The sequence below is a fragment of the Gracilinanus agilis genome, chromosome 6 (assembly GCF_016433145.1).
Source record: "Gracilinanus agilis isolate LMUSP501 chromosome 6, AgileGrace, whole genome shotgun sequence".
NCBI classification, from domain to species: Eukaryota; Metazoa; Chordata; class Mammalia; order Didelphimorphia; family Didelphidae; genus Gracilinanus; species Gracilinanus agilis.
In genome coordinates, this window is record NC_058135.1 from 194727543 (window position 1) to 194799631 (window position 72089).

Consider the following 72089-nt stretch of genomic DNA (forward strand, 5'->3'; position numbering starts at 1 on the left):
CCCAGTCCCTCAATTCTACTCTCCTGTGATGTATTGAGCTCTCACATCATGCAAAGACAATGAGAATAATGTTCTTTATATAGTACACGCTATATTTTTTACCATGAGTACCTGAAGTGAGGTAGAATCATGATGATAGACTACTTAAAAGACTTACAACCTTGTACTCCCATGATATCTTCTCCAAAAAGTTCTATAAATCAAAATTCTCTGAATTTGGATAAGGAAATCAAAGAAAAAAATCACAGAGAAATCAATTTTTTCTAGTCCAGGAAAGCTTGGGGAGACAGAGAAGTCTGCAGATACTGAGGTTAGGATCCAAGCATTGCATAGAACATTCCACTTCCCATGGCCTGAAAGATAGCCAAGAATGAGTGAGTACTAAGACAGGAAATGATTTCAGGGAATATCTGTACTAATATGAGGGGCAGAAATAGTAGGTGTCTGGCACCTCTGTCACTCATTGTGTAGTTCTCCTTTACATTGAGGAGAGATTAGAATTTGCACATAGGAGTGGTAGAGAAGAGTGCTTATCTGTGGAGAGCAAGAAGCAAATAAGGAAGGGAACAATAGTTCTGTGGCTCTGTAAGACCCTGGAGTGGGCAGGAATGGGAATTTAATAGGATAACCATGGCAGGAGTCAGAAACCAAAGGGGAGTTTGTAGTTTAGTCACTTTGAATATATTAAAGTAGCAAGAGGAAAGAAGCTCAGGCTACAAATTCATGAAAAAAGTACATAGAACTCAGCACTAAAAAAGGTTCAAAGTCAAGAAGGAAGCTGTAAGGACATGGCAAAGAGAATCCCCCCATAAAGAACTATTGTTATGAAAGCAAAACTCAAGATACAAACTAAGAAGAAAATAACTTCCCAAACATCATGAAATGAAGTCTCAAAGAAAATCACTTTAAAGTTTAGTTATAAGTCCAACAAAAATTCAAGGGAAATAAAGCAAAAGTTAGAAAGATAATTCCAAAATCATGTTAAAAACCAAATGACAGCATCAGAGGAAGTAGGAAAAAGAAACAAGACCTTTAAAAAAAAAGGATATGAAAAAAGAATTCATAGCTTGGAACAAGAGATATGAAATCTTACCTACCCAAGGGATAGAAAACATTTAAATTCACCAAGTGGAAGCTTATAATACCACAAGACAAAAAAATATTAAAAGAAAGTCAAAGGACTGAAAAAATAAAGAAAATATGAACTATTTAATAACAAAGACCAACTGACCTAGAAAACAGATCGAGGAGAGACATTTAAGCATCATTTGCCTACCTGAAAGGTGTGACCTAAAAAAAGAGTCTGTACATTATATTTCAAGAAATCCTAAAAGAAAACTGTCCTTAAATCTTAGAACCAGTGGGCAAAGTAGAAATAGAAAGAATCCACCAATCCCCTCCTAAAAGAAACCTGCAAATGAAAACTCCCAGGAAAATTATAGGCAAAACCAGAGCTTCTAAGCAAAAAGGAAAATATTCTCTAAAAAATCAGAAAGAATTAAAGGACTAAAGAGCCACTGTCAGGATTACATGAGATTTGATCACCACCATTTAAAGAAGCAGAGAGCTTGGAATGCAATATTCCAGAAGGCAAAAGATCTAGGCTTACAACCAAGAATAACTTGCCCAGAAAAGCTGAGTATATATCCTAAGGGATGGAAAATGGATGCTTAATGTATAGATTTCCAAGCATGATGATCTGGTCTGATGAAAAGACCAGAACTGAGAAGGAAACTTGTCATATAAAAACAAGAGTCCAGAAAATCTTAAAATGGTAAATATGAGGGAACAGCTAGGTGGCTTAGTGGACTGAGGGCCAGGTCCAGAGATGGAGAAGGTCCTGAATTCATATCTGGATTCAAATACTTTCTAGTTGTGTGACCCTGGGCAGGTCATTTAACCCCCATTGCCTAGCCCTTACCACCCTTCTGCCTTAGAAGCAGTATTGTTTCTAAGACAGGAGGTAAGGTTTTTTGTTTTTTTTAAATAAGGTAAAAATGAGGAAGCAATCATATGGGACTAAACAAGGTTAAACTATAAACACTCTAATAAGGGCAGATGACACATGTATTTCTTCATAGTTATATCATTGTAATGGGTCAGAGAGAGAATCTAATTAGAAGACTTAGGAGAAATTATATTTTGTCTTGATAATTTTAGAAGAATGGAAAGGGGTTGGAGAAAAACGAATACACTTTTGGGGAGAAGAAGTGACTATAAAGTGAAATTATCTCATATAATTGGAGTACACAAGTAGAAGTCTATGCAAAAAGGATGAGAACTGGGCAATACTTGAACTTCATTCTCATATAAAACAAAAGAGGAAAAAATACCCACAAATACACAGACACACAGACATACATATATACACAAACATTTAATTACAGAAATGCATTTTGTCAAATATGGGAATGGGAAGGAAAGAAATAAAAAAAATTGGGGTGAGAGTAGAGAATGAGAAGTTAAATTTTTTTAGAATGCTGGTTATTTTAAAAAAGGCAAAAATCAATGTCAAATTGCAAAGAACTTTAGAGAACTTATTATGGTAAAGCTAATATTTAACATGTCAGTTGCTTGGCATATTTGTAATACAAAGATATTGTGATTTTAAGTCTAAAACAGAACTTAATTTTCATTTCAACACCTGGTGTCTGAGCCCTTTATTTCTAATTTCATTGGAAGAAGTAGCCAAAAATAATTTGTTTGATTCTGTGAATATACTGGGTCAGGGGAAGGAAGTAGGAAATCGTTACTTACTATATGTCAAAAAAAAATCTTTTGAATTACTTTTAATCAGAGCTATTCTCGCCCCACCCCATTAAGTTTTAAAATGTCTTTTCTAGGAACTAATCCATTTCAATTGTTCCCAGTTATATCTAAAATAACAAAATTACAGAAAATAATTAGCATGTCCTAAAAATCTTACATATAACTTAGAACTAGATTGCCATTTCTTTTCCTAAACATGGAGTATGAAATGAAGAAATAGAAATTTCACTGGTATCATTTCCAAATCTGATACTCTCTGAAAGGCCTCATTACTTAGGGAAACTAAAAATGATTGCAGGTTGTATAAAGAAAACCCTTAACCTTTCTGAGTACTTGGTGGTAGCTTTTCTTTAAAGACTTTCAAATTTAACTTTGAAGATTATTTGAATGCTTTTTTTGTATACTAATTAATTCCTTTATAAAATGGAATTATCTTCAAGGAACTTTGGCTCTGTAATCCCACAATTTTTATTTAAAAATTATTCTTGGCCCCATATTGTTACATTTAAACAGTCAAAATAATGACATAGTGTTCCAGTGTTCAGGAAGTACTCTTTATGTATTATCACATTTGAACCTCACACCAACCCTTTAACTGAAGAGTTTTGCTCTTTGAGTTCAACTATAAAGAATCAGACAACTAATGTGAACTTCCTGACTGAAAGTCTAGCAGTGTTTCCATTGTGCCACTTTGCTTTTTGTGAAGGGTTAAATTTTTGGGGTGGGAGTTTGAACAAAAGTCAGGAGAGTAGCTTCTTAAACACAGAATGCTTAGTTTATTATTAGGAGAATATGGATAGGAAATAGAAAGGAGGAAAGTGAGAGTAATCTTATAATAGCTTAAAACTCTACCTAAGATCCCAGTCCTAACTAAAAATTTTCTAGAATACCCTAAATCTGTCTGCCTTCTAGGGCAGTGCCTTCTGCCAGAGCCAGGCTCTGGTCTAACTTTTCTACTCTATCTAAAAATTTACCCACTCTCTACCTAGATACCCAAGCTAATCAATAATCAATAAGGCTGTTAAGGCCTTAAATCCATTTCTCATTCTTCTCACAGTCTCAGAGAGAGTCAACTACACACTCCTCTCCCAGGGGGACCCAGAGACAAAAAGCCCCTTTCCAACTGCCAGCTATAACTGACTAACTCAGCCAAACCCTTCTAACTGTCACCAACTGACAGTTTGCATAGCAAGGGGGCTTTTACTCAGAAATCTCTTTGCTCCCTTGCCTCTTAAAGAGAAAAAAAAGGAGAAATTAAGAAAAAAACTCTCAACATTTTATAATACAATTTTAAACTTCTTACCATTTTAAAGTTAGTAAGAACCTTACTTACCCTTTAGTCCAACTTCCACATTTTGGAATTTGAAGTCTCAAGAAGTTATATAACTTTCTCAGAATCAGATAGTTAGGTGCAAGACTGGGATAGAATCCAAACACACTGACATCGAGTCCAACACATTTTTTATTATCTTAATTTTTTAAGAAATGAAGGAATATTTTAACATTACAAATTTCTAAAAATATAAGGACCCAGAGTACAATAAGAATTTACTGCCATAGACTTGAGAAGTCTAATGAAGGTTTAATTCCCTTTCCTGTCTGGAAGAAGGATATTCTCCTTAGAATTAGAAGTGTTATAGGACACAGGAGAAGAAAGAGAGCTCTGGTTTCACATTTCAGCCAAGTTTTTATGATACAAACCAGCAATCTGAATGTACACATTTGTCTGTGATGAGGCTAAGGATGCCTACAGGACAATAGAAGGCTTACAACGGCTTTTCTAAATAGCAACCTTCAAAATTTCTCCTCATTGGAGACATGATTATGTGAGTCTCTTACCTCAAAAAAGATAACTGTAGTTATTACTTACTAAGAGTTTGGAGAAATAGGGGTGTCCTTATTAATCTTATATTTGTGGAGTAATCATTTCTGATTTTTTTTAGTTTAGGTTCAGTATTTAATTCCATTATTCCTCTGTTCTGAAGGACAACATAGCTATAAGTGGATAATACTTAGTGTCTAGAAGACCTAGATGCAAATTTTACCTCTGTCATGAGATCCTGGCAAATTACTTAACCTCAGTATTTTTGGTTTACTTATTTCCTTATCTTTATTTTATTTATATTATTTGGCTTCCTTATTTCTTCCAGTTTTATTTTTCATGCCACCACATAAAAATCACTTTTATATAGCTGGGAATTTTTCCTCTCTCTTTTATCTCTTTTGTATACAGACTTAGTAATGGGAATATATATGTAAAAAGGCCTCTACTGTTTAGGAAAGTTTTGTATATTGTATATCTATATATTGTTTTCAAGAATGGCCTATGTAACCATTTAAGGCTATAGTAGTTACCTATATTTTAATAAAATCATAGTTCTAGATGAACATATCCTAAGCTTACCACCATTAAAGATAGTGATAATATCACAAATATCTATAAAAATTTCAGCAATTTTTCATCAGAGAAACTGATGACCAGTGCAACTTATGGCTCTATTATAATCTGACCAAGTTTAAGATGTCCTAATCTTCTTATTAGAAATATTATTGAGCTCATGGTTGGTTAAGTTGCCTTAGGGAATAGTAGCCAGAAATAGTTTAATCTGTCCTGACTCTCTTTTATAAATATTTTTCCAAATCATGAACATTTATGAATAGGTGATATTAAAAATCATCTTAGTTCCCTTATTTTACATCAAGGTAGCTGAGGCATAGAGAATTTAATTGTTCTATCCAAGGTCACAAAAATAAATAGTGATAAATCTGAAATTTTACTCTTTCTCACTTTTTTCAGTTCTCCTTTTCAACAGCATAACACGTTGGAAATCAAATAAGTCCTGACTTTTATAAAAATCAGTTTTTGAACTTCTCCCTCTTATAGAATTTGGCACATATTTATGACAATGTCCCATCATTCCTGCCTCTTCTTTGTATTACAGTGGAAGGCCTGCTCATTCTTATGCTACCTGCATTCAATTTCCTTTGTTCTTTTCCCCCAACACAATATAGTAACAAATACCCATCTGGTAAAGAGAGAAATATTAGACATAGGAGACAGTCAGCTCTAAATAAGAATTAGTGACATATCAAACTTAATTAAATAGGAAGGATTAACAAAAAAAGAAAAATGCCCAGCTAGAGTTTGAGATTATCCTTCAAGAAAGATTGTGATAATTAATGTAAAGTAAAAGATATTTCAGATGTATAAAAGCACTTCTCTCTCTTGAATCCCTTCAAATTGCAGTTTTTAGATGTGACTTTTTCCCCATCTCTATCTTTTCTTTAAAAAAAATTATCTCACTCAGAACCCTAAGAAGAGTTCTCTTTAGAAAAATCATTGCATGGTTCATCAGGACAGATTTTTAGGGTCCAAGTATGAACAGCTATAAAGGCAATGAAATTATTTTATCAGAACAAAAGGAAGACCACACTTGCAGATGTAATAGAAATTTTTTCTGACATTTTGATAGCCCTACATTTTTCATCTCAGTTTTTAGAAGGATTTTATTTATTAGTATTGAAAGTACTATGGAGCATGTCTCTACTTCTATAACCATATGAGATAATTAAATTCTGGTGGTCGTTTTTTGTACTTTTGAAGGACCAAAATGACATTTCATTTTGGGGGTCTAAGTATAGTATATCTGACTCTGGGTGATTAGAGAAATATTAATACTAAAAAGTTTCTACCACAGATCAGTCATAAATAGCCTATAGAAACATTTGGGATGGAGATGTCTCCAAATTTGCACATCTCACATTTCTTTTGAGCTACTGCAATTGTATTTTGCTTATAGAGCACAGCACCTTCTTTGATATGGGCACACCATTCTGTTCCAGTCTCTCCCATGTTTCACAATAAATAATAAAGTTCTTCAATCATTTACTCTTATATACTTTAAGGAACTTGGCCAGGGTCAACTCTTATTTGCATACAAAATAGAAGTTGGATTCAAAGAGCCTATTTAAACTATCATCCTGTTATATTAATGATTAAATAAATATTGTAGAAGTATTGAGAAAAAATATTTGGCAGTATTTTCTTGTCTCTATTGTGGATGTCAATTATAAGTTGGAAAGCTCAATACATCCTCAAATAGGAAGAGTTGGACCAATGGCAAGCTTCTATAAATTTCTATCCATCTTTATAATATCAATTATATTTATAAAATATTTACTATTTGCTAGGCAGTAGGGATACAAAGATAAAACAGATTGGTCTGTGTTCCTGACAACTTTGAATTTTAGTAGGAGAAACAATTCATCACATTGTAACTACAAATGATTTTTGGAAGGGGCGGGGCACTGGTAATAACAGGAATCAGTATAGGTCTTCTATAGGAAGTGATGCTTAAACTGAGTTTTGAAGAAGTTTGGACTACAAAGAGGAAAAATTGAGAATGGTCCATTTCATGTAGAACCTTTCTTTTGCCGTCCTCAGAGTAAGCCAAAACTCTACAGAGTAGTGGGAGGGAATTGATTTGCCAAATGGGCTATTTATACAGCTTTCTAATATTTGAGGTACTTTACAGTCTGAAATTTCAAGGTGTCTTCTTGTAGAAGAAATTATCTCAAGTAGTGATCCCAAGTAGCTTCTGGAAGAGCGAGCATAAGAATAATGAGCTGGAGAGTGGAGGACATTGAAGTTATGCTGAGAATGAACTATGAACTGAATTAAATCTGTACTTCTGATTCAAACTGATGTGGATCTAAGAGTCTATGATTCTCTCCTCATTTTCATTTTGCCCCCTGTTTACTATTTACTCATTTCCATTCCCTATCTCCTTCAGTTCATGCCAGGCTTTTTTGACAGGGTTTTGGAATTAAGGATTTTTGGAAAAGGATTGATTGATGGATTGATTGATTGACTAGAAATGTTGTTCTCTTCCTTGATATTCCCCTTTGCTTGTAATCTTTTGATGTGTGATAAAATAGTCAAGCCTTCTAAATAAGATAAAACTTACTGTCCAACATAACCACAAGCAATCTATTGTATTTGTTTAATTTGCAGATGTAAAGTGGGAGAGTAGGGATTTCCTTTTTCAGAATAAGATATGCTTTGCCCAGGAATTCAGGGCTAGGAGCTAATGCTGCAGAAAATCAGACTGAAGGTCAATGCTTATCTTCCTTAAGTCATGCAGAAAAAGCTAGGGCCAAATGGAGAAAGATAACCCTAAACATTTTTTGTATTTTCATTGTGAAAGAAAGCTAGAGCTCAAGAAGTCTGTACCCTGGAGGAAGAAAAAAAATATAAGGACTCTTCATTTATTTATACATTGAAATGTATTTCAAAAAGTTAATCTCTACAGTGGGGGTGTAGTCAGCATATCACACTGGTATATCATTCTGTTACACAGAGGCCTTGGGCTTAACCTAGGAAGTGGCTACCAAGGGCTAAATTAGCTTATTGATTGTTATAAGAAACTCTTTTTGGGGGTGAGTGGGGTGGTAATAGCCTCTGGAAAGTTTTTGGTGATGTGGATGGAATGTTTACAAGAAATAACAAATATACCAGTTTAAGCTGAACACAAATTGCTTGCAGATGGAGAATAATATATATTATGCTAGCAAATATTCTAACATTTTGAAGGGGCTTTCTTACAAGAGTCCCATGAAGGAGATAATAAAAATGTCCTTCTTTTACAGATAAGGAAACTGAGACTCAGGAAACATTAAATGTCTCATCTATTATTTCTCAACTAATTGTGTCATATGTATTTGAGATTCAAACTTAGTTATCCTTATTCAAAGATGAGTTCTCTTTTTCTCACATTAACAAATTCTATTTTTAAATGATCAAATATTTAAATTTTCTAAAAATTATTTTTAAATTGTCAAATGTATAAATATTTAAAAACTAAAATATTTAAATGATCAAATATTTCTCATCCCACTTCTATTTAATATTAAAAAAGAATAAAAAATTTGTATGAGGAATAAGCATAGTCAAAGGAAAAATATCCCACATCAGGATTATCAAAAAATGGTGGCTCATTCTACATATCAGGCCATTGTTTCTGTATCAAGAGATGGAGTAAAATTCTTAATTAGTTTCATAGGTCTTTTGGCATCCTGGTAGATCATGCATTGAACACATTTCTTCATCTCAAAGACTGTTTATTTTTACAATATTGTCATTGTATAAATTATTCTCCTGGTTCTCTCACTTCACTTTGTATCAGTTCATTTAAGTTCTAAGATTTTCGGAAAGATCTTCATTTTTTCTTAATGGTTCTTTACCACCACACACACACAAAAAGCTGCTATTAATATATTTTATGCATATAGGACCTTGTCTTCTTTCTTTGACTTCTTTTGAATAAAGGCATGATATTGTTGAACCAAAGAGCATAAAGTTTAACAACCTTTGGGTCAAAATTTCCAAAATGGCTACTTCTACATTACATACTAGTGCTCCTGTTTTCCCATACTACCTCCATTTGTCATTTTTTGGGGACATCTTTCACAACCTGATGGTTTTATGGAGCAACCTCAGAGCTGCTTTTAATTTGTATTTCCCTAATTATTAGTCATTTGGAGAATTTCTTTCTTCCCTTTAGAAATTTCTGTTCATGTCTTTTAACAATTCTTCAGCTAAAACACTCTTTTCATTATTCCCTGGTACTATTCCAACAGTAGAGGACACATCAAAGCTGAACTGGGATCTTTTATCTACTAGTCATATTCTAACCAAGACAGTCTTTGTTGTCCTTCTTTTACTGTAATTCATTTTCCTATTGTATTTATACCAAGCCATCTCTTCTGGCTCTGGCACCTTCTGCATGTTCCCAGTTGCTGTAAAATACTAACCCATCTTATTTTAAACACCATTGCTGACTTCTTAGTTAAGAAAGAAGGGAAATTCTGCCAATTTAGAGAAAACATCAGAAACATCATTTGACTGATTATAATTTAGTATACATGGATGGGTTATGCCTCTTAGATATTGAACTATTGGCAGTCATTGAAAGTGACTTGCCTGTATCTCAGTCTCAATAATTAATTAACTAATAATATTACTCCATTCCAGTTGATGGGGCAGAAATGAATGAAAAAGTATTGTATCCTACTGTGACTTTCTGAAGACATTGATCATACTTTAGTTGATCCATTTTAGTAAGATTTTAGTAGTGAGAATAATCAGGGGAGAAGGAGAGAGGTTTTATGGGCAGGTGGGCTTAACAAGGCAAGGCCATGTGATGACAACAATGTATTAAGGGTTTACTGTGTGCCAGTAATAGAGATCTGCAAAAAAAGGCAGTCACTGATGTTGCATATCTTACTGTATAAAGGGGAAGGTAATGCAGTGACGATAGCTGGAAAGCAGTGGTATGGAGAAAAGGGATGATAATGTTAAGTTCAGAAAGACAGAAGCACAGATGATAGTGGAATGGAAGTTGGCTGGTCCAAGCCCCTTCTCAAAGTGGAGGTCACAGGAAGAATTCATCAGTGAATAACATAGCAAAAGGATGTTGCAGTGCGAGAAGGCTATAGGCATTGTGAGGTTACCAGGGGAGAGAGGCATGATGGTAAAATCCAGAAGGTAAGCAGTTCCACAGTGCCCAGAAATTTCTCATCTCTAGGATTAGACAAAGGGACAGAGAAGGGCTGAGCCCTGCCTAATAGTTTGTTTACCATTCAGCCAAGGAGCATAGTATATTGAGAAGGCATCAGAAAGATTTAGATTAAGTCCTATTCCTGCCTCTTCCTTTCAATGTGACTTTGAACTAATTATTCTACTTCTGACCTGTAGTGTAAAGCAGGGAGAATTGACTAGGGTCATTTTATCCTCACTGTTTCTTTGGAGACTCAGATCAGTTCGACTGTCAACTAGTATAGCTCTTTTGAAGGTAGTAATAACAGTGACATATGTCATTATTACCTGTGGAAGATAATAAACAGCTCTTTTGTAGTTGTCAAATTTTTGTTGATCTTTTCTGAGGCATTTTGAAATGCTTATAGTGCTGTGTTTTACCGAACAAAATTATACGAAGAGGATTGACATTCAGTGGGGAGCAAAATACATGTTCAACTCGTATGTACTCAGTTAATGCTTCAAAGGAAATAGTACAAGAAACAAAGGAAAAATTTGTCACTGCTAAAATGGAAGAGGAGGATAAATTGAATCAGTTTGGTTCTGGAAGACTATCCGAGGAGTTACAAGAAGGTATATTTCTCATTCAGAATAAGTAGGAACTAACTAAAAACTGAAGCTTTCCATAGAAGGAATGCCCTTTTAAATTCCCAATCATCAATGATCTTTAATTAGAGGTCTAATAACTCTGTTGGGATGTTGTAGAATGAATATGAACCTCAAGTTAGGGTTGAACTGGATGATGTCTCAGGCCTTTGCTAATCTTCAGATACTAAGATTCTATAAATTTTCTTAATTCTATAAATATGGTAAAAGCCTTTTCCATTTTCATCACCCTCCCCTATTTTCAAGATTCTTTGGTGATAGTACCACTTTTTTTTTCTTTTTTGCAAAAAGGATTGAAATCATTAGAATATTAGAAAGAGAAAGGATCTTAGGAATATAGAGTCCAGCCCCTCAGTTTATAGTAAAGGTATAAGAAATCATGCTATTAAAATTTTCATATCATGCTTATATGAAAATTCCAACAGCACCTGATTAAAATAGAAAATAAATAGTGTCAGCATTAGTATTATTCCTCCAAAAAAATAGAGAAGGAAAACTTCAAAAATTAGGAAAAATAAAATCACCCCTCCCTGAATCAAATTTAGATTTTCCTTCAAAAATAACATCTTAAAGATTGAATTATTTAATAAAGCATTAAGTAGCTTCTACCAATGAAAACATATCTTTGGACAATTGGTTTTTATATTTGTCATATTTTGCTTCCTATGCTAATATTTCCATCTAATACCATATTTTTCTCTAATAAAAGAAGTAGTACTTAGAAAGGTAGAAAAAAGGATATGCAATAAGTCTACCTTATAGAATTTTTTGCATATATGATAAATTATTAGTTGCAGATTCAGCAATGCAGGGGTAGAAAAAATAGGAATATTTTATTTTGTATTTGCTAATTAGTTAATTGTTTAGTTCAGGAGGTTGCCACTTGTGTCAGATTTCAGTATAGTTTCATGGAAGTGGAGCATGAGAGTTACCATATCTCAAGTGAATGATTTTTCAATTAGCCCCCGGTTCCTTGGCGGTATTCCCTTTGCAATCCTCAGTGGGTGATGTAGAGCAAAGGTTTAAGAGGTTTGGGACAATTTATGATGTTTGGAGAAGCTGTTTGTCATGAAACAATATGTGCAACAATTTTTATGTTCAATTTGAGTTCTGAGTCTTTTGTTTATTTTTATAGCACTATTTTCCAAGGTGTTAAAGCTAGCTTTAAGGTATTGTTAAAAAACATACTAACTTAGCCCAGTGGTATAAAACATCAAGATATCAATGGAACACCACAAGACATTTCCTAATAGAGGTGGAGAACTCTGCGTTTGTTTTGCACTCTTGTACTCTATCAGAAAATCCCAAGCAGGGGGACAGATCAGAAAAAACTGGAAATGTGATCATAAGTCATATGAACTTTTATCAAGTCTTACCCTTGGTTCTTTCTATTATTACTATTAATAACACTACTACTCTTAATAACAATGAAGTCTTGCTGACATTTCAAAAGTAGAGAATTGTGCCAAAATCTTTAGGTTGAATGGCATTTAAAGAAACTGTGAAGCAGGATTTACTGCACCCCTCACCCCAAACACAAACATTGAAAAACTGGATCCCTAGCGCCACAAAACTAAATTGGATAAACTGTAAATCCTTCTCAAATTGCTACATGCAGAAAGACAGGTTGTAGTTTTCGAAATGTGACTATCTGGATGGAAATATGAAAAAATAACGGATGACATTTTAAACATTTACCGACTCTTGTTTTGAAAAAGGGAGAGACAGAAGAATTTTACCTACTCAGAAAGAACAGAGAAAAGCCAAGAGACTAGCTTCATTTGAAGTTTCTATTATAAGTAGCTTCATTGAAATCCCTATGGATTTTGTAAAAATTGAAATAATGTTTCGATGGAGCACATGATTGCTATAAATATCTATTTGTATTCTTACTTCAGGAGTGGACTAGGTCCCCTAATTTTCTTTATAAAAATAATTTTCACAGAAAGAGGTTTATCATTTTCATGATGCTACAACTTGACCCTTAGAATTTTGGCATTTTTAAGGCTTCTAGCTGAATGAATATTTTAGAGAGAATATTTGTCAGTGTGTGTTTTCACGTCCAAATCTGCATTTGCCTGCTAATGAACTAACTTTTTATTTCATCAGAGGGTTAAGGCACATTCACGAATATATTTTACACTCAACTCCAAGCTTCTACAACAAAATAAAAATATAATTTTCTTCAAAATTAGCAGATCCAGATATGTGTACTTACGTGTGTGTTTCCATTTCTTAGCTTAGTTTTTCATCATAGAAAAATAACTTTTCTTTTTAAATCTATAACTAACACATAAAAGTTTATCATGGAAAAAATGCTGAATGATCTACCTATCTATATCTATACACTACACTGTTCTTGAAATGAGATAGAGGTTTTTTTAGGTCAAAGTGAGCTTTATAAAATTAAGAAGTAAATTAATTTTCCCTTGAGTTTCTCTCATTTCCTTTCATCATTCTTTACTCCCCCTTACAGTGTCCCTGCCCTGTTCTCCTTAGGTACTTTGTGCTTTCCTAGTCTATCTTTCTGCTTACAACCCCCAACTTGAAGCTTTTCTCGGTAACATCTTATTTTCTGGGATTAGGTCCCAGCAAAATTCTCTGACACAAGTCCATACCCCTAACCTCTCTTGCCCCTTTTGGGTAACTAGAACCATGCTGAGGAACTAATTTGAGCTAAAGTAGTAATTGCTGCTGATGGCTTGATGTGTCAGCCAAGGAAAGAATTGACATTTTTATGGAGGCCTCTTTGTTTTAAGAAAAAAAGGAGTCAGCAAGCTAAGAGTTTCAGGCATTGTGACAGTCCAATGTGGATGATATTATGGAGGTAGGAGAGGATTTTTGACACTTCTCATTGATAGCCTTCCTATTCAACCTACATGTAAAGGTGATTGTAGATCAGAGGATGTTGAGATAATAAAAATGATATTAAAACTCTCTTCTTTAAAAGCAGTAATGGGCAGCAAGATCAATAATAACTTTTTCTGTCAATACTTTCAATATGTATGTATTCTATCTTATATTTCAGAAGTGTTTACTTTTTGAAAAGTAGGAGTACCATATTGAAGTTTTCATCCTTCTAGGCCAATTTGAACAGCACAAAAGTTGGTAGGATGTCAGATAATGGGAATATCCTCTAAATATAGTTTCTCTAGATTTTAGCTAAGTATCTAATAAGCCTCTCCTTCTACTTGTGCTTTAAATGATGGCATCATGAAATGGATTCAGAACTGGCTAAATAGCCAAGCAGATAGCAAGGTCATTAATGGTATGAGATTGATGGTTGAGATCTCAGGAGATATGCGCTTGGCCCTCTGCTGTTTGATATTTGGATAAAGGCACAGATGGCATTCTCATTAAATTTGGAGCTCATACAAAATTGGGAAAGATAGCTAATCTGTTGGATTACACAATTATTATCCAAAAAGAGTTCAAAAGGCTAGAACATTGTACTAAGTCTACTAAAATGAAATTTAACTAAATAAGTATGAAATCCCCTTCTCAAATACAAAATCCAATTCATGCTCAAATCAAATCTCTGTGATGTCATTGGTTCTCTTCGAAATGAAGGATGATCGACAGCAACAACAATAAGATGTTGGAGACATAGATTTGAAACTGACCCATTTCAAGATGACGTAATATGCCTGATGAAGTGGATGACCTTGGTGTCTTCCATGTCTGACCAAGCTCTAAGCTCTCCCTAGCACATGCTTCATCCACCTTCATGCCCATTGGAAGAAAATGTTCTTATTTACCCATTCCATTGGTCGAAGTCTCCACATGTCTCGAATAGAAATCCCCCTAACTCATCAATGGATTTGAAACCTGCCAGTCACCCCACCCAAAAAATACTTGGTTCAGTCAACTTGCCAAGTCAATATTCAAGGCTAGAGCCACATACCAGGGCTTCTTGGAGCCCTCCTACCAGTAAGTCCTCCTTGAATACTCCGTATAACCCAACATTTTATACTTTCATGGTATATTTATTTCTACTTTTAAACTTCAGCCAAGATTCCACTATTTTGAATTTCTACTATATCTTCCTTATTTCAAATAGAGAAATTCTATAACACAGGATTTATGGATTTATGCCTAGCAGGAACCTATGAGATCATCTAGTCATAACATCCTCATGTTATAGATCAGGGGTCAACAAGCTATATGCCTGGGCCAATTCCAGCCTGCCAATTCATCCTGTGGGTCAAATTCAGTCTGGCCTACTTTTGTATGCCCAGGAGCTAAGAATGGTTTTTACTTACTTTTTAAAATAAGGTTTTATTATATTTAAAATGTGAAAACCATTCCTAGCTCAAGGACCATACAAAACTAGACCAAAGTTTATGGTTTCAGACCCTATTATAGATGAAGAATTTGAGTTTCATATGACTTGTCCAAGGACACAGAGCCAGAATTGAGTCTTCTCAATCCAGGTCTGTTATTCCTACAATACTGCTTTTCATCTTTAATGGCAGCTGGTGTTCTTTGTGCATAATAATATAAATTATCCTATTTTTATACTTGTAAATGTATTACCAATTTTCAAATTGTGTATACAGTCTTTTGAAAAATATTTTCTATGCATCTGGTTTTTATTGTGCTTGTCATGCAGCTGTCTTCCTCCTCTGAGCCTTTGTAAGCATGGCTGCCAATGTGTACAGTAAGATTCATACTGAAATATAGTGTCTTCTTGAAGTTATTCTTACAAAATGATCATTAAGTTTTTCTTTGAGTGTGATTTTCTATATGCGGTGCTTTTGTGAGTCATTTATATTGACTGTTAGCACTACTTTAGTTCAACTGTGAAAGAGGCCAAGTTGTTTATGGAAAAAAGGAGATTTTATTACTTATTTCTTTCCAGGACCTCCCCACCCCCATCCAACGAAGCTCGCTCTCCTGTGTGTTCTTTTTCTTCTCTCCACAGTGCTGAATGCAGAATAATACTGCTAATGCCAAAGATCCAGAGATAGATTTACTTGGAACTCAAAAGTTAAGTCAAGGATGATATTTTCAATATTTCATTTTCTCTGGGAATTTTCTGCCCTAGATAAAAAACGTAAGAATAAGAAGGTGTACAAATAGGAATACTGGAAACCAATCAGAAGGTGGTGTTTCTTTTTGTTAATATACAAATTGTAAAGGGTTTGTCATTTTAATTCAGTCCATTAAATGCCTGCATCGTTCAAGGCAGTGTCATATATGTTGAAGATACAAAGACAAAATGGTAGTTGCAGCCCTTCAAGACCTTCCATTCTACTGGTACAGTAGTAGAATATAGTACTTAATTCACAAAATTATTAGTTGTGGAGGTTAAATCTGAATTTATCATCTGTTTGTCTCTCTATTCCATTACAGATGTTGAAGTACTGTATGTATAATGTCAGCTGTTTTTTTCAATAGCTAAATGGAGCAGGTAACCTAGAATGTTTCTAATATATTGGAGAACTCTGGGCATGTGAACTCCCTCCCCTGAGGACCATCAAAACCCATCTATGATATTGTAGATAAGTTCTAAGGAGTTTCTTAAGGCACAGAGTTAAGTGACTTGCCTAGGGTCAAGATAGCAAGGGTCAGAGACTGGATTTGATTCTTTCATTTTGATTCCAAGCTCAGTATTTTATCTGCCACACCAGGCTGCTTCTATTTTTAGCTATTAAAGCACTCTGCAGCATATTTCTTACTTCTCAGGGGCTTTTTGCCACCAAAGCTGTATATGAGGTTCTTAGGGTATCTGAGGTTATACCAGTGAAAAGGTCTTTTCTGGGAACTCTGTCACTTTTCTATTATCATAGACCCTGACTTAAATACTAGATGTACATAAAACTGCAGAAAACTGAGGTCCAGGATTTTTCTTCTTCATATTTCCTGCTTCCTCTTACGTTGTGTAATTGACCAGAAACCAGTAAGATGAAATGAGGATTGGAAAATGAAAAGACCTGTATGTGTGTGTGTGTGTGTGTGTGTGTGTGCTCGCGCGTGCGCATGGGCACATGCACACACACACGCACACACACACACACACACACACAATATGATAGTGCCTCTGTCTCCTGCCACTTGTGTCTTTGTCAGCATTTGGCTAAAAAACAACCTCCTCTAGATGTGAGAACTAAAATACAATATTTTGGACTCATTGGGCAGATTGAGAGCTTCTGACCTGGCTTCAGTATGTAGCATTTGATCCTAAATTCAGTCTTCTTATTCAGTCTTTCCTTTTTCTACAACTGGGAGTAATTCTCTTTCCGTTTTACCAAAAATTTTTCTACTCTTTGTTCATGGGAAAATATCAGAAAGGAATGTAGATTGAGGCTTAACCTGGACAAGTCATCTACATCCATGCTATATCTAGATTACTTGCTTCATGTGACTGATTATTTAAGATAAGGAGAATACTCCTACATGAAAGACACTATTGTATTTTTTAAATCCCTTTCTGTTGTCCTTTTTCAAGTTTCTGGGTTTTCCCCCTGTTTTGTGTTGTGGCATTAGCCTTGAATGTTGATGAGGGAACACTTGGTTCCTCACCAAGAACTTATTTTGGGGTAATTAATACTTGGCACCAGAGCAATGTTTAACAACTGTGACTTTCCAGAGTATGAGATGACTGACTAAATGTCTGGGCATGAGGTATGTGCACTTACTGCATTTCTTGTTGCCAAAGACTTAATCATTTATTGAGGTTATTCTAGTGAGAATGAGAATGATGATCATGCCTCTTGGCAGGGAAGGAAATCATTGACATGATGAAAAGAAGGATCCCCTGAGTACAGGGATCATGACTTTGTTAATCCAAGGCATCTTTGTTCTCCCAGTTGTAGTCACTAGAAGGAGATTTGGAATTTTTAGATAACATTTTTATGTTAACATAACTAGAGGGAGAAACCAGGATGTTAAGATCATAGATCATAAAAATTAGAGCTGAAAGGGATGTTAGAGATTATCTAGTTCATCCCCTTCATTTTCCAACTATAGCAGCTAAGTCCCACAGATATTGTGATTTTCCTTATAGAAATAAATAGTGAACCATCATTTGAACTTAGGTTTTCCACCTTTAAAGCCAATGTTTATTTCATTATGCTACATTGCCTTCACGTGTGAGATTTACAAAGATCTTTTTTCATAATAACTCTGGGGGGTAGAACACTATCATTCCTGTTTCATAAATAAGGGAATGAATACTTAGAGAAGATGAGTGGCTAGTCTGTCATCATAAAGCTGTTGTTAGAGACAAAATTGGAAACCAGGTCTTTTGATGGAATCTAATTCTTACCCTATTCTTTAATTCAACTTCCTGGGAACATTATTCCAGAGGGTTCCTTTCTGCTGGCTGATCCATGGCACTTATTGCATGCTATTTTCTTTTCTTAATTAAAATATGGCTTTCTTTCTCATTTCCTAAACAAATCTATTCTCTGCACAGTTATCAGTGATCCATTAAATGTTAAATCTGATAGTGCTTTTTTTTCAGTCTTATCGTTGCATATATTCCATTTGATCCTTTTGAACCCTCTCCACCTTTGTGATCCTGGTTCTCCAAGTTCTCTTTATCCTTATTTCCAAATTCTTCTGTTTCTTTTTCAAACTCACCTTTAATATATATTATCTTCTTTTCATCATATGGATGCTTCTAAAACTTTTGAATTGTCTTTTCTCTATATTTACTCTTGTGGTATCCTCATCATCTCCCATGAGTTTAATTATCATCTCTAATATGAATTCCCATCTTTATACCCAAAGTCAGCATTTCTCTTTATTTCTAGTTTCAAATGGAATATCACAGAGACACATTAATCCACCATGTCTTAAAGAGAACTCTTCATTTTTCCCTCTACACCTGTCCCTATTTGTCCTCCTTTTTTCTGTTATAGGTAATACCATTCTTCTAGTCTGTCTCTATAGCTTACAACCTTAGTATCATCCTTGATTCCTTATTTTCTCTTATTCCACCTATGAAATACAGCATCAAATCTTGTTTTTGTTTTTCTGTCTCCATAATGTTTCTATCCAGTTCCTATTCTCTGTTCATACAACCACCACCTTGGTTGAGACCTAATCAACTCTTTCCAGGTCTCCCCACCTGAAGCCTCTCCATAGAGCTGCCTGATTGATATTCCTTAAGTGCAGATCCTACCTACCATGCTCCTCCTATACTCCATAAACTCCAGTGGCACTCTATTGCTCCTAGGATACCATATGAACTATGTTTGGCTCTTTAAGCCCTTTACAACCTGACATCAACCAATATTTCTATGCTATTTATATATTACTTCCCTTTATAACCTCTAAGGCTCTCTAAAACCAGCCATCCCTGTTTATCATACATGACACCTCATCTCTTGTCTGTGTTCCTTTGCGCTGGCCATACCCCATGCATGAAATTCAGTCCCCTCTCACACCAGCTTCCTAGAGTGAATCTAACATCACCCTTTGAATGAAGCCTTTCCCCACCTCTTTCTCCCAGCTGCTAGTGCCTTTCCTTCCTATACCTTGTTTTAAATTTTCTCATATTGTGCTAATACATATATAACCCAGTGGAATTGCTTGTCAGGTCCAGGAAAGGGGAGGGAAGAGGGGAAGGAGACAGCATGAATCATGTAACTTTGGAAAACTTTTGTGTAAGTTTGTTATTGGAATAAAATAAAGATAAAAAAGTTTACTCATGTTAAATTTGTATATATATTTAATAGGTATACACTGTAACTATTAAAATTGATATAGATGGTTATAGATAAAAGTATTAATATTTTATTTAAATCCATATTGGTAAATTTAAGAAAGACCACGCACCCGCTAAGATCTAATTCAAATCACCCACCATTATTCAAAAAACCCCAAAGAACCCCCCACCAGATTCCAATAACATAACACCTTCTCTTTCCTAGTTGAATGTCAGCTTGTAGAGAATGAGGCTTTGTTCCCCAGCACCTAGCATAGTGCATTGTAGGTTCTGAGTGCAAATTCTTCAGCTCTTTAAAGAAATTTATTGCTTAATAAATGCCTGAAGGCAAATTTCAAAGAAATGTATCATTAGGGCTTGATTTTGTTCATCTAACAGATTGGATATTTCTTCTCTTCTACCCTGAGGGCAATATTTCCTTGAATAAATTAACTTAGACTAACAGAAAAAATTCATGGTTTTCAACTTGAGTTCCTCGCTCTGTGATCTTGCTTTCTTCTTAGCTACCAAAGTAAATTCAAGTCAACAGGTGCTTATTAAACATGGACAATAAAAAGTCTCCTGTGAAATAACATGGGAGCATATAGAGTAGCTCTGACAAAGCAGCTCTCATTCCTATTGCAAAGTGATATATGAAGAGCACTTTCTCCATAATAACCCTGTGAAGTTATCAATGCAATTATTATTGTCTCCCTTTTAGAGGTAAGGAAGCTGAGCTTCTGAGAGTTCATCTGACTTACTCTATAGTCAAAAGTCTTATAATTTAGTAGGAAGTCAAGATACATTCTTAAGTAGTGATATACCATAGCATAGTGGAAAAAAAGCTGAATCTGTAAGGCAGAAGATCTTGTTTTGAAGTTGTGATATTTATTACTCATACGACATTGGACAAATTGCTTTGGACCTTGGTTTCTTTAACTGTAACATAAGGGGATTTGACCTAATCCCTCATGTCTTTTCTAGATATAAATCTATGATATTTTGAATCAAAATAAGTGTTAGAATATGATAGGCAATAGCACAATATTTTAGTTTTGTGAGAGGGAATTTAAAGTGTCATTGTACATCTTATATTCATTCCTTTGTCTCTTTGATTCCCCATCCCATTGATCCTCATGTTTGGGATATCTAATCTGTTTCCTCTCTAATCCATATTCTATACAATTGTCAAATAGATATTCTTAAAACACAAATCTCTCCATGTTATTATTTCCCTTTTCATGGATGTTTAATTGTTCTTTCTTCTAAAAATCTCTAACAAAGCACAAACTCATCTTTTTGGCTTGAATAACCTTCGCCATTTTTCAGTCAACCTACTTTTCCAGCCTTATTGCATACTTTTTGCTGTCTATATTTCACCCCACCCAGTCAGCATTTATTATGCACCTACCTTTAGCCATGGACTCGTGTGCTGAGAATAAAAATAAAGGGAAAGAAACATAGCCCTGCTCTGAAGGAGCTCATAGTTTATTGGGAGAGACAACATTCAAATGACTATGTATATGGAAGATGTAGATAGTGTAAGTGGAAGGTGATCTCATAAAGAAGGCATTTGTAATGATAGTGACCAGGAAAGCACCAACCCTTCCTAAGCCCAAACTGAGGAATCTCAATTGCAATGTGTAGAAAGCTGCCTGGTAACACGGAAAGCTTTATTCTTAGTGCTGATAGCTTGCGTTTTTTTGCCTTTTGTATTATTTGCTCTTAGAGCAATTGAACTCCCCACCTTCACCCACATATACACATTGAAAACCTACTTGACCAATTTGAAGCTACCAATTTTTTTTCCTGGTACATAAATAGCCAACCTATTAGTTTTTAATATTTTGTCACTGTTTTATTGCGCAGAATTGTAGACTTTCATAGTACATTCAAGGAAAAATGTGTAAAATATATCAGTAAGCATATAGTGTTGTAAATGTCTTAGATCAACAATCCATTTGTATTAAAGACTACAGACCTTTTTGAAAGCGACATCTCTTAGGATAAACAGTATGCACATTGAATCAACAAGGTTATTTCCAATGTGATTTTCATCATATAAAAAATAAAACATTTGTTCATAGTCTCAACATGATGTGTTCTTATATCACCAAATCTCTAAAATAGTATACTTTAAATTATGAACATAGTAAAAAAGTAGAACTGTATCCATGCTAGTGTCTTTTTAAAATATATTTTTAAAAGCAGAATTTTTAAAGATAGGATTTGAGATGAATCTTGAAGGAAGCCCCAGGAATCCAGGATTCAGAGGTGAGGAGGAAGGGTATAGGCACTAATGAAAAGGCTCAGAGTTCAGGTATGAAGTATTTTGTGTGAGCAATAGCTAATAGGTCATTGGATCTAGATTAAAGAGCACATAGAAGGGAGTTATATATACAAGGCTGGAAATATAGGAAGGGATCGATTTGTGATGACTAATTTTTTAAATTTCATTTTATTTTTAAAAGTTTTTAAATATTTCTTCTTGTCTAATGGAGTCATTGACTTCTATTTGGTCCATTCTTATTTTTTGAGAGTTTGATTTTTGGGCAAGGTTTTCTAAATCTTGTTTCAAGTTGCTAATTCCCTTTCTAATTATTTTCTCAATAGCTCTCATTTCTTTTCCATTTTTTCCTTAGTGTTGTCATTTTATTTTTCTATTTTTAACTCTTAAAAACTCCTATTTTAAGGAATTCTAGTTTAAATTATACCCAGACTAGGTTTTCTTTCTGAGGCTTAGCTTATAGATAATTTGCAATAAATCTCTTTTTTTCTATTTGTTCACAAACATTCCTTTCATCATTATGGCTTTTTTATAGTGAGATTCCCCCCCCCCCCACCTCATTTATCCAGGCTATTTTCTGACTTCGACTTTGAGGTTAACTCTGTACCCTTCTGGTGGGAAGGTCCAAGGCTGGGGACTTGCAAGCTTTCAGTATTCCCAACTTGGTCTAACCTAGGACAAAATCTAGTTCCTTCATACCTGATATGAACTTTGTAAATTCCTAGCCTGGGTTTGGAGTTGAGCAACAGTAGACTTCTCCTGGACTGAATATCTCTTGGCCAGCTGGAATCCTTTGTTGTTTCAGTGTCAGTACTGCAAGCTTCTTTGGCCTGGGATTCTTGCCCTACTTATTCATCTATAGGTTTTAGATTCGGCTACAAGCTAGAATTGAAACCCTGTCCAAGTCTGGGTTTCTAAGCTACCCAATTGTTTCTTTTTTCTGGACTAGTACTCATTTCTCTACCTCTACCTTGGAATGGCCAGTTTCCTTCCTCAGTCTGCTCAGGATTTGTGTTCTGGAACTGAGTAACAGGTGACAAAACTTTCAGTTGGCATCTGTTTCCCACACCCTGTGGTTCTCTGAATGGATTTAGGACCTCTTCTTGCCCTGGGAAACTGCCTCTCCCTGTGCTGGACAGCTCCTTGTTCCCAGTGTCCACAGCCCTCTCTGTCTTCTCCCAACCTGGCCTGGAAAAGTGACTCACTGTATCTTCTTATTGGATTTTCCCAATAGGATTCAATCTGGTACATTTTCCGACTCTTTTTGGAGGAGTTTTTCAGAGAGTTCACGTACTTCTTCCTATTAGCCATCTTCACTCCCTCTCTGTGAGCATTTTAAATTTGATGTTGATGTGACCAGGAATCCACAGAATCAGTGAGGTCAGTGCAGGTTGTTCACAACATGGTGCCTCTATTCCTCCATATAGGCTGACCCCTTTTTTTCCAGAATAAATATCTTCCTCACGTCTATGCCATAGAATTCTAAACTTCCTGCAAAGCTTTTCTCAAAATCTTCCTCTTCTAGGAAGCCCATCCTGACACTATCACCGAGCTGTTAGTGTATCTTCAAATTCCTTCTTACATTTCATACACACACACATAATGCTTATTGGATTTCTCTACATCACATGTAATATGTGTATATACATATGTATATTACTATATGCATGTATATTTATATAGATATAGATAGATAGATTCCCTCTTAATTGTAGAATTAAAAAGGCTATTTGAGACCATCTCGGATGACCCCTTCCTCCATTTTTACAGATAAGGAAACTGGCACCCAAATAAATGGCTTGCTCATTCACACGGGCTCTTCATCCAACATCTTTTGAACTACACTTATCTTTGTTTATTTTATTTGCCCACATAGAAGGCAAGCTCCTTTAGGACAATGTTTTATTTTTGGTTTTGTTTTGTCTGTGCACAGTAAGTATTGAATTGAATTGAATCAAAGTTATTTACAACCCAAATTAGGTTGAGATCTGATGCCAATGAGCATGACCATGGGTTGACTTGGCAGCTCGAAATGCCTTCCATGGTAAAACATCATTACTTCCAACTCTCCTAATTCAAAAGTTATGAAACTTAGGGTGAAGGTAGTCCTTGCCTATGCTATGAGGAAGAGTTTGCTAACTAAATTAATAAAGTACATAAAATTACAAAAGGAAAGAAACTTTTGAAAAATATGCATTTGCTTCTAATTGATTCACTAATTACAAAACATTTCCTGCTTGCTAAAGCAGATCTGCAGATGATTTCTTTATTGGGGCACCTAATTAGTTAGCCTAATCTGTTACTATTTGCATTTTAAAATAATATGTATGACTTTCTTTTACATTTCTTTACCAAACCCAGACTTATCTTTCCCCTACTCCAAATTAGTTTAAAAAAAAACAGTAAGACCTTTACCTTCTGTCTTAGTATCAGAATATAGAAAAAGTGACAAAGAATAGGCAATTGGTGTTAAGTGACTTGCTCAGGGTCACATAGCTAAGAAGTATCTGAGGTCAAATTTGAACCCAGTCTTCCCAACTCCAGGTTTGGTGCCCTATCCATTTAGCTTCATAGCTGTACCTTGAATTAGTTTGGATTTACTGGTAGTTGGATAAGATATTTTTTTCTGGGTGTCACAGTGATCTTGGGGAAAATTGAGAAATGTGTAATAAACTGTAAGCAGCTAGACAGAAGTGCCACAACCAAAACACAGTCAAGATAATGTTTAAGAAGAAACCAGAAGGGGGAAGCTGGGTAGCTCAGTGGATTGAGAGCCAGGCCTAGAGATAAGAGGTCCTAGGTTCAAATCTGACCTCAGACACTTCCCAGCTGTGTGACCCTGGGCAAGTCACTTAACACCCATTGCCCACTCTTACCACTCTTCCACCTAGGAGCCAATACACAGAAGTTAAGGGTTTAAAAAAAAAAAAGAAGCAACCAGAAGCTAATGTTAAGATAAAACAGTGAGTCATTCCAAACAGGAAGTCAGGTATCATAGAATAGAGAAAAACCAAAAGTAAGGAGCAATGAGTAGTAAAAAGAGACTCAAAGTACCAGAAACAAAGGACTCTTTGAGTAACACAAGATATTAGTTTTTAGCTCAGAAATTATTTTTGACTTCCTCCCTAGAAATGAGCCAGTTCCAGGACATAACTAATTGAAGGCCTTTCATGCAATATCTCCCTATACCGATACCCTTGTGATAGTAAGAAAATAGTTGCTGTTACTTTTATAGAGAATTCTAGAATTTTAGAGTTGGAAGTTCCTCAGGGGGCACTAAATTTGAAATAAAGCATGAGTCCCTCCACAAGAAGAGGTTATCCAGCCTCTAGTACATTTCAGTATTGACTAGGAATTCGTATTTTATTTTTGAATAATTCTATAGCTATCCCTTCCACATCACAACTTTTCCTAATGCTGTTTTAGTATATTTTGCAGTTCTGTGTGAGTAATTAAATGTTAATTTTTGGAAGCCACAGACAACAGGTAAAGACCCACAAAATGACACAGGAAAAGTTTAGAAACTATATAGCCTCTGACCAACTACTTAGCCCAAATTTTACAATAAGGTACTATAAACAACCCCATAAAAGCAAAAGAAGAGCAAAAAAATTTAGATTTCTTCTCTGGTGTAAAAGGAGGGTCAAAAATTGTGTGTGGATTTCCACATCCTGGGAATGCTGCACCCCTAACCTTAATAATATGGAAGGGATTCCTGTAATCGTGAGGGAGTTTTTCATTACACTGCTCAGAAATCATCTTATATATACCTACTTTTGTCGGTCCTTCATTTTATCCAATTGGAGCAAGGACAGTATTGTAAATCTTTAAAAAGTAATCAAATATGGTACAAGTTGGACATTGCCATATTGACGAGGGTTAAGTTTTTCCATTGAACATTGTGTGAAGTTCAAGACGCAATATGCACATTTGCTGGAGCCCACAATGGCAGTTTCATTTGGTTAGAGTTATTGCACTACAAGTTTCTAAGGTTATTATTATAATGCTTTTGGAGGATGCCTGGATTATGAAATGTGATATAAAATCAGATTGTATTTTAAGTAGCAAGGAACTAAAGGCATAAAAGCCTAGTAACTGGTTTTCATGTTGGATGCCTAATATATGTAAAACATTGAATACAGACATAAATTACAGCCCTTTTATCAATCACAACTATAGTTCAGATCATAACTTGGCAGCATGCTTGTTCTTTTAGAAGCAGTAAGCTCCAGAATAAAGTATACACCATACCTAATATATAGTTGTCCTTAAAAAAGCCATAATTTTTTTTAACGGATACAGTTTGTACTCTTTCACACAAAGCATTTGCCACCAAACAAGCCCCTCTATTCAGTGTCTGTTCGCTTATCAAACATTTGTTCTTTATTATGTTGGCTCAAGTCCTAAGCTTGGCCATCGATCACCAGGAGGTTTGCCTTTTGTTTCTGAGACTGGGTTACTGAATGCCATACAGGAGAAAAGTGTAAGACACTACAAATCCAAGCGACACATCTCTCTGTACTCCCCTAGGCAAGATCATCATTTTCTCTTCCCCACCCTGGAGGGGAGGACTATACTTCTTTACACTGAAATGTCTTGAGAGCCCTTGGTGAACGCACAGCAGTGTCCATCTGCCCTAGAAGAAACATGGGTGGAATTGTGCTCAGACTTCTCTGACAATCTGTTCCTCTTGTCAGTCAAAGCCATTTCCTTTCCTTAAAATATTTATCACTCGATGTTCTCCTGATAATCAAAGCTCTCTCTGGGTGTTTGAAAGTACTGAAGACTGTGCAATGATAGTGCTGCCAAATGCATGTTTAGGCTTCATCAGATTCATGGACTGAGTGACTGTTCAAAACTACTTAATAGTTTTCATTAGTTCTGCAGGTTAGCATTTTTCAGCTTTGCTATAACACCCAAACTTTCAAGGGAGCACACCTCTCAGAAAGTTGCTTAAGGAAAATCCAAACCAAACTTGAGCTTTAAAGTTTGTACCAACTCTTTTTCCATCTTTATTTTCTCTTTAGTTCTTGTTGTAGTTTCAAAGTGCTAACATTGCACTATTAATATAAAGCTAGGGCAGCTAGGTGACTCAGTGGATAGAATACCTGGACTGGAATCAGAAAGCCCTGAGTTCAGATTTTGCTTTACCTAAAAGCTATGTGACCCTAGGCAAGTCACTTTACCCTTTTTTGTCTGTTTCAGCAGGAGAATATAATGGCAAACTCCTCAAGTATCTTTGCTGAGAAAATCCCAAATGGGGTTATGAATAGTGACACAGGGAGCTATACTTTATAATGAGAGTATAAATTTTATTTGTTCCTAGGCATTCTTATAAGATATGCTTAAAAATTAAAAAAAACACTAAAACTCTTTTAGTACTTTATCTTCTGGGTTTTTGTCTTCTTTTGCCTCTTTTTTTGGAGAGTGAAGGGAGAGGTGGGTTTAAGGACACATAGTAACCAATATTTCACATCAGAGTTAGTTTCTCTTTTATAATGAATGCCAGAAAGTTATGTGAAGGTCTTACTGTATTAATAAACTAGTCTTTTTTTTGAGAAAGAAAAGATAAATGGAAGGAAAATTGAGAAGAGAACTCCTATAAAATGACCTAAGATTTAAGATCTATAAACTATGGGAAAAGAACTCACATATTTTTATCACTGCTGAGAAAGGTTGCTATTTTTCTATGACAGGAACAGAATAACATCTCCAGTTAGCAAAGAAAGAACCCAACAACTTTATAGGGAATTGGGCTTTGCCCAGTTTTTGTTTGTTACCCTCCCATTGATTATATCTGTCAGTTGAGAGCTATATTCATATAAAAAGCCATTAGGAACTGATTCTTCAGTACTTGTCCAGGAAAAGCAAACCTGAATACAGTCATAGATAAGAGTTTATGTTCCTTTGGTATCATCGTATGAATTATTTGCAATGGCGATTTGCTTTATAAACCCAATGCTTCACTGAATAGTTCACTAGACAAATGATTATTATTAAAATTTTTGTTCCACTAAATATACAGTTTTAATCCAAATATATTAGTGATTCATTCTCGCATTATCAAATCATATTTTGAAGAGTGAATAGATTGAGAGCAGGATTCAGTTGCAAAAAAAAAAAAAAAAAGAACAAGAGCTGAACTCTATTCCTTGTTCTTCCACTTAACTGGTTGGGTGACTTGAAGTGGCATATTTCTCTGTAGGTGTTTGTTGCCTTATCTATAAAATGAGAGGTTTGAACTTAAGTAATATTTACCAAACTGTGTTTTTCCAAACCTTGTGTTCCATGGTCCTCTGTTGTATTGTGAGATGTGACAGGGCATCCTATGAGAAAATTTTAATGTTAGCAATATTTCCCTTCTCAAAAATGAAAATTGTGTATATATATATATATATATATATATGTATATATACATATATAAATCCTTGATGTTATTATTTTTAGCATGAAAATAGTCGTAAGTCTGTTTATTGCTATTTTCTACACCCTTCTTATTACAAGAATATTCTATATCTTATGGACTTACATTTATGAGTTTAGCCAGTATATTTCAAGACCACTTTTTATGGCCAAGTTATTTTGGGAAATGCTAGATTAGATGATCTCTAAGGTTCTTTTCCTCATTAAATTCTATGATTCTGGGTATGGGAATAGACAAAATTGGATCAGAGGAATAAGGATAACCCTGTTCAAAAAGAGTATAACAAAAATATTCTATGTTCATATTAGTCTTCACCACCATCACCTTTCTGTCCCACCTCAGGCTACTCTTTCGCTTTCATCTTCCTTGTGGCATGACATTCTGTTTTGTCTAAAGTCCAAACCAGAACTCTGAAAAGTTGGCTTAAACATAAAATGTACAACATAGAGTACTGAGGTAACCATCTTACTGCCCCAGGTGGCCAAGATATAGTAATGTATGCAGAGCACATCCTTTCTGTATTTATCATCAAACTTCTTTTGTTTTCATACTTTAACAGTTTTCTCCAATTTGCAGGTTGAAGCTTTATTGAAATTTTGTTGTTGTTCAGTTATTCAGTCATGTCTGACTTTTTGTGACTCTGTGGACCATAGCAGGTCAGGCTCTTCTATCTTTCCCTATCTCCAAGACATTTTAATCTAATTCTGCCTGTAGAGTTTTCATGGAGCTTACTGAACTTTGTTATGTGGGATAAGCATGGAGAAAGAACTTGGTTGGAGAGCTGAGAAACAGAGGTTGTACCTGCACAGAGATTGGCCTTTTATTTTTATTTGCCATATTGACCATATCACTCTCTGGTGACTATTGTTCACATGAATGTATGGTCTGTAGAGTACACTTATTTGTATTAGGTACAAGAATGGATGCTGTTACCCTTGAAGGCATTAGATTCTCCTATGTGCACCATGCAGGTGACACTAAAATCTACCATCAATAGAGGAATGCATTTGGAGTTCTTTTTCTATTAGTGCTGATTGATTTATTTTAATCCATCTGTGCTTTTTCCCTGCCCCCCTTCTGTCCAATGGAATACATAGATGGCTGTCTAAGATTATGGGACAGAATAGGGGGGAATAAATCCATAAACTTGACCATACTTAACGCACCAACATAATCACCCGAACGAACTAATCATGTGGATTATTGGAATAGTTCTCTTCTCTGAAAATCTTCTGGGAAAACAGAGCCTTCTTCTGAGCTGGTTTAAATGTAATCCTGCTATGTTCCACAGGAACGAAATAATCAGGGCTTCCCAAACATTATATTGCATTTTCAAAACTAGCAGGGTGTTCTGTGACAGAAAATTAGACATTCCTAGCTATGGGACACTTGCCTGCTGGACATTTCCCCCCGTATTTCTTTTTATCCCCCTTAAATTGTTCAATTGTTCATTCTTTTATCAGGGATTCATTAAATCCATAACATGCCAGGCTGAGTGCTAGGCAGGGGAGCTACAAAGATAAAAAGAAAACCACCCTTTCCCTCAAGGAGCTTCCATTCTTTTGTGGCGGAAGCAACAAGCAAACAGATAAAGAAGTACAAATCTCTACAAAGCAAATCCAAAGCCATTTCTTTGAATGGAGAATGGAATAGGAAGTAAGCCAGTTCGACTAGAATGTAGAATGCATAATGCATAAGAATAATGTACAGTAAGCCTGGAGAGGTACACTGAGCCAAATTGTGAAGGGCTTTACATTTTAAACAGAAAACTTTGCATTTTGTTCCAGAGGCACTTAGGAACCATTGGAGCTCTTGAGCAGGAGACTGAGGTGGTCAGATCTGTCTTTTAGGAATATCACTATGCAAACTCTCTGGTAGAAAGGTTAGTGGGGTGAGAGGCTGGCCAAGGGAGAGAAATGAGGAGGCTATTAGAAGAAAAGTTATCCTCGTAGCCTGACTTAGAGTTGTTGCAGTGTACAAACAGAAGGCTTCTTTGAGAAGTGTTATGTTTGTATCTAGAATAGGCGAGTCTTGGCAATCGGGGCCAAGTGAAGGAGAAAACAATAAAGACAGGATTGGTAGAATTGAATGACTAAAATGATGGTTGATCCCAGCCTAGCACTTGTCTTTACCACTCTGAGGCTTTACCTTAGTCAGTGCATGGCACAGTGCCTGCCATATACTATGTTTATTATGTATTTAATAAAAGTTTCTTGGTTAATGCATTGATTGATTCCCTTTATTAAAAGTTTTCTAGCTTCTTTGCTCTGATAACTTATTTTTATAATATCTACATTTCTCTATATGGCTCTTATTAGCTAATATCATAGCATGCCATATAATAATACAACATAAGATAACAACAGTAATAGTAGCTGGCATTTCTAAAGCAATGTAATCTGTAAAGGGCTTTATAAATGTTATCTCATTATACATCCCCAAGTTTGCAGAGAAGGAAGGAAGATGCATTATTATATTTCTGTTTTAGGGTCAAGTTTGTGTTATAATTTGACAATAGTTTTATTTGTTTTGTTGTTTCCTACAATATTTTCTTTTAGCATGAACATTTCAATGTTATCTATATAATTCATAATTGCATTTATATGCTAATACAACTTATTTATCCATTCCCTAAGTGAGTTGTAAGAAACATTTAGAAAAGAGATAACCCCAATGCTACAAAGGATATTTGTCAAAATAGAGGAATTCTTCCTATTAAGAATATGTTCCTAATATAAAAAACAGATAGAAATAAAATAGAAAAACAAAATTATGGACCAATATTTCTAATGAAAGTATAACATAAACTAAGGAAAATATTTAAATGATATAAAAACACTCAAAACTTATATTTTGTAACCAGGTTGAGGTATAAGAAGAGAATTAAACTGATGATACTCTTTTAATTTATCTTTTTAATGTAGCAGCAATTAAATTATGAAGAAACTATTTAATAGACCTAAACAAAACAATACATTTCATCTGGAGGAATAACAAAATCATAACCTCAGAGTGTCTTTCAATGCCATATCCCAAATTATAATGTGACCCTCATTATCAAAATGATTTAGTTCTATTTCTAAGGCAGAAAATGTGACTGATAAAATATATTCAATATACAGTTCCAGAAATAATCAAATATTCACTATATATAAGATTACTAACTACAGAGGTAAGAACCCTTTTTGGAGGGGCAAAACTTGTGTCAAACTAGAAAGTAATCTGAAAAAAATTTTATTAGATCAACAGCTTATACTATAATGAATTTTAAATTGATAAAATATTTAAATATAATAATCATATATGTCTTTATATCTTATGAATGTCTTTATTCTATCTAACTAATGTTTTAAGAACAGAAGATGTTCACAATAGTAGTTGAGGAGGTCATTTTTTATATAAACAAGCAAAGTTCTGAAAATAAAGTAAATAATTTTGATTATATATATAACTTTGAGAAATGTTTGTACAAGCAGAACAAATGCTATTTGAATTAGTAGAGAAAAATTTGGCAAAAATCTCAGCAATTTTTATACGACATGATATACACGATATATAAAACCTTATTTCAAATGTACAAGATCAGTTGCCACAGACAGGCAGGTTTCAAATGAGTAAGTACAAAAATATGAAATATTTCCTCCATATTCACTTCTTTTAATACCTCAAATACTAAAAAACTATCTAAAATTATGAAAATTGATGTCAGTGGAATAACTCTGCCTATTGAAGAGCCTATAAATTGCTTTTAAAGGCTGCACTAGACAACAGATTTATTGGCTTAACATGATATATTAATTATTGGTATTATTAAAAATATTTGATTAAATATTTATTTCCTTCAAAGAATCTATTCTTACATTGATTTAATTTAATATGAAAAACCTATTTTAGTGTTGTATGTATTCATTAACAATACATGAGTACATTTAAAAAATTAAGTTCAGTGCCAGGTACATTGTAGGCACTTGATAAATGTTAGCTTCTCTAAATTGTTTTTTTTTAAATAATTTTGTTGATCTTCTTTCATATTTTTTTCTATTACACTAAATGCGAAGCACTGTGGCAGGTTCTGGGGGAGATATAAAGATACAAATGTCATAGCTGTTGGCCTCAAGAAGTTTATATTTTATAAGGGAAATTAAGAGGTGCAAATTAGAGTCTATGCAAAATGTAAATTTAAGCAATATTGGTTTTAAATCATAAAAGAGACATTGGGACATTAACGGTAGGAAAGGAATGTTCCATCAGGATTGGATATAAAATTTTTACTTAAACACAATGTTCAAATTTAGGGTTAGCGTCATGGAACCTTCTTAATGGGAACCTACATTATATACATAAATACAATACACACATATATGTTTTAGAACTATGTGACCTTTACAAAAATAGAACATTGTTACAATATTGGGCACGTGGAAATTAACAAATTAATATCAAAACAAATATTAAATGTATCCTTTTCATATCACCACATAATAATTAGTATTTGGCATTTATATAGTGTTTTAAAATTCACAAGTACTTTTACACATGTTAACTCACTTGATTCCTATAGCAAACCTGTGAGAAAGTTGTAATATTAGAGTTGAGGAACCAGGTGAATAGTGAAGTCAAGTGACTTGCTTATGTCATGTTTATATTTAAGGCAGACAGGATTCAAATTCAGTTCTTCCTCACTCCAGTACTCCATCCCCTGTACCACTTAGCTGCCCTATTCCAGAAAGGAAGGCATACCAGAAGATGGACATATAAGAGGATTCTTAATAAGGAATTGGCCGAACAATAAGTTAACGAAACAATTACTAGATAAAAAGGATAATGATCAACATGCCAAAAATTGTAGTTAAATCAGTTATGAGGGAGATAAAATCTTTCTAAGAACCTATCATGAACAACAGAAAAAAGAGGATTAAACTGAATAATTAATTCAAAATTAGAAAAAAAACCCAAAATAATCACAAAAGAAGAAATCTTTAAAAATAAAGTAGAACCAGATGACTTGGAAAATAGACTATAGAATTGATAGACAAAATTAAAAGATAGTTCTTTTTGAAGACTTAGAAAATTGGTAAATCTTTATATATTCTGTTCAAAATAGAGAAGAAATCACATCATAATTTTTCAATTAATAAGGTTAAATTACAATAAATAAAATATGATTTGAAACTACTGATAATTTAAAATAAATAGAAGATACAGTTTAAAAATCTGAAAATAAATAGAACATAAAAAAGACATCTTAAATAACCTCTTCAGTAAATGAAATTGAACTAGTTTTAATAGAACTATTCAAGAAAAAACCTTTTTCTAAGATAGATTTTTTCTAACATTTAAAACATAATTCATTATTAAAATATTTAAATATACTGTTTCAGAAAAATCACTCATTAATATCTTTTTACCTGACAAATACAGTCCTGTTACATAAATCTGAACACATAAAGAAAAATGACTATAGAGCAATGGACTAATTTTATCAATCCAAATTTTAAAATAAAAATCTATCTGAGGGGCAGCTGGGTAGCTCAGTGGATTGAGAGCCAGGCCTAGAGACAGGAGGTCCCAGGTTCAAATCCGGCCTCAGCCACTTCCCAGCTGTGTGACCCTGGGCAAGTCACTTGACCCCCATTGCCTACCCTTGCCAATCTTCCACCTATAAAATCAATACACAGAAAGTTAAGGGTTTAAAAAATTAAAAAAAAAATAAAAAAAATCTATCTGAAAGAAAAATATTATCTCTAGAAAAATATTCACTCTAAACAAGTTGGATTTTTACTTGGGTTGAAGGAATGATTTGACATTAGCAATGCAATATCATCATATTAGAAAATACCCCATGTTACACGATCATATAAATATATAAAATCCTTTGTATATTTTTCATCTATGCTTAACAAATCTATTATCACATGTAGTCCATTTTTATCATAAATTATATATTTAAAACCATAAGTTGTTATTTTAATGGAACTACACCAGAAACTTTTACAATAAGTTAAAGAATAAAGCAAGAATGCTCCCTTTCTCTTATACTACTTGACAGTTCTAAAAATGTTAATAGTAACAGATCAAGAAAGAAATTAACATCATATACATAGGAAAATAAGAGTCAAAACTATCACCATTTGCTGACAACATGACTAAGAAAATTTTAGAATATTATGAAAGAAAATGCTGATTAATTATAATGATTATTGCCAAATAACTAAAGATATTTAAAATGCTTTTGTATAAAGTGTCATTCAACACTATTGGTAAAATAATCAAATACAAAGTAGAATCATAAAAATCAAAAGCCTTGCTCCAAAAAAGGTAATAAAACAAGTTTTTAAAGAAGGGAAGTTCCAGCCTAAGTATCTATATGTGTCATAGAACACTTAAAAAGCTTTGAGTCTTGAGTGGATCTTGGGAGAAAAAAGCCCAATCATAGTCATAGAAACTCAGTTCTCTTTTCAGTTATATAAATACAGTTACAAATGTTCTTCCACAAGATTAACTTGAAAATGTACATTGTATGATAAAATATGTACAGCATGTATTACCTACTGTCTTGGGAAAAGGGGAAGGTAGAAGAGATGCAGACAATACTGATCACAAAATGTCAGAAAATAATTATTAAAAATGTTATCTACATGTAAAAAGAAGAAGAAAGAAAGAAAAGAAAAAAAAAAAACTACTGGGAGCACCATAAAGCAATTTGGCAGAAATTGAGTTTTCTATGACTTACAACCTATAAGGCAATAAGTTTAAAATGGACACACAACCAGATTACTAAAGGTCATCTCATAAAAAAAAAAATATGTTGTTTCTCTCATTAAAATGTGAGCTCTTTGAGAGCAGGAATTTTCTATTTCTATCTCCAGTAGGTTGCACAATTCCTGACAATTTATTTTACAATTTACAATAGTAAACACTAAATTCTTTCTCATATTCAATAATGATATTGTGAAAGTAATATCATGTAGATATATAGTCATCATTCTTATTTATTTATTTGCTAAGAACAAGTAATATAACCAATGTTGTTTTTCTTAACACTATCCATTCCTTTTTTATTAGTTTAACTCTTTGAATTTATTTTTGAAAGGAGGTAGCCTTAGAGGTAAAATCCACCAAGGCACAGTAAAACTACTCAGAATGAATTAAAATTTGGTAGAAAGAAATTAATCAGGTAAAATTTGCCTGTAGAATAAGATGTCCCACTCCTTATTTTCAAGAGATCATTAATTGTATTTTAATTTTCTCAAATGGCCTGGAACTTAGTGTATAGACTTTTTCTAATGCTGTAATGGTGAATTAGTTCTGCCCCAATCATAAATGTTAATTTGTAAATACCAAGTCACTTGTGCCACTTTTTAGAGGGGGAGGAAGCTTTTGGAGTGTTTTCTGTATTTTAATTCACTCAACTAAGAAAACTCATCTCCACTTAGGTAACAGCATTTTAAATGGTTACATCTTTAACCCTTTGTTTTCTCTTTATAAAGATATAAGCTTTTGCAGGCTGCCACAGAAACCACAGATGGCTTGAATTCCAAATGACAATTCAGCCTGAGGACATCCAGCATCATTTTAATCCTGCCTATTTTTTAAACAGATCTATCATACAGTTTTTCAGAAAATTGACAGCCATATGCCTTTGATTACTGCCAACTTTTAAGATATTATTCTCCATGTCACTGTATTATTTTTCTTTGGAAAGGATGATAATTAAACTTACAAATATGATCACCAGTAGTGTAATAGGCTCTTACCAGAGCCCCTCCCATAAGGGATTGAAGACCAAAGCAAATGAGACTTCAACAGGAAGACTGTATCCTTAAACCCAGGACAGGGAGGAGCAATATTTTTCTATCTGTTCACCTAGTTGACAGGGATAGTTATATGATTTAGGAGGGTCTTTGTGGAAGCTGTGAATCTTCAGTACCCCCACAGGTGGTCAGGCCAGCTGCCAGAAGATTTGTTCCTCTCTGCTCATCTTTGGATGAGCAGGATGTTAGGATGGAAATCCTTCTTGATTAAATGGTATACCACAAGTGTCACACACACAGCCCCACAGGCTGCATGGTGCCTACAGCACTCCCAACTACAGCTGATGCAGATGAAAATATAATTGGAAAATGGCTAATAAAGATGAAAATATAATAAATATATATAATATTAGCGTGTCATTTTTCTAAGTTAGCATATAGCCTGCAGAGATCCATATGTATGGTGCAATGGTGCATATTTCTATTTGAGTTTGATATCACTGTCTACACTCCACTGTGCACTTGGGTGCTCTGATTTCTTAAGATTTCACTGGTTTTTGTCACAATATCAATACTTGCTAAACTCCTATTCTGATTGTTTAGAAACAAGGTTCCCTTCTACCAATACTGTGGCATTTGATACTTTGGCTTTTGAGGATAAAAACGGAGTCCCTTATAGAGTCTAGAAGCATTTGAATAATTAGTGTTTAATCTAACCCCAATTTTTTCTGATATTCTTACTTTAGTATTTCTCCAAATCTAGAATTTCATTGTGAAGTTAGTTTCCTTGACTGACACATTATATTCCCAATTAGTCTACATTTTTAAAAATGATTTTATATATCACTTAGACCAAAATATTTTGCCAATTGGTTGGTGGCCAGACTTCTGGAGCTGAGCCTCTGAACAGGCTTTTGGCTAGACTACTGACAACATATACATACTCTACTGCTGGGTGTCTTTGGCTTGATTACACCTATCAAAGGTTGTACTCTACTGGCATAATTTTTAAGGACTTCTAAGTTTTGGTGTGGTTTGAAATTTTCTGGATTGACCACTACCCTAAGCATGTAAAATGGAATTTTCTAATGAAACACATAACAATCTTCTTGCCAAAAGTCTGTATATTTCCTCTTTCTACGTTATCAACAAGTGCCTTTTTTTATTCCCTTTGTAAGTGATTTTCAATTACTTTTTATTCTTCTCCTTTCCTTATCCTCCAAAGTCTGATATATAACTGAGTCTTAGTGTGTCTTGAATTTATCCTTCCCTTTCTGTCACCATGGCCACCACTCTAGTGTGAGCCTTTATAACCTCATGCTTGAGTTACTGCAACAATTTCTTAGCTTTTTTCCTAACCTCCAGTCTCTATTTTTATCTCATCATGACACTTTCCTTACTCAAACTCCAAAGAATGGCATTTTGTAAGAACTGTATCATATCAAAACCCTTTAGCCCAAAAGTTGGAGGTTTTTTAAAAGTACCTGAAATTTTAGTCTCAATTACTTCATTTCTCATTCAGGGTCCTGGCCTCTCTTTATTAGTTTCCAAGGTGAGATGACCAAGATGATGGCAGCATTTGACTTGGCTGGTACAATGATGCAGAGAACTAGGATTAATACAGAAATTTTTTTTAGCAATATGTGAAACTTATTTTTAAAAATCTGTTAACTGTAGATAATCGTCTCCTCAGTTGTATCTTTCTACTGTAGTGTTTAATTTTACTTCATTATTTCAAAGATCTGTAATATTATTGGCTTTGTTATTCTTTCCACTGATTCAGATCACAAGCCTGCCATAACTTAAGAGATGTTTTTTGAGAGCCTCTTTGCCTGACATACTTATGTCTTTTGGCCAACTTGTTGTTGAGTTTCTTAGAATTTAACTGGCTTCATACTGCAGTAGCATACATACACCCCTCATTACTTGTTTCATACTAAAGAACTTTCTTGCTTATAAGTTTGTGCCTGAGTTTGTGTGTCTGCTGGCATGACATTGAAGAACTTGTGGTCACTCAGATATCATCAAGCTATAGCATTTTAGTTCAGGTGCCTGTCATTAGAAGGTTTTCTTTTTAGACATGTAAGAATTTTTGAGCTGTTACCAGGGAGAAGGGCAGAGACTAGGAAGTGAGGGGGAAAAAAGCATGACTGAAGAAGAAATGTCCAGTGTCTTCCTCTTGCACGAAGTTTAGGATTTGGAGAGAAAAAATTTTAAACCCTTACCTTCCGTCTTTGAGTCAATACTGTGTATTGGTTCCAAGGCAGAAGAATGGTAAGGGTAGGCAATGGGGGTCAAATGACTTGACCAGGGTCACACAGCTGGGAAGTGTCTGAGGCGATTTGAACCTAGGACCTCCCATCTCTAGGCCTGGCTCTCAATCCACTGAGCTACCCAGCTGCCCCCTGGAGAAAATTTTTGCACTTGACCATTGAGGGAAAAAATGAACAGGAAGCCCATTGACTCCTGAAGAGTTACAGCAAGTTGAAGCATAACTTGCATTTTATAGCTGAAGAGACTTAAGCTTGTTGAGGCAAGATGATTTGCCTAAATCACTTGCTGAATACATATTATTTCTAGATTTTTTATCCATTTCTACAGGTTTGGAAGTCTTTGAAACATATCATGCTGCTTATTATTTGGTACATATTGATATTTTGCATTATAAAATCTTCCTCCATTTCCTATTTTTATTTCTATATTTAGAATATAAATTCCTTGAAACAACAATCAGCTTTTCTATACATTATTACCTTACAATATGAAAAAAGTAACTAATTCTTGCCATTTGAATGTAGACTTTTAAATCTACAAATATACTGCTCATTATCCAAAGGCTACCTTATCAATAGTGTCCATTGATCAAGAACCAAAAAAAAAAAAAAAAAAGAGAGAGAGAAAGATTAAATTAACATGATTTTACACTTAAAATTGAATTCTTTTATGTTTTAAAATATGCAAAGTCCAGTGATTCAATTCGCACAAGTCCATTTCTTCCTTGTAACTATTAAAATGTGGTCGATTGATTGAAATAAATTATGACAAAGAGACAAGGACAATGCAACTTTTCATGGGATATGGAATATCTGGATCCAAACTGTGAGTGTCTCCTATATAATGAAGGGCAGTAGGCAGAACATTGCCGTTCCTTTGTTCATATTAAGGCTTTTATGGAGAACTTGCCAAGTCAATATCACTGTCTAGTTTTTTGTTTTTGTTTTTGTTTTTACAGGAAACAAAGCTAGGAAAATATTGTCATGGTTGTTTAAAAAAAACAGCATTTTTTGAGCTATAATTAACAGTGGGAATATGCCAGAATTTGTTTGGTTTTAAAAAACCTTTTCTGCTTCTTCTGTGGCAAATTGCAGGCAAATCAATGTTTGACATAAATTAGCATGCACATTACAACACTTTGAGCTTGGTATCTCCTGACTAGGAATGGGAAAAGAGTCTGAATATAGCCAAAGTGAGTTTGCCTAGGGCATATAGAAGTACTTTTCTATTACTAGGTAAATGGGTTTCATCCTTCCAAAGTTATACTATAAGTTCTAGTTATCTTGACTTTTCAGCCCTAGGAAGGGAAATACAATAACTACTGAGGAAATACTAAGAAATAGAATGGCTGATTTAAGCAAACTAACTCCCACTCCCCCAAAACAGTGAAATTGACTACTATTTTTAAAAAATTATGGGAGAACCACACCAATGCAATTATCAATAATAGGGAAATAGGTCTTGATAGATGACACATGTTAAGACCAGTGGAAATGCACGTCGGCTATGGGAGAGAATTTGGGGGAAGAAGGGGAGAGTAAAAAAATGAATCATGTAACCATGGAAAATTTTTCTAAAATATAAAAAAATAATTTAAAAAATTTATGGGAGAGGGGTAGTTACCCATTCCTAGGTATACTTCATGACCACTAAGATGATTATATCTCTTCTTTTGCTAATAGATTTATTACATCTCTTCAGTTTCTTGAAGGGCCCAGTGTTTGTGTGCTACACTCTAATTAAAGACTGATAACCAGCTGTAGGAGTTTACATTTCTTTAACAGCTTTTATTGTGTTGTCACATGGAGTTAGACAGTTAGAGTTTGCAGCAGTAGCTTTTGAAGGAGATTACCATAATTACGAGGGATCAGTGTTTAGTGCTTCTTTCTACATTTTTCCCACTGGCCTCATCCCTATCTCCTCTACCTCTTTGAGAAGTTCATCAACAAGGGAGGATATGAGGTGTGTGTGTGGGGGAGGAAATGGTGCTAGTGGCTTCGTAGCGAGCTTGATTTACTTTACAAGGAAAACAATTCTGGACTAGCTCATAAAATATACTCTGTGTTAAAAAATATAACATTCCTGAGCTATTGCTGGTATTTTAGTTTCTGGGTTTGTTTGTTTTTTTTAAACACTGGATTAGGTTCTTTTGGAATGTGTATCAGAGTGTCCTTTGAAAAATTATTGATAAATAATATCCTTTGACTTCTCTCTTTGCCTCTTGCAAGGGCAATTTATAATTTTGTACCAGGATCTTCTATAAGGTGCAAATAACATAGAAGCTCTCTTGAGGTACTGAGGTTCAAAGACAAGAAAATAGAGGTAAACTTTGGACAGATGAATCATTTTTCTCTACTAATTAATAACAATGGAAAGCTATTAAAATGTGAAGCTATGTTTTCCAACTCACATTTATCAAGGATTCTATATTCCCTAGTTCTATTAGTTATTGTATATTTTTAACATGATATATGGATTTTCTTTTCTATTGTTCAAATGTGATTTTTTAAAAAAGGCAAACATCCTTTTACCTCCATTTGAAAAAATAGAAGCAAAAGGATAAGTAATGAGTGGTACATCTTGATGTCAAAAGTAACTTTTATATTCCTCTCTATAGATAAACCTGAATATTGGAAAGAAACGGAAAGATAAGTAGGTCCTTTATTAATCTTAGTCCAAAATCTATTTTATCCACTGCTAGTTGTTGGCATTGTTTGATGATATGACAAAGTAACAGAATATCAGGTGATCAGAAGAGGAGATTCTCAATTTAATAGTTATTCCCAGAAATCAAGGCATTTTTCCTTATCCCAACATCATAAAATTAAGTAGTAGTTAATTTTAAAATCATGTAGTCTTCCTGATTTACCATTATTTCTTAGATACACTTAGCTGTCTAGCATTAGGGAATCCAATAATTCCTGTCACATAAGAAGAAGAGAAAATCCTTTTGGATAATGGTTTACATTCTTCCCTATAGTGATTTATCTCCACCATAGGACTTAATTTTATCACAAGGCAGATGCTCTTTCTATATCAATGCATTCATTTCTTCATTCATTTTATTTCATTAAAAAGAACGGATATTTTCAGATGAATGTTGCTTATTTTACATGTGAAATGACCACATTTTATTTATTTATGTGTATAATTTGCCCCCTTTCCCATTACAGTATGATTTAAAAGTTTTCCAGTTGAATAAATGGAGTCCTATGTGAAAAATGCAATATTCAATGAAATCTCACAGGCTTGCAGCTAAAGATGCATCTGGTGTTAATATCCTCGATTTTCAGTACCATGTCAGTGGCAGTGCATGTCAGAGGGAATAAGTAAGAGCTTACCCAGGTTATCAAGTGATTCGTAGGATGAAGCTGTGACAGGCTGTGTTATGAATTCATTCTGTTGGCCTCTTCGTGAAAGATATTGCTTTTTACAAATCTGCCATGTACTTAAAAAAAAACCCTACGTTCCCCTGCAGCAGACTTCTTTCTCCCCCTAAAATGAAACTCCACAGTTTATATTTGGCTTGAATCACTGTATATCACTACAAAAATTTTAATGAGTGCTCCTGTCCCATTAACCCTCCCCTCCTTCCAATCTGCCACTTAGGATAGACTACACTGCTCTGAATAGTTATCTTTATTCTAGGAACAGCTGAGGTCTACAGGTTGGAAGCCTTCACTTACTGTCATCCTTCAGGAAGAATAGACTATATCTATCCCTCCACATTGCTCCTTCATAGCTTCTCAAAAGGAAAGCTATTTTCCTCAAATTCCAAGAGGTCCCTGGGAAAGATTGTCAGATTACTGTACTTTTCAGGTAATTTAGGATTTCTACAATTCCCATTTTTACATTCAGCTTGAAGGACCTACCCGATGTCAACAGCCCTTGACAACTGACATGAAGAGCTGGAACTTCCAGGAACTTTTCCAATCCTCTGATTGTCTATCTTTTAATTTTTCTTCTAGCCTGCCTTTCATCTTATTTCTCTCTTCAAAAATTCATGTCGGCCACCTATGCCTTTTCTCTTGGCATGGAGGGTGGAGAGGTTAATCTAGGTTCCGATGCAGTTTCCCAAATTTGCATTTTAGTGGTATCACTGTAAGAAAGCTAATAGACAGGAAAGGAGACCAAGTTAATGACAATTCTCAAAACAGCTGTTGTCTAATTCAGCTTCACTACTTCAGTTAATTAATCAGCACCTTGCTGGCAACTCTAGGGGAGATCCTCGTTAGATACTGGTAGCAAACAGACAATGCTTTCATATCAAATATGTTCAACAACATCTAATACAGTGATAACTTTCACAAAAGAGGGTAGGGAATACCGGGACTCATACGGCACTCTAACGAAGCACTTAGTATCCTTGTGTTATATAGACTAGATGTGTTACATATGCTGTTGTTCTTTGGTTTTCTATTTCTAGCTCACATAAAATGTGGATTAAAAAAAATACTCTCCAGAGCATCATTCTGTTATCAAAGATATATTCTTGTGTTAGAATAAATAAACACACGTTTGTAGGTTGATGGGCAAACATACATGATGCCTAATAAATTAAATATCTTCATTTGTTAGTTCATTCACAGAATCAAATTAATTGCTTAAATCATTCAGATAGTTTTCAAAGCCAACAACTACTAATGTGAGATCGCTATGTATTGGTGACCAGAGCATTTAGTATGATAGCTATTGACTCAAAGCTTTTCTCTGGCTTTACTGTATTCTAAAGAGAAACTATTTCTTATCCTACCTAGCCAGTCAATAAAGTATAAATATTTTATGAATAATAATGCAGAGAAACTTTAAACCAACAAAATTATATCTGTAGATGGGCCCTCATACTTGGTAATTTCTTATTTTTCCATAATTGTCTAATTACTAAAAACAGTTTCAAATTCAGTATAAAAGTAACATTTTTTAAAGTTTACTGTTATAACTGAGGTTTACCCTTTACAGAGGAGATACATTTTTACATAGTTCTCATCATTTTTTACTCTCTTTTATGAATTGTATCTTGTAAATGTGCATATAATAAATTACATCAAAAATGACAGAACTTAAAATTTGCTATATTTTTACTGTCAGATATATTTGTTCAGATTAATTTCCTTGTATTTACTTATTAAGAATGATAGTAGTGACTTTACCACTTTATATATCTAATAGTTCCATAAATATTTAAAAATACAACAAGGTATAGTTTTATCTAATTCGATATTTTTACTCCTTAATTCATAACTATTTACTAAACACAAATAATGCCTGACTTGTAGTTAGAGAGCTCTGTGCACTGTGAATTCCCTTTTCTGTTTCTCTTGTCATTATTCTGATAATGAAAACCCAGTTTTAGATCTACTGCCAGCATCCCTCGGGTCAGGTGGCTATACTTTGTCACAAAGACATGAAGTTGTATTAACCAATTTATGTGGACAATATATCCATTTGGCCTCTCTGTACTGATGTGGACAATTATAGCTTTAGCTCTTTAATGAATCCTGCATTATGGTAGGAAGAATATCATGGTGTCTATAATACTCCGGGGAACTATAAAGAGAAATGTCCCTTTTAAATTAGTTTTATGGCATTTAACCTCTATGTATTTACTAACAAGTTCAATATTAACTCAACCTGCTCATCTTGAGCCATCATTTTTGTCAACCACAGCACTGGTTGATTAAAGAGAACTCCTTCCTCGCTCTTTTTACAGTGCTGTTGTAACTAGATAATCCTGTTGTTTTTTTTCCCCCATTTTCTAATTTTCCAACTGCTTTCTCTAGTTGCCTTTTTTTGCTGCAAAGTAAATAGAATACTTTCTTAATTATACCTAATTTGTAATATAAACCTCAGATAAAGGACTATTGCTTAATCCTATTTCTCAAGGTATGATTCACTTTTAGATTTAGATTATGCATAGACACTTGACTATATTCTTCTAACCCTTGTATATCTGATTTATGTCTCCATTTCTAAAAGACAAAGCATGAAAAGCAAGAGAAGAAGAAAGGCAATATAGCTTTTGGAGGTTCTCTGTATGATTACAAATCATAATCTTTTTTTCTGTTGTGAACTCATTTTTTCTTTTAGCATAGGACCCTGCCAGAACTAGCATGGTGGATGGTTACGTCATTTTTCAAAAACATTCCATATTAGGGGGTGTCATTGAAGGGGGGTGATTTAATGCCCGGCTTATTCAACTAGAGGTTGTGGGATTCCTGCTCAAGTCTGATTCTCACCTATTGCTCTGAAAAGAGGAAAGGAATAGCTTTTCTCCTTCCTTGTAGGTCTGACTTAAGGATGTTTTTCATGTTGAAATTAGAGTAACTTTCATTTGGCAGGTTTTTTTCAGATTATACTTATATCCTTATACTTTGTCACATTTTGTTAAGCAGTGAAACTCACTTGATGGAACTTTCAATCTGCTTTGAAATATTGGGAAAAGTGATATTTTGTGGCTTTGTTGCAATTATTTGATAGCCAGATCTGCACAATCAGTAAGTAAGTTTGCATTTTTTAAGTGCTCACTGTGTTCTAGCACTATGCTACTCGCTGGGTATAGAAGAAAAAGAAAAAAAAGCATTCCCTGTCTTTAAGGAGCTTATACTGCAATGGGGAATATAATGTCTACAAATAATTATATTTTAAATGTATTCAGAATAGATGGAAGGTAACATTAGAGGGAAAGTACTATCAATTGAGTGCATTGGGAAGTGTCTCCTCCAGAAGTCAGTGTTTGGCTGAATCTTGAAAGAAGGAAGGAGTTTTTAGAGGCAGGGGAGTCTTCCAGTATACCCATTACAAAAGCATTTGGATAGGGAAAAGAACAAAATGTGAAATGAATAGCAGGGAAGCCAATATGTCTAGATTAGAAAGCATTGGGTTAAGAGAACTTTGTCAAAAGACTGGAAAGGTAGGAAAGGACCAAGTTGAAAATAGCTTTTAAGATCAAAGAAGTTTATCATCAATTTTAAGGAGCTACTGATGTTTATTAGGTGATAAAGTCAGATCCAATCTTTAGAAAAATAATTTTGTCAGCTATGGGGGTATATAATGAGTGGAGGCAACTCCAATTAGAAAGATACATCAGATGTCTATTGCAAACATCCAAGTGAAAAGTGATGAGGACCTGAATTACTGTGGTTGTGTGAGTGGAGAGAATCTGATAAATACTTGAGATGTTGTAGAGCCAGAAATGATAACATTTGACATGTAATTAGATATATGGGATGAGTGCAATCCGGCTATGATTATCCCTACAACTGCTTCATTTGTTCTCATTCTCATACTGCTAAACTGAGTTGGAGGAAAGCTGGAGAAATCCGTGAAATTTTGCTGATTGAGTATCTGTGTTACATATTCTCATTTAGGGCTTTACTGTGGCCAAGAGGCCTTTTCTATACTTTCCTCATTTGGTGATTTTATCATTTTCCATGGGTTCAACAATCATATCTATTAAAATGACAACCACATCTACATATCTAACTTTCCTTTTTTTCTGAGCTTAACCATCACTAACAAATGACTTTTATATGTCTCAAATTGGATATCTCATGGACATCTTGAACTCAGCATATACCAAATGGAGCTCATTATTTTTCTCCCATAACCCTTCCCTCATCCACAACTTTCCTATTTTTATTGAGGGCATCTTCATCCTTCTAGTTACCCATGCTCACAACCTTGGTGTCATACTCTACTCTTCACCTATACTCACCTCACATCCAATCTGTTGTCAAATTTTGTTGTTAAAATCTTAGAAATAGTGTATCTATCTCTTTTTTTTTCTAATTACATGGCCACTACCCTTGGACAGGTTTTTATCACCTGTCACCTGAACTATTATAATAGCTTCACATTGAATCTCCCTGCCTTAAGTTTCTTCCCACTTCGATATATCCTTTATTCAGGTAATGATTGGATTATATTGGGAAAGAGTTGTCAGAAGTGATTTTCCATGAAAACATAAGCTGTACCCTCTTAATTTAATGTTAAATATAAAAATCCTCTTTTTGATTTTGAAGCCCTTCACAGCTTGACCTCTTCTTTCTTTCCCATTATTCTTACTTTTTAGTCTTTTCTTGTGTTCTGCCATCTAGCTCAACTATTCAATTTTTCTTTCTTTACACATGACTTATTATATGCATGCATTTGTACTGGTTGCCTCCATGTCTGGAATGTTTTCCCTCCTCACATCTTTTTTTCTAGCTCCGTGGTTGCTTTTAAACTAAAATCTCATCTTCTGCAAGAAACCTTTGCCAGTTCTCTCTTCTGCTAATCCTTTTCCTCTGAGATTATCTTCCATTTGCTCTTCCTATATCTTATATGTGCATAATTATTTGCATTATGTCTCTTCCATTAAAATGTGAGCTTCATCAGAGAAGAAACTTCCTTTCTATGTTCAGTGCTTAGAACATTGTACAGCACATGGTAATGATGAACTTAAATAAAGCAATACTGTTGACCAATTGAGTGAAAGTGATGATCCAGCTGGGGATGGTAAGCTTCTCAGTTGGAAAACCTGATGACAGGGAAATGTCTTTAGTAATCTTCAATAGTTATAGAGAAGTTCAGGAAAAGAATGTAATTGGGTAGAGAATTCATTTGGTTTTGGCATATGAACATGGAAATTTATGTATATATATATATATTATATATTTCTCTGGATTGTATAGATATATAGTTCTTTGGATTATATATATATATATATCGATTCTTTTCTGGATTATACATATATATTTTGGGTTATATATATTTATATGTCCTTTTTTGGATTATAAATTGATATTTTTCTGGAATATATATATGTATATATTTATATATATTCTTTTCTGGGATGAAAATTAGCCTTTGAATTTCATACCTCGTTCTTATACCAGGTTCATATATTAAATTTGTCATCAAGCCTTTTTAAGAGTTCTAGTTGTAATTTCATAAGAAACTTATTGTTGCTGAGAACTGAATACTTAATGGCATTAAAAAAATTCAAAACAACAGGTGAATCTTTATTGTTAGGTTAGGAAACTTATCAAGTCCACCAGTACCCTGTTGTCTTATTATTTTGTCAGATCTGTTGATTAACAAGGGAGGAGAACTGATTTAAGTGATAGTAATAAGGAATAATGAACTCATGCAATATTAAAGCATATTATAGTTTCAACTCTTATGGGGCTAGGCTGTGACTAATCTCATTGTGACTCCAGTTTTATAGGATCAAGCTACTTTACATGGTTAGATCATTTTGTTTCCCAAAGTAATTACTTTCCTTCCAGTCAGTGATTCATATTTTTGTGAGATCTGGATAAATATACCTGAAATGGATTGAACTTTTGAAAATGAAATGGTTGTATGAAGTTAAAAACTTACTTTTTCATTAAAACAAATGGACATATTGTTTCTTTAAATCTTAAAAAATGTGGAAAAAGTTGCTAGATTTAACAAGTTTACCATCAGATCAGTTTTTGGAAAAGAGACAGTGATTTAGACAGAAGTAGGAAAGATCCCAGAGGAAATGAAATGATGTTGATACAATCAATATAAAATAAATGGAATATAACATAGTTTTCAATCACTCTGCTTTTCATCTTTAATATTTTTATGAAATATGACAATATGACTTGTCAAAAGAAGTTAGATCAGACTTTTAGTCTTCTTGTTTTCTATTTATTCATAAATTGCAAGATACCTGAGCCATTGTCATTCCCTTGTATCAGCCTATTCATTGTGTCAACACAGTGACCTGCAACAAAAATCCAAGAAAATTCTAGTATCTTTTGGGACTGACAGATGAAAACTCCATTAAATACCAAGGATTACCAATTTTGAGAGGTTGGAAAAAATATGTGTGGGGCATCGTACAAAGGAATATTGAATTGGATCATTAAATGCAACCTTCTTTATGGGTAGAGAAGAATGTTCTGAGTAGTTTTCTTTGATTACTTATAATGATTTAGTAAATGTTAAAATATGTTATCCTTTCTACCATAAATTGAATTAATTTCACCAGTTTATGAAAATAAAATATAGGCTACTTGTGATCAGTGACTTTTGTCATTTAACTCTTTGTACTTCCAGATCTTCAAAGTGTCTTATATTTAATAAATTCTTGTTGAAATGAATGGAATATTACATAAAGGACAAAGTCATTATTGACTTAATGTCTCCTTTCCCCTAGTGTTGGTTTGGGTGAAAAGTCAGTGAAACATTATTCTGTTTGTTCATAGAGATCTCATTTGCAACTAGCAACAGAGGGCTTATTTTTGCAATATCCAAAATATCACAAATTTGAATAAAAGGAAGGAAAGGAATAATATTTTGCCTTTGCCTAGAACTTTTAGCTTTTCAAAATATCTTCATAGTAATCATCTATTTGTATTCTTAAGAACATCTCATGATTAGACATATTAGATGGCAGACATTATCTCCTTAAAAAAAATGTTATGGAGTCCTAAGATGGAGAGTGTTTAAATCTTGTAACAAGTCACAGAGTAAGCTAGTTCTGGAATCTAAATAATGTTAGAGAACATATAGTCCAATCTCTTTTTATAATGAGTGAGGCTGTTATATTCTAGGTCTCCTAAACCACTATCCTTTTTCCTGATGACCCTGATGACCTTCTAGAACATGATTAATTAAGTAGTTTGAGTATGTCAATCATCTATCAAACTGAACATGTTTATGGTTACTCTTTCTCCTATCTATGAAATCCATATGTCCTAGCATGGTACCGAGTGACAATTCAATTTTTGCTATAATTTTGTTTTCCATGCTAGCCATTATTAGGATTAGTTCATCCAAAGTTGCAGGGCTAAATAGTCTCAGGAAGACCAGGATGACTGTGACATTCATGGGTTTGATCTGACCAATAATTTTTTAGTGAAATAGCCAATAGCTCATCAGAACAATAGGTATGTTTCCCCATATCCCGTTAATTTTTTTCCCTTCCCAGTAGCATTTATTGCTTTGGGAGTAAGAACGTTACCAACAACAGAAACAGCAATGCCCCAATATAACTATACTTGAGGATGGCAAGTCACCAATTGTGATAATATTATTCTAGGTTTGAAAAAAATTTTTTCTTTGTTATACATTTTAGATGGCTATATTGAATCCAATTCAAAGCAAATTGCCTTAACAGAAAATATCCGTTTAAACTGACAACCTCCCACAGAATGTTTTCCCTCTTTTCTTTTTTTCTTATATCTCTAAGGATCAGAAATGAATCTAATAACAGAAGAATAGTTGTATATCATGTGGAGAAGCTTCTTATGCTCTCCTCCACTTATTTTCTTTTTTTCCAGAAAAAAGAAAACGATTACAAATAGGACCTAGGCATACTGAGTTTTTAATGCATATGAGAAATCCTTTCTATATTGATCAGCCTCTGGGCCAACAATCTCAGTAGCAGCTCCTCACATCTGTACTGTTTGCATCTCCAAGTGGTGAGAGCCCAAAGAGCTGTAACTCAAATCTCCAGTGTTCAGGAAAAGTATAGCATTGCTCAGCGGGAATTTAGTCTTCAGAGAGGCCAGCTGTGTTCTTACTGTGATGAAATGGTAGATAGATGGTGTTACTTATGTTTCTTGAAGGCGGATGGCAGTTTTCTTATGGATAATGTAGTATTCTAGTAATTACTGTAGGAAAATGATCTATCCTAATGTGTGTTAGTTCTGCTTACTATAATCTAGTGTGCATTATTACTGGAGTAAGCTAGTAAGGCTAGCTTCTTAATTGCTGCACTAATACATATGTTGTGCATAATATAGCAAATGTAGTATTTATATAGCATAATTTACTTCTGTTTGTATTATTGTGTTTTTATATCCAGACTACCTGGTAAATTATCAATGAAGTGGTTCAGTTTTATAATTTAGTGATAGAATTCATTTTGGAAGTTGGTATAAGAGTTATTTCTGACATCCTAACTATTTTATAAAAACTGATTATTTTAAAGCCTCAAACTCATTGCCTAGGATAAGAATGATCAGTAGAGTCATCTAATCAGAATTTTTAAAATATATCGTTTATATTTGAGTTTAGGGTAGAGTGGGGAACAGATTCTGAGTTCCCAAAGCAAAAAGGTTAGACTAGATGGTTGCCAAGACTCATTCCATGTCTTAGATTCTGAACAAAAATACCTAATTAGAGAGTTGATAATTGAGATAAGGCATCAGTTGATTGAACTGGAAATAATAAATTTGAAAAGAGAAGTCTTTGGGGGTACCTGACAGTTACCTTTAAATATTTTGAGAGATGTATTATGGGCAAGAAGACTGACTCACCCCCTTCTCCCAGTGGACAGAATTAAGGGCAGAATTGTAGGTTGGAAAGAAGAAAATTTAGGTTTTAATGTGAGGAAGAAAATATTTCTAACATTTAGATTTGTTTTAAGGTGAAGAGGGCTATCTTCTTATTAAAGATCTTTAAGCAAAATCTAGGACACCCAATAGGGAGAATTCTTAATCAGGTATGAGTGAATTATATCCTGCCTCAAAGTACTTTTTTGAAAAACTCATGAAAATGTTTATTTTCTATTTGCTTTCTTGCATGGCAACTAGGGCAGCTAGGCAGTACAGTGGATAAAGTGTTGGGCTTGAAATCAATAAGACCAATCTTCCTAAGGTCAAATCTGGCTTCCTAGACTCTGACTCTGAGCAAGTCACTAAATGCTGTTTACTTCAGTTTCTTCATGTATAAAATGAGCTGGAGAAGGAAATGACAAACCAATTTAATATCTTTGCCAAGAAAACTCCAAATAGGGTCACAGAGTCAGACGTAACCAAAACAACTGAAAAACAGCAACAATATGGACAATATGTAGTATTGTGAATAGTTCCCCTAACTAGGAATCAGAAAATCTAAGTACAGGTTAGAGCTGTGGAGAAAGTATGGTTGAATGGAAAGAATGCCAAAGTTGGACTTGGAAGATTTGTCTTTAATACTGGCTCTGACTGTGTGATTTTTCAGTAAGTTATTTAACTCTCTGTTCTTTAGCTTCCTCATCTGTAAGAGAGTTTGGATTAGATGTCTTCTAAGGGTTCTTCTAACTCTAAATCTTCTTATTGAGTGGCCTAACCAAGTCACTTAAACTGACTTGGCTTTAGTTTCCTTATCTTTAAAATGATTATAAAGGAATGTATCCCAACCTGCCTAACAGAATTAGAAGTAAAAGAATATCTGAAAGTAATTTGAAAAATACCAAAAAATAGAAATACAAAGTAATTGTTTTAGTGTCACGCATCTATTTCTCTTTTTCCATTTCTGCTAGATTATTGAGACAAAGCATACATTTTAAAAACTGTCAGAAAGATGATGCAGTGTTGAACTACTACAGAAACCATCAATTATTGACATGACCTCCTGTTAACTGAGGATTGAAATGTGCATTATTAAAAGAAAACTCCACCCAAATTGCTAAAGCTATTAATCTGAAAGTTTGGAATGTATTAGATCTTCCAGTGACAGGGGCATTAGAAATACTTTGATAAATATATACTTGCCATCAACTTCTCCTCCCTTTCAGTTCTGAATACCATTTCTGCCATAAGGAGTATTCACCTTTAACATTTGCTTTATCCTGTCTTCAAACTAATAAAGACAGTGTACCTCAGAAGCAAATGCATTTACTAGAACTACGCGATATTCGTATTATTAAACCCCATATCTAATATTCTCATATGCTTATGTGCCTCAGGATATATGAAGAATATCTGTATTCCGTAAAATCCTTCTTCAGTGCCACATGAGAGCATGGAGGTGACCTTGGGTTATTGAAGTATATGTCAGCAGAACACAAGTTCTGTCAGATTTTTCCATGCTAGAAAGGCTTTGATTATGGACTCGGCAACAGTCTTCGCCAGATTTTCAAAGGCCAGCCTGGCTAAATGCAGTGTAGTTCATAAAAAGAGAATTGACTACTTGGTGAAGTATTTTTAGGCATTTCAATGCATGCAATTGCAGTAAAAAGTAAAAATACCCTCCCTAATGTTTGGCTCATTTCCTTTTTTACAGTAAATAGCAGAAATGAGGTAAAAAAGTATTAAGAAACTATTTTATGCAATAAAAATTCTGTTCTTGAAGAAAGTATTCCCAACAAATAGTATACTTTAAGACAGGAGCTCAAATTTATAGTATCAACAAGTTAATATTTATAGATGGTGTAGAAATCATGTGGTCTCTCAGTTCTGAATTAGTCCTTTCATGTATTTATATGGTGCTCTTCTATCTTACTGTTTGTTTCATGGATCCATAGAGTTAAAGCTTGACAGAAATTTAGAATTTCTTTTCATTTTCTAAATATGGAAACTGAGGCCCTGTATAGTTAGAATGATCTTGAATCCCTTCGTAGTTGCCTTAATGTAGAGATTAAAATTAATATGCAAAATACTAAATATTATATTTATAAATATGTTATTAATAATAAACTAACAAAAGAGACTAACTAAAAGGTATTAACCAGATCGCTCCCAGGAACCAAAGAGAAAGAAGGAGGAGTTACAGCCAACTATAAAACAATAAAGTGACCATGGAAATGTGGAGGTGCAGGAGAGATTAAAGAGAATTTTGGGAAAACTAAGGGATTTATGGGGGATGAAGTCCAAGGTTCAAAATTTCCATTTATACAGTCCATAGCAGATAGGTGACTTGTCCTATGTCCCACAGGTAGAATAAATGCTCAAGTCAGGATCTTAATCCAGCTGAGTTTTCTGATTCTAATTGCAGCATTTTTGATACCTATTTTTCCAGGCTTCCTAGTTGTAACTTAAGAATTCTCCACCAAAGGACTGATAATGAACATCTTTTCATTCATATGTATTAGTCCTCTGGCAACAGACTATCTAGTCCTATAATCATTTTCAAAGACTTTCCAGTATGGTAAACCTGACAGAGTTTGTGCTTTACACTAGCAGAGTAGTGAGAACCTCGGGTCACTGCCATCCACAACTCTTCTGAAGCTTGACATAGTACTAATGGTAAAAATGCTGAACAGAATAAGAGTTTTAACAGAGTTGCTTCCAGAAGATTATATTGTTTCTTAAAGTTCATAGCTGATAGATTGTCTCATAGGACGTGGTGGTGTCATGACCACCACAAATTAATCCTGTGTCCAGTTTAATCCAGCCCCAAAATACCATCTCCATGACTTAATACCAAGGAATCATAGGATTCAAGAAGGCTTTTCCTTTTTAGTTATGACTGCTAGGGCGATTGGGATAACACATTCTACCCAGCTATACTCAGAAACAAGCCAATCAAATAAAGCATGTAGAATATTAGGGATGAGAAAGGAAGAAAGCATTATCTCCTGCTAACCTTCTGTCCCCTGAGAAGTTAACATGAAAGTTATTTGAAAGCATTCTTGTCTGACATAACTATTAACCTGCACCAACCGGGGACTAAAAAGCATTGGAGTATAAGAAAAAACATCTCATTTTGAATTCTAGCTTTATTACTTGCTGAAATACTTCACTATTATAGACCTCAGTTTCCTCATTTGCAAATGAGAAGGTTCCTTCCAGCTCAGTCCTGTGACACACACACATTTACACACTTCTCCCCACTCTTCCCAGTGCATCTATACTATTTTCTAGTTTTTCACAGCTATATAATGGGACACTTTCCATGATTCTTTATTCAATCTTATCAGATCATTCCTTCATTTTTATTTTTCACATCTAAGTGGTAAAATGAATAGAGTGCTGGGCCTGGAAGCAAGAAGAATTGATTTCAAATCCAACCTCAGCTACCTCCTAGCTGTATGACCTTAGGCAAGTTAGTTAACGCTGTCTGCCTCAGTTTCCTCATCTGGAAAATGAGCTGAAGAAGTAAATGACAAACCACTCCAATATCCTTGTCCAGAAAAATCCCAAATGGGGTGATGAAGTGACAAACATGATTGAAAGAACCGAAGAACAACCACAAAGGCATGGTTAGGAATGCCATCAAATAACTAAATTAAAACAATTTTCTGATAAACTTAACACTCCTATTAAGTATTTTCATTTTCAAAAAGGAATCTATTAACCTAATATTTCAATGAATTGAAAGTGAGAGATAATTTTGTTCAGGGGAATCTTTTTAATGAGCTTTTACTTTTTTAGAGTCCTTTTACCCTCAAGATTGGATTACAAACTGCACACTGTTCTTGTTAATGTCAGCACTCAAAACCGACTTTACTGTTGGTCTTTAAAAAACAAATACCAATTAAACCTCCTTCAAGTGTCTCTAAAAAGAGAAACGTCTCCCCCGTCAGGAGTGGTTTAAGTTAACAACTACCTAAAGGCAGGGAAATAGGCTATTTGAGCTCTCAAAAGTCTGCCCTGCCCAATTTCAAAACAATAACTATAAGAGTCTTAACTCTGAATCCTATAGTTATCGATTAGTTATGTTCCTGTTAAATAAGGTTCTTCCAGGGGAAGAACTAGCCATCTATTTACAAATAGTTTGAATCTTTTTCTTTATTAATAGTAGCAACATCCAATATTTCTTGAGGTCCCATGCTATACATATATAGTATTTGAGACAGCAAAAGATTTATTAAATTGACATTAAACATGTAGTTTTTGTCTTTATTTTATTTTATTCCTAGATTGAATATTTTATAATTGAGTATGGTTTCTTGTTGAATTGTTACACTTGTGTCCAACTCTTCATAATCCCGTTTGGGATTTTCTTGGCAAAGATACTGGAGTAGTTTGGCATTTCCTTCTCCTGTTCTTTTTCCAGATGAGGAAACTGAGGCAAACAGGTTTTAGTGAATTTCCCAGGGTCACAGAGCCAGTAAGTGTCAGACACTGTATTTGAACTCAGAAAGATTCATCTTCCTCTCTCCAGGCTTAGCACTCTAGAGGACTACTGCATCCCCTACTTGTCAATTGAGAGATACACTGTTGTATAATATTACTGTCAATTGATTATGTGCACAGGCATAATTTTCCAAACTGATCTTCAGAGGGTTGATTGACAAATATAACAAACTAGTTACTCTGAAGGAGATCTTCACCTTTAATAATTGGTAGTTAGCATTCATGGAAAAGGGCATATTTGATAAATTCATTGGTATTATGATGTAAAGTATGGCCTTATTAATTATTCTTTTTAGCTGAATATTACCTCATACTCTGAAACAGTGGTGTCAAAGTCAAATAGAAATGGGGATAAGAGTCTCTACTCCCTGTGAGTCACATATTGACTTAGTTTTAAACTGTAATATTGTCTATTTTTTATTATATATTTTATTTATTTATTATGTTTTATAATTTATAATAATTTATAATAATAAATATTATTTATTTGTTACATTTTTATTTCTTTTGAATAGTTCAAATAATATTTGAAGAGTTCCCTATTACATGGGTACAGATTTTTACATATTCAGAAGAGTTGTAAACCATATGCGACGTGCTTATTTCACACATCTGCTCTGAGCATCATTTGCCACGTTGGCCAAGAAAAACTTTGGACTTTAAAGTATTTTGATAGAATCCATGTTATTTGGGAGCTTGGAAGTGGATATGGAATTCCTCCAGGATGAATGGAGTAGAGATGTCTTAGGAGAAAAATAGATTTTAATTTTAAATTTAGAACTGTTTGGAAAGCTAGAGATAAAGCTTCTCATTAATAGATAAGACAATTAATTTAAAGAGATTAAACAACCTACCCATAGTCAAACAGCTAATAATTGTCTAAAATGGACATAAGCCAGCTCTTCTGGTCCAACATTCCATATTGCTTCTCTCAGCAATGCATCAGTCACCAAAACCCTGAGGCAAACTAAGCATCTTTACATCCCAAGAATCAAAGAATTTAAGTTAGAAATACATGAGATGGCCATTTATTTTAGTCTGTACCTGAACAAGAACCTTCTACAATACCCATGTGAAATGGACACTTAGTAATCTGGAATTATGTCAAAAGAATTAAAAAACAAACAAACAACTATATATGTTCTGACCTAGCAATACCACTATAAGGTGATCAAGGGGGAAAAAAACAAATGAAATAAACTATATAGTCTAAAATCTATAGTCACTCTCTTTGTGGTGGTAAAAACTGAAAATTGAAGGGATGAAAATCAGTTGGGAAATAGCTAGACAAGTTGTGGCATATGATTGTGATGGAATACTACTGAGTCATAAGAAATGATGAGCAGGTTAATGAAAAACAAAACCATGAAAAGATCTCAGGAAGTTATGAAGAGAGAAATGAGCAGAACTAAGAGAATGATCTACATAGTAACAGAAGTATTGTTTGAGGATTGCCTTATATATGCCCAAGAACTGATAAATAGAAATATGCAAGACATTGTATAGATAGGTAGATCTTTTTGTCATACCATGCTTTCTCTAATGGGTGGAAGTGGGGGAGAGAGGGATTTACACAAGTATTTTAATGTAACAAACAAACAAATATATAAATTTAAATTTAAATAATGGATATTAAGTGTATTTGTATTTTGCACATAAGAAATTTGTTATTCATATATATGTTGTTAATATTAATGTTTTCTTTGGAAAGTCTTCTTCCAATAAAGTAGAGCAGCAGGAACTCAAAGAACACCGTTTTAGAAATGCATTGCTGTAATTACATACGAATCATTTTAATTTGTGAATTTTAAGTCCCTAATTCATTAGTTAAGGTTTAATTGATGAAACCCTTTAGGTAACATAGTAGATAGAGAGTTTAGTGGATAGAGAGATTACAGTTCAATAGAACTGACTTTTAATAATGGATTAACCTTGAGGAAGTCACTACTTCTGCCTCCCTTCATTTCCTCATCTGTAAAATAGGAATAATCATTAAACATACTTATCCAATTTATTGTGATAATAAAGTCAGATAATATGTGTGAAATACTTCACTATTCTTCACTATTGGTCTATAAATGCTCGACTATCATATAATCATCATTACAAAGGGAGAACTATGAAGCAGATGTTGTAAAATCTCTTTTTCCCCAAGATACTGTCTATTTTTTTAATCCTTAAATTTTTAGAAAAATTTTCCATGGTTACATGATTCATGTTCTTACTCCCCATTGCATATTATGCTTGTTGATGGTTTTAGATATATACTGTGTATTATTTTTAGGAAAGGTCCTTCTATTCCTTTACTTTCTAGTGTTTTCAATAGGAATTGGTGTTGTATTTTGTTAAAGGCTTTTTCAGCATCTACTAAGAAAATCATGTGATTTTTCTTTGTTAGCTTGTTGATATGGTCAATTATGTGGATGGTTTTCCTAATATTGAACCATCCTTGCATTCCTGGTATAAATCCCACCTGATTATGATGGATAATCCTCATGATCACTTGCTGGAGTCTTTTTGCTAGCATTCTATTTAAGATTTTTGCATCTATGTTCATTAGGGACATTGGTCTGCAGTTTTCTTTCTCTGTTTTTGGTCTGCCTGGCTTTTGAATCAGTACCATATTAGTGTCATAAAATAAATTTGATTGGACTCCTTCTTTGCTTATTATGTCAAATAATTTGTATAGTATTGGGATTAATTGGTCTTTGAATGTTTGATAGAATTCACTTGAGAATCCATCAGACCCTGGAGATTTTTTCTTAAGGAGTTCTTTGATAGCTTGTTCAATTTCTTTTTAAGATATGGGATTATGTAAGTATTCTATTTCTTCTGCTATTGCTGTAGGCAATTTATATTTTTGGAAATATTCATCCATATCACCTAGAATGCTATATTAATTGCCATATAATTGGGCAAAATATTTTTTTCAAAAGGGTAAACTTTTATTTGGAGTTAGTTTTACTGGTAGGTGATATTAAGGCCCTTCAAGCAGAATTCAGGAACTCCTATATAGCTGCTTGCTGCTCAGCATTGAGTTGTGATAAGCATTCAGTTCATAATCCTCCAGATTTTTAATGATTATCTTAATTTCCTCTCCATTAGAGGTGAGGTCTCCCCTTTCATCTTTAATAATGTAAATTTGTTTTTCTTCTTTCCTTTTTTTAATTAGAATTACTAGTACTTTGTCTATTTTATCTGTTTTTTCAAAACAACAGCTTCTAGTCTTATTTATTAATTCATTAGCTCTTTTACTTTCAATTTTATTAGTTTCTCCTTTGATTTTTAGTATTTCTAATTTAGGTTTCTTCTGAGGATTTTTAATTAGTTCACTTTCTAGTTTTTTAAGTTGTATGCTCAATTTATTGACCTCTGCCCTTCCTAATTTTTTAATATATGCACTCAATGATATAAATTTCCCCCTTGGTACTGCTTTGTCTGCATCCCATAGGTTTTAGTAAGAAGTCTCTTTATTGTCATTCTCTTCAATGAAATTATTAATTATTTCTATGATTTGTTCTTTAACTTATATCGGAGAATCATATTATTTAATTTCCAATTAGTTTTTCGTTTGCCTCTCCATGTATCCTTGCTAATAACTATTTTTATTGCATTATGATCTGATATGGTTGCATTTGTTATTTATGCTTTTTTGCATTTGTTTGGCATGTTTCTATGCCATAGTACATGGTCAATCTTTGTGAATGTCCCATGTGCTACTGAAAAGAAGGTATATTTCTTTTTGTCCCTATTTATTTTTTCTCCATATATCTATTAACTCTATTTTTTCTAGGACCTCATTCACCTATCTTATCTCTTTCTTATTTATTTTTTGGTTTGATTTATCTAGATCTGATAGGGGAAGGTTGAGGTCACCCACTAGTATAGTTTTGCTTTCTATTTTGTCCTGGAGCTCCACTAGCTTCTCCTTTAGAAATTTGGATGCTATACCATTTGGTGCATACATGTTGAGTACTGATATTTCTTCATTGTTTATACTGCCTTGTATCAGGATGTAATTACCTTCCCTATCTCTTTTAACCAGATCTATTTTTAATTTGGCTGTGTCAGAAATGATGATTGCTACTCCTGCCTTCTTTTTCCAAGTTGAAGTCTAATAGATTTTGCTCTAGCCTTTTATTTTTACTCTATGTATGTCTGCCTATCTCATGTGTGTTTCTTGTAGACAATTTATGGTAGGGTTTAGGTTTCTAATTCACTATGCTATTTGTTTCCATTTTATGGGCTAGTTCATCCCATTCACATTCAGAGATATAATTATCAACTGTGTATTCCCAGATATTTTGATTCTCTCTCCTTGTCCTGCCCTTTCTTCTTTTACTATTTCCTTCCAAAATAGTGTTTTGCTTTTAATCAGTTCCCCTGATCCCCTCCCTTATTGTACTTCCCTTTCTCCCCCTTCCCTTTTTATTCCCCTCTTACTCTTCTTTAGGGTCTTTATAAGCTATCCCTCCCTGCCCCCTCCCTTCCTAGTATTGCTTCCCTCCCTACCAGTCCTTTTGTTACTCTTCTGCTTCTCTATAGGGTGCAAATCAATTCTCTGTCCAATGGATTTGATTGTTCTTCCCTCTTTAAGTTAATTTCAGTGTACTTAAGTATTAAGTATTTCCTCTTTCCAACCTCTTTACTGTTCCAGTATATTGGTCTTCTCCCCTCTTTGCCCCACACGCTTTTTTAAGAAATATATTTAAGAAATATAAAGTTACTCCATTTTTGTCTATTTTCCCATTTCTCTTTATATTATCTCCTTTTTTACCTCTAGTCTTACATATACATACATATATATGCATATATGTATATATCACCTTGTAGATATAAGGTGAGAGTGGTAAATTAGGACTCCTGTGAGGGCAAGTATAAAGGCTATAATAATATTTAGATTGATTGATGCTATAAGGTGTTCATGGGTTTAAACTATGATTTATTGAGTCGAAATCAATTATCTTAATTAGAATAAATACCTATTCAGTTCATTCTAGTCCTTTTTGAATTCATTAATAGGCTAAGCCTGCTGTAAGTAACAAAATTAAGCAGTAAGATATAACTAACATAGTATAAGGGGTGGGAAGTTGAATTGCTCATGGGAGGGGGAGAAGGAGTGCTATTTCTAGGTCAAATAGTAAGAATGTGATAGCTATTAGGAAGAATTTTATGTAAAAAGGTAGTCATGCTGACCTTAAAGGGTCAAATCCACATTCGTAAGGGCTAGATTTTTCTAAGTATAAGTATATTTGGGGGAGCCAAAAGGCAATTATGATTACAATTGTTGTGAGTAGGGAGTTAACTAGAAGGGTGATAATAGGGTTAATTATTTTTCTCTGGTTTTACCCAGAACTTAATGATTGGAAATCAGTAGTACTAATTATACTAGAAAAATATGAGCCTCATCAGTAGATGGAGACATATAAGAATAGTCATACTACATCTATGAAGCGTCAGTATCAGGTGGCTGCTTCAAAACCAAAATGATGTGTTGAAGTGAAGTGGAAGAAAAGTTGACAAAGAAGGCAGACAATAAGGAATGTAGAACCAATAATTACGTGAAGGCCGTGAAATCCTGTAGCTACGAAAAAAGGTTGAGCCATAGACCCCATGAGAAATTGTAAAGGATGTTTCATGATATTCTATGGCTTGAAGGATTGTGAAGTAAAGTCATAGAAGGATAGTAATTAGTAATGCTTGAATTATTTGTTTGTGATTTCCTTCTATTAGGCTATGGTGAGCTCATGTAATTGAGACTCCTGATGCTAAAAGAATTGATGTATTTAAAAGTGGGACTTCGAGAGGGTTTAGGGGGTTAATACCTGTAGGAGGCCAGCAGCCTCCTAGTTCTGGGGTGGGAGCTAGGCTTGAATGATAGAATGCTCAGAAAAACCCGATAAAGAAGACCTCAGAGATAATGAAGAGGATTATATCATATCGTAGTCCTTTTTGGACTACAGGGTTGTGGTGTCTTTGGAATGTGCCTTCTCGAACTACATCTCGTCATCATTGATACATTGTTAGAAGTATCGAGATTAGGCCAATTATAAGGAGTAGTGTTGAATTAAAATGAAATCATATAATTGTGCCTGATGTTAATAGAAGCTCTGATAGTGCTCCTGTAAGTGGTCATGGGCTAGGGTTAACTATATGGTAAGCGTGTTATGAGTTATCATGTAGTTGTAAAGGCTGACTAGAAGAGTAAAGAGGTAAGCTTGGATTATTGCTACAGCTAGTTCTAGAATTGTTAAGAGAAACAGAATTGAGAATGTAATAGTCGATATGGTTATGCTAATGGATGAAAGGGCTAGTGTGGCTGAACCAATTAGGTGAATTAGCAAGTGTCCTGCGGTAATATTAGCTGTTAGTCGGACTGCTAAGGCAAGAGGTTGAATGAATAGGCTAATTGTTTCAATGATAATTAGCATAGGGATTAAAGGGGTTGGGGTACCTTGGGGTAAAAAGTGGGCTAATGATATTTTAGGCTTATTTCGAAAACCTATAATTACTGTACCAGCTCATAGTGGAATGATATATATATATATATATATATATATACATATATATATATATATATATCTTGACATTTCATCCTATACAGTTTGTCACTATTCCTTCTAAGTATACTTCTTCTAGCTACCCTTTTGATAATAACAATTTTAAAGACTTACCAATGTCTTCTTTTCTTATAGAGATATGCCAGTTGAACTTATTGGGTCCCTTAAAGAAAAGTTGTTTTTTTTTTTCCCCTGCTCATTTAATTATTTTATGGTGATTCTCTTAAGTTCTGTGTTTAGGTAGCAAACTCTGTTTAAGTCTAATTTTTTTCTTTATGAATGCTTGGAAGTCTTCAATTTTATTGAATGACCATACTTTCCCCTGCAGAATATAGTCAGTTTTGCTGGATAGTTGATTATTGGCTGTATATCAGTTCTNACATATATATGTATCTTGACATTTCATCCTATACAGTTTGTCACTATTCCTTCTAAGTATACTTCTTCTAGCTACCCTTTTGATAATAACAATTTTAAAGACTTACCAATGTCTTCTTTTCTTATAGAGATATGCCAGTTGAACTTATTGGGTCCCTTAAAGAAAAGTTGTTTTTTTTTTTCCCTGCTCATTTAATTATTTTATGGTGATTCTCTTAAGTTCTGTGTTTAGGTAGCAAACTCTGTTTAAGTCTAATTTTTTTCTTTATGAATGCTTGGAAGTCTTCAATTTTATTGAATGACCATACTTTCCCCTGCAGAATATAGTCAGTTTTGCTGGATAGTTGATTATTGGCTGTATATCAGTTCTCTTGCTTTCTGGAATATTATATTGCCATGCCTTCTGGTCCTTCAATGTAGATGCAGCTAGATCCTGTGTTATCCTACCTGTGGTTCCCAGGTATCTGAATGACTTCCTCTTAGCAGTTTTTAATATATTTTCCTTAATCTGGTAGTTTTTGAATTTGGCTATAATATTCCTAGAAGTTGTCAGTTTGGATTAAATGTAGGAGGTGATCTGTGGATTCTTTCAATTTCTACTTTTCCCCCTTGTTCGAGAATGTCAGGGCAGTTTTCTTGTATAATTTCCTGTAGGATAATGTCCAGGTTTTTCTTTTGTCACAGTGTTCCAGTAGTCCAATAATTCTTAAATTATCTCTTCGAGATCTGTTTACCAGATCTGTGGTTGTGTCAGTTTTCCAGATCTGTGGTTGTGTCAATGAGGTATTTCATAATTTCCTCAAATTTTTCATTTTTTTAAATTTTATTTTATATATTCTTGCTGCCTTGTGAAGTCATTTGCTTCTAGTTGTTGAATTCTAATTTTTAAAGACTGAATTTCATCCCTGGATTTTTTTGTCATCCTTCTTGTGGTCTGATTTTCTTTGTAGATCTTCTTTCACCTTCTTTGCTTTACTTTTTAGCTGGTCAATTTGAGCTTTTAAGACATTATTAAGATCATGTATTTTCTTTTCTCAATTGTCTTCAGCCTCTGTTGATTGTTTTCAGTGTTCTTGAGTTTATTGAATTTTGAATTCTTGGGTAAATTGAATTTTAAGTTCTTCCAAAGCCTGTGTCCATTTCACTGAAGTTTCTATGATTTCTCGGTGTTCCTTTATCCTCTTCTGATCCATTTGCTCTTTGTTCATTTTCTGGATAGAAGCTGTTGATTGTGGTTTCTTTTTTCTTTTTCTGTTGTTTACTCATATTTTTTCCTTCTTTCTCCCCTGTAACTGGCTGTAATCTTGATCCTCTGATCATTTCTTTTTATTTTTGGGTTTAGGCTATTCAGTCCTGGGAGGGCTTCTTCTCTGTTTTGTTGATAAATTAGGTTAGTGGGACCTGAGGCCAGATTTTCCCCTAGCTGGTAATAAAAGCTAAAGAAGTGAATTTGGCTACTTTCATTGTAGTCTGTGGAGGAGGGGTATTGGCACTTCCCTGCCCTCTGAAGACTTCTTGCCTTCTGTATTGATAGGATTAAGCCAGGTGGGGTTGATCTGATAGTTCTAAGTGCCCTGAGGTCAAAACCTCAAGAGAAAAGGGGGGCAGGGCAAGATGGAGCATATGTTCACCCTCTCTGGGTTTCTCCCCCAGCAGAGTCTCTGCTGTCTGTGATCAGAGCCTTGAGTTTGGCATAGCTGTGCCAGTGAGGCACTCCCTCAGACTAGTGCCCCAGCCCACCCAAAGACTCCAGGATCCTCTGGAGACTCAGTGCATTAGGTGGAGGAAGGTATCTGGGATCTTCCTCCTTTCTTTCCCCTCCCACCAGACAGTTCCAAGAATTTAGGCTTTTTTCCCCTTTTTTCCACATACCTTTTAAGTTGGGTTCAACTGGAGGATCCTCTAGCTCAGTTCTGTTGTCACATTTGGTTTTCTGTTCCCTCAGAGCCCTTTGTCCTTGATTGGTGGGGAAGGGCTTTTTGGAGGTCTGGAGCCTTGCTGCTTCTACACCACCATCTTCACAGAATTCTCCAAGTTAGTCTCTATTAAGCTCTTGTAAATATTTTAGGTTTTTTCTTTGCCTTTAGGCATTTTGGTTAATATATCTAAATGAAAGTTTTATTTTCTCAGTGTTTACTTCTGAAATACAAAATGTCATTGAGAATTGAATCTTAACAGTCATTTAGTGACCAGTATTTCCATTATCTACTATTTTTTCTTGGGGGATTTAATTTTTCTTCATCAAACTTTTGTTGTCTTTTAAAATGGGGATAAAATGACCTTTTCATGCCATGACTAAACTTTAGTTGTACTACAGATGGGAACCATTTATCTGCAAGTAGTTATCAGATGGAACTCATCTTGAGCCTAGCCATCTCAGAAATAAAGTAATGACAAAAACATTACCTTGTATTTTAGATATCTCTATCATAAGAGAATTGTACAGTGTGTATATATGTTAAATAGTTTCAATTTCTGTGACATCCTCATTTCCAGTTTCATTTTTGCATTTGAACAAATCCTCAAATTCAGAGAATTTTTCAACTGAAATTATCATTTTTTGAATATGAATATCTCTTACTTCTTCAGTTGGAAAAGAAAAATCACCCTGTGTTGTGAGGTATTTAGAATACACTAATTTCTAATGTCTCAGATAGATGAGGCATTTAGCAACTCAGTGGATAAAATGCTGGGCTTGGAGTGAGAAAGAACTGAGTTCAAATCTGACCTCACTTACCAGCTCTGTTATTTAGGGCAAGTCACTTAACCCCCATTTGCTTTATTGCATTGGAGAAAAAAATGGCAAGCCCCAGCTTCTTTGTCAAGAAAACCCCATGGATGGTATGGTTGGTAGGGTTATGAATCAGACATGACCAAACAGCTGCTAATATGGATCATTTATTCAAAAATAGTAGTTTAAAGGAAATAACTCAAAAAATCATTAGGATTATTTAGTAAATGTATATGTATATTTATGGATTTGAAAAGCATTTGATAAATTCTTACTATGTACCAAGCACTGTTCCAGGAAGACAAAGAGAAAAGTTACAGACCCTACTTTAAAAAGGACCACTTTTAAATTTGAGTAGATAATACTTGTTACAAGAGAGTTCAGCTACTGAGTGAATGAAAATGTTATGGAATTTCCCTCAAATGGTCCTAAGGTCCTGTGGCAAGATGGAATGTATCCAAGTAGCCATCGCAACCCAGCAGCTATGTGCCTTGGCTCCCAAGCATTGGGAAGAAGTGATATGATGGTGAGAATTTGACTGGGTTTTGGAGAGGAAGTGAGTTCAGCTGAGGTCTTTATGAGTAGATAATTTCATGACAATCAGCCTTTATTAGGTAGAGACAAATGAAGTTCCCCAAAATAAACTTGACCATCACTTTTAAATTTGTTATCATTTCTGTACTTATTCTCCAACCACTGTCTTGAGTAATGACCCTCCAATCTTAAAGGAAAGAAAGATATACTTTTCATAGTATGACATAACTAAGGTGATTGGCTGTTTTCATATTCCAAAGGAAATTGCATTTTTTGCTAGAAACATATTCAAACTAAAATAACATGTTTGCATGCTGACAAGATTCTTCCAATTTTCACATAAAGTACTGATAAACAGTATTTTTCACATGTTTAATGTGATCAGATCATAGGGATAAATAACGATTTCCAGACTTGGATGCAAGAATGGAATTAGAGTTTTTCTAGGGCAGAGATCTAGTTATTACTTTCTTAAGACCCAAAGTGTGAGGGAACCTTGGACTATTCAAATTTTGTTTTGAAGATTCTTTTAGGTTTATAGTTGGCCCTTCATAGGTCTCGGTTGCCTACTGAACAGGTATAGAATTCTTCACCTATTTTACTGTCTTTTCTGGATTTGTAGCTTCTATGGATGCTTTGGTATTTGCTATTACTTCTCAGATTATAATTATACGTGTGTCTATTTTTCCTAGTTAGCAAAATAATAGAATTTACAGGAGACCTAGTCTGATTCTTGAGTTAGTGTGTTTTGTGTGCAGTTTTGATAGGCTCTTACAGCTGGGCAGTGATATTTCAATTATATCTTTGTAATCTGATCAGAAAGACTTTCCATAAAAGTAGTTAAATGAACCACAGGTTATAAGTTGTGGCTCTTTTCAGTTATGTTTTCAAAAACTAAAATAAAAAACTTTTGTTGGTCACATACCTCACCTTCAGTGCTTCAGTGGAATAGCATATTCAATCTGTTTTTTATTGCTTTAAGTTCAAGGAACATTATAATAAAAATTGACATGTAGGGTAAATTGTTCAACCAACAAATTTTGGAGGGAGGACTTCACTTTTTACTAATTGCTCTGCTTCTATTTGCTATTGCAACTTCAATTTAATCTTGCTACCTAGTAGAGGAGCTGAGATAGGTACAGAAGTAATTATCAGTAAGTGAAACAGGAATCACTATAAAATAATGAGAACGTTTCTATTAGCCACATGTACTTTTAATCTCAAAACTTTGACATCACAATGTATAGGATAAGTACCAATTACCGAAGGCAAATTTTAAAGATTATTGAGGAGGAAGAAATTACATAGAGCAGTTGAGATCAGAGAAAGTTTCATGAAATTGGTAGGACTTTAGTGAAGCCCTTAAAAAAAGAGTTAAATTTTCATAACCATAGTTTTGGGGAAAAGGAACAATATTTTTTAAAAAAATCACATGGCTAAGAAATCACAGGGTATATGCTTGGCAGACTCCTTTGCATGGAATGGAAGAGTCAAGGAGAGGCATGGTTAGATAAATGATTGGAATGGTTGATGGGAACTAGATGTTGAAGAACCTGGGAATCCTAAACTCACAAATTTAAAACTGGTTAATGGGGAGCCAGTGAAATTTTTTAAGTAGTCATAGTAGCATGATACAAATAGATTTGTAGAATAAGGAAATAGAGATCCAGGTTGTGGCATATTAGAATAAGTATAGCTGTAGAAGCATTTCAGTTCTGACCCTCATCTACCCTCTCCTGCCCTTAGCTATACCCCCACCCATTGGGTGAACCACATGCTGAGAGTAAGTGCATCAAATCAGCATCTTTGCATGTGGGTAGACATTTCCCCCACCATGACCACTTAAACCCATGTAGGGTACCCCTCAATAGGTTTACAACAGTTTGTTTTCCCCCCTACAGTGTAGTGAATTGGGCTCATTAAGTTTTAAGTTGTTTCTGCTGCCTCAGTGTAAGTGCTCACGTAGCTATCGGAATGCTATACGAGGTAAACAAAGTAATAGCATGATTCTCAGTATCCCAGATTATTGCTTATTAACTTACATTCAGTAAAACTTTAAAAATAGTCTCATATTGAAAACAGAGCATGTTTTATGAATACTATGTTAGAAAAAAGCAAAGCTAATAACTGTAACCATGTAGATGCAAAAACCATTACTGTTCCTCATGCCCTGTGGTAGGAAGAAATATATTAAAAATTGATTTTTGGTTTCTGCCTTTGTCTTTGTAACATTTATAATAAAGGATACCAGAGAAAGTATATTTCCAAATTGGTATTTCAAAGCATTTTGTGTTTGATTGTATTAAAATAAATTGTTATTAATGGTTCTATGTAGTTATCATCTGAATATGATAATTTTATTTTTAAAAGAATGGATATTAGCATTCTTCAATAATTACATAGAAAGTAAAATATTTGCCACACTAACATGGCAAGTGTTTTTGAGGAAATTATTTTTATCCATAAAATAATTTCTAAACTTAGTAGTAAAGATTGTGTAGTAAGATCTATAATTTCTGCCTCTCATCTCTTTTCCTTTTTTTCTTCTTTTTATTCCCTGATTTCTATCATTTCTGCTTAGTAAGAAGGTATAATGTGCTACCTTGTTACATGTGCTATAAGTGTTGAGACATGCATTTATATTATTTTCTGTTGCTGGAAGTCTATCTTCAGTTTACACTTATATAATTGAAGGAGCTTATGTTCATTCAAAGAAACAGCAAATTTTGCAGCATTTTGTGCTTTCTTCTCCTTTCTTCGTAGATATATTGTAGTGAGATGAACAAATGCTTCTATGATAGCAATTCCTTCCCTTCTCTTGTTCAGATTAAAATCTATTTCTAAAAAGACCACCCAATTTATTCTAGTGTTATAGTTGTAATTCCATAGAAATTCTGCAACATGGTACACTTTCTGATTTTTTCCCATTAATTTAATGCTAGTTTTACTGCATATTTGAATTTGCCAGATAAAATTCCAACCTGATAGAAACAACACTGTCAAAAGCCTGGATTTATCATATGTTTTGTAATTCAGTAGACATCTTGTGCAACACAGATCCATCTCAAAAAATAGAATATAATTCAAAAGAGCAGCAAAGGTTTAAAGTATTAATTGTCAGAGCACCTAAAGCGTATAAAGAATGACACTTTACAAGGCCTCATTCATCATCTCTTTAGAGAGAATGGGTGATAGATTAATAAAATGTAGCAAATCTTCTCTGAAAACCAAATGTTTATAATAAATGGAACATCATTGAAGGGTTTTGCTATAAAATAACTTGAAGTTGAGGCTAGCTTGCAAACTCCTACAGAATACAGTAGCAAAATTATTTGATTGCAGCAGGAAGAATTTTTTTATAGTGACTGAGTTTATTTCCATTTAAATGGCCTTCCTCTGAGATTCTGAGGTGGGCTCAGAGTAACTTTATTCTTTAAGAAGTTGTTTTTGTTGTTTTGGCAAGTCGCCGAACTCTGTAGATTTGAGGCCAGGGGAAAGTTTTATGGCTATTGCTGAGCTCAAGTCAGAGAGAAATCCTTCAACAAATATTTGCTGACAATTTAGTGATTTGAATGCTGTTCATTGACTTAATGTATATACTGTATTGAAATATCAAAGTAAAACTACCTGGATTAATATCTGCAATGTCTAGGAAAAAAATGGGGAAATGATATAGGTATGAATGGTCATTTAAAAAGAGATTTCATCTAGCCATTCCCCAATTGATAAATGGGGAAGGGAAATGAATAGATAATTTTCAGATAAAGAAATCAAAACTATCAACAAATATAGGAAAAGGTGTTCTAAATTTCTTATAATTAGAGAAATGCAAATCATAACAACTCTGAGGAACCACCTCATACCTTGCAGATTAGATAATATGACAGCAAAGGAAAGTAATAAATGTTGGAGGGGATGTGGCAAAATTGGGGCATTAATGCATTGCTGGTGGAGTTGTGAATTGATTCAACCATTCTGGATGGCAATTTGGAACTATGCTCAAAGGACTTTAAATGACTGTCTGCCCTTTGATCCAGCCATACCATTTCTGGGTTTGTACCACAAATAAATCATAGGGAAAAAAACTTGTAAAATATTTTTAGCTGCGCTCTTCATGATGGCAAAAAGTTGGAAAATGAGGGTATGCCTGTCAATTGGGGAATAGCTAAACAAATTGTGGTATATGCTGGTGATGGAATACTATTGTGCTCAAAGAAATGATAAGCCTGAGGAATTCCATGTGAGCTGGAATGACCTCCAGGAAATGATGCAGAGTGAAAGGAGCAGAACCAGGAGATCATTGTACACAGAGACCAATACACTGTGGTAAAACCAAATGTAATGGATTTCTGTTTTAGCAGCAATGCAATGATGCAGGACAATTCTGAGGGATTTATGGAAAAGAATGCTCTCCACATTCAGAGGAAGAACTACAGGAGGGGAAACACAGAAGAAAAACAATTGATTGAACACATGGGTTGATGCGGACATGATTCCGGAGGTAGACTCCAAACGACCACCCCAGGGCAAATATTAATAATATGGAAATTGGTCTTGATCAATGACACATGTAAAACCCATTGGAAATGTGTGGCAGCTACAGCGGGGAGGGGTTTGGAGGGGAGAGAAAGAACATGAATCATGTAACCATGGAAAATTTTTCTAAAAAATAACAATAATAAATAAAAAGAGATTTTAAATATAATATTTTCCCTAGGTAGGGACAGTGTGCTTGTCTTGTTGCCTTGTAGAAACAAATGAAGCACCTTACTTTAGGATTTCAGGGTGGATTCTGGAAGGATGGAGGCTTAGATGGAGAAAATCTTAAGACCTCTGCACACTTTCCACACCAAGTTAGAAAACAAAGTGCTTTGAGAAGAAAGAGGACCAAATCTAACAACAGGACAGAGCAGGGGGATCCTACTGCTGGACAGCTCAAGAGGTATGCCAAGAAAAAGGCTTAAATTCTTGAACTGTTGGGTCTGAATGTATAAAAGGGAAATCCCAGGACTCCTCTTCTATGGGCTGTGTAGAGTCTCCATTGGCCCCTGAAATCTCTGGGCAGGAGGATGCACTGGCCAGGAGAGAGAGCTCTGCTGACCAGACTCAGGGAGTTGAATACAGGTACTGGGGAGGTTGCTAGAGGAGAAAGCCAGAGAAACACAGCAAAATCCTTGGAATATGGCTGCTTAGATGGAGAAAAACTTCAGACCTACTGACTTTACCACACCAACATAGAGAACAGAGTGCTTTGAGAGGAAAGAAAACCAGGTCTAATAACAGGACAGAGCAAGAGTCCCTAATGCTGGACAGATCAGCAGAAACACTCCATCTTGACCCCCCCTCATTTTTTCCTTCTCTCTCTCTCTCTCTCTCTCTCTCTCTCTCTCTCTCTCTCTCTCTGTCTCTCTCCCCACCACCACCACACCAAGGCACATTAAGCACTACAGATTAATCCAGTCCAGGTTTAATCCCATCAATTAGACAAACAAGAAGTCTTCAGATGGCAGGGAAACTCCAACACCCCTTCTCCATAGACTGCAGAAAATGTAACCACAAACCTACATTGCCAGCTGGGGGAAGATCTTTTATCAAAGTTCATTAAATCCATCTGTTTAAACTAGCAGAACAGAGAAGGAAAAATATGAGTAAACAACAGAAAAAGAGAAAAGAAATTACAATTTGTAGCTTCTTTCCAGGAAGTGAAAAAAGAGCAAATGAAATAGAAGAAAGGAAGCTCCAGCAAATTGGACATAGGCTTTGGAAGATCTCAAAATTTAATTAACTCAAGAACTTTAGGAACTCAAAAAGCAATCAAGAGAAGATGAAGACAATTTGAAAAAGGAAATACTAAATGAACTAAAACAAGAAAATAAAGTCTTAAAAGACAAATTGACCAGCTCGAAAATGAAGCAAAGAAAGCAAAACATGATCTATAATGAAAATCAGTCAAGGAGCAGGAAGATCAAAAAGCCATGGATGAAATTCAGTTTTTAAAAAATAGAACTCGGGGGCAGCTGGGTGGCTCAGTGGAGTGAGAGTCAGGCCTAGAGACAGGAGGTCCTAGGTTCAAACCCAGCCTCAGCCACTTCCCAGCTGTGTGACCCTGGGCAAGTCACTTGACCCCCATTGCCCACCCTTACCAATCTTCTACCTATGAGACAATACACCAAAGTACAAGGGTTAAAAATTAAAAAAAAAATTAAAAAAATAGAACTCAACAACTAGAAGCAAAGAGAGGAAACACTTAATACTTAAGTGCACTGAAATTAACTTAAAGTGGGAAGAACAATCAGATCCATTGGGGTAGAGAATTGATTTTGCATCATAGAGAAGTAGAAGGGTAACAAAAGGATTGGTAGGGAGGGAAGCAATACTAGGGAGGGAGAGGGCAGGGAAGGTAGCTTAAAAAGACCCTAAAGAAGAATAAGAGGGGAATAAGAAGGGAATGGTGAGAAAGGGAAGTACAATAAGAGAGGGGATCAGGGGAACTGATTAAAAGCAAGCAAAACACTGATTTAGATGGAAATAGTAAAAGAAGAAATACTTAAAAAGAAGAAACAGCAGAAGAAATAGAATACTTAAATAATCCCATATCAGAAAAAGAAATTGAACAAACCATCAAAAAACTGCCTAAGAAAAAATTGCCAGGGTATGATGGATTCTCAAGTGAATTCTATCAAACATTCAAAGAACAACTAATTCCAACACTATACA